We start from the raw sequence: 53072 nt of genomic DNA, 5'->3' as shown, positions 1-53072 counted from the left end.
TGCCTTAGACCCAAAAATTCGACGGCGTGCGTTAGGCACAGAAGGCTGATAACATTCCATATATACAGGTGAGACAAAAACCATTTAGTTCCACTAAACATATACACTACCGCAGGGTTCAAAATCTTAAGCTTAACCTGGATAACACAGTATATAAATTAGCAAGGTAAATGCTAAATGATTTCAAATCAGCAGTTAGATTTATTGGATTGAGTCTAATAAGCGACTGACCTGATAAGACACTTCCGTTACTGTCATTGCTTACCAATACCCACATAACTTACACCCAGTCAATTAGCCATATAATCAGTTGCAACATAAATCGTATGATCGATTTAGTTGATACAAAAAACTCGTGACACAGTGATTGTAGTCGTTCTCGTAATGGCTCGCCCATATATGGTAGCGATGTATAATATTGATCCAGTTCTAATTTTTGGTAATTGATTATCTAGAAAGACGTTATTTGCATAATAAGTGTTAAAGTTGTTTGGAGTTACTACCAAGGTAACACGAGACAGACATCGTTCTGTGTTATCAGACTAAAATCATTGCATCGTAGCAATCCCAGGAATTTGGTTATTACGTCGTTAAGCCACGAAGGCATATAAATTGAATTGGTCTCTGTTTTAAGTTGATTTTTTATCATCGTTCACTAAAAATTAACAAAACCCTGAAAAGTAAAAGTACATTCAAATTCAGTAATCAGAAATTCTCCAATCAAAAATTCAAAGTGGCAAGATTTCATCCATATAAAATGTTCATTATATACCTATGCAAGCCAAGTACTACGAACGCTTACGATCCGACAAATCATCCTCAGTAAAATGTGTAATAGATGACATCATATATGACGAAACCAGTTGCAGTTTCCCTCTGATGCAAATGATTAGCATGTAAACACGATTGGTATCAATGAAGATTGGTAGTAATATCGAGACAGCTGATCCAGCGTTCGCATCATTAGGCATACGTATAGTCGAAGTCGCAATATAAGGAATGTGAATTCCGCACACGTGATGCGATAGTTTTGTCCAGAATCTGTGAATGTCTACCGACAAAAGCTTCTAAGAATTGTTTTTTATCAATATCTACACCTAGTGTACACACTAAGTAAAAGAGAAAGTTTAGTTAAGCAGAAACAGCCATTATCTTCGAGAGTAAGGGGTGACTCTCTTCCCTGACACCGCTGAGCCTTGAGCCTTGAGCTGACCTTGCCGCTCTCATTATATAGAGATAGAAGTGTATAGTATATGGAAGAATATGGAGACTAATTACTAGTTGGTAGACCAGTTGGTAGCTCAGAAGGTAGACCTGTAGGTAAAAAGGTAAAGTAGTAGGTACTAGTAAGTAGAACAGTTGTTAGAACAGTAGGTCTACCTGTAGTTGAAGACCAGTAGGTATACTAGTAGTTAGATCAGTAGGTAGTCCAGGTACTATACCAGTAGGTAGATCAGTAGGTGGAACAGTAGGCAGACCACTAAGTAGACTAGTATGTCTAACAGAGATCATTAAAACAGATAGAAAAGTCAGAATCACACTCTGAACTAATTCATACGTACATATTGTGGATGACATCAGCTCACGTGTTAAATGGAAATTTCTAATCAATACCTGTGAATGCAATTCAGATGAGAACGAAAGTAAGGATCTAGTTATAGTACGTGGAATATTTACTAATGGATTCAAATCAGTCCATTAGAATGGATGGAATGTTAAATCGTTTGTAGGAACTGTACAAGTAAGTAAGTCTGCGCTGTTACTTTTCAATAGTAACAGTTATACTGATATTTTGTATGCCATTTCGATTTAGTTCTCTCAATATCGGTATCGCTGCTGTCACAACTCGCCCTGTACAAAGCTCAATAGTTTCTCCAAACTATTTAACAAATCTTAACATGAAGAGAGTCCCAAGTCTGAATGATTTTATCTTACATCGCTTACTAAAAGATAAGAGTAAAAATCTTTTTATAACTCTTTAATTATTCATGTATCCATTTTGTATTTAAAATATAAATCGTTTTTTTTTAATATTAGTCAATATTAAATTGTTATGAAAAAAACTTTGAAAATATAATTTTAATGTGATATATTAATACTTTTCATGCTTATTGACAGACAAGTGAAAAAAATACTATATATTTATGTGTCTTTCGAACGAAGACAGAGCAGCACTAAGAGTTGCGTTTTTACAAAGTACAAATTGCAGTTTTTTGACGGAAACGGCTTGTAATTATTGACCAAATAAAGTAAAACAGTTCCATATTGCTTGCTAATATCGGTACTAGCGTTAATAAGGCTCTATCAAACGGATAAGACGTTCAATGATCATTCGAGGCGAAATGGCAGACAGAAAAGAATTGGCCAGAGAACTAATTCATTGTCCGTGACGTCACAGTAAAGTTACTTTTTATTTATATTACTAAACCTCTGGAGAGAGGCGGCATATAATTGTTTAAGTTTATTTGTTATATAAAGTTAAACGGGAATTTCTATATTCTGCAACTTGTCTAACCCTATAAAATAATAACATGAGTCATGTAACTTAACAGTAGTATATATATAATATATATTTTAGTTAATAATTAGAAGCGTAAACCAAATGTTAGAAATCTCTGCACATTGCCAAAATTTGCCCATTACATTTTCCCACACTCATAAATAATAATATAACATTCTTGTTTCCCATAATGTCCAATAGGTCAATTACACTTATTTTGAAGTGGTACTTACATTTTAAAACCCTTAAATAAGCCAAGTTTTTTTGTAAATCCAGCTTGGTAACCCAGCTACCCCTAATTTTATGTTAGTTATAAGCTCATGTCTTAAATCAGTTGACACTCAGCAAACAACAACCGCCACCCAACATAAATCACGTTTTAATTTTAATACTATTGAGCTTATAGACTTAATAGCAAAAAAGAATAATACAACTAAAAAACCTATCCAAAAAACGTATGCAAAACCGACGGTAATGAAAAATTAAATTTGTTGTAAATAATATCCATCGAAAAGTTTATTTTTTACACATACACTTTTAGTATGTAAAATATTTGCTTAATAATATGCAATGTACACAAACACAAGAAAACAACATAAAGGCTGTAATTTTAACAAGTAATATCAGTTCACGTGGCCTTAAATTTAAAAAATGTCGCGAGGCATTCTGTCTGCGAACAAGATTCCAACACTATCGTAAAGGACGTTGATAACGTAATCTAGCACAGAGCATTTTGTCTTTTTCTTATATGTTGCATATCTCAAATTTAAAGTATGATTACTAAAATAACTAAATACTATACAACATTAGTCATTTCTGTATTTATTCTTTAAACATACGCGAACGGTCTGTACAGCTTGCTAGCCAGTGGCCTGTGATCTATATGGTATGTGTCGTGTATGTTTTAGAAAGCTGCACTTCATAACTAAATATATGTAAGGCTGAAGTTTGAGAACCTAACAATCCTACAGATGTACACTTTTATATAAATATCATTAAATACGGTGGTGGGTTTATCTCAAAGCCAGACTAACCACGATATTTAAATGATTGAAGGAGTTTTCGCCACTTTGAGAGGAAACGTGAAATGAATATGACGGAGCAAAATTAAAAAAATAATATCTTAAATACTACTTACACCTATTCACACATTCATAATTATCATTGTGAGCTGTTGGTGTATGGCAGTTGGTCAATGTTCAAATAACACACATTTAAAATACTCTTGTGAGCCTTCGGTGTATCGCATCATCAGGTGTGAGCCTTGTCAGTAGTTGGTTAAATTTGAACAGGATCTAAAACAGAACATGAACTAAAATAGTATCGTGTAACCACGGTTGCCATTTTTCTACATGGTATATTTAAATGTTTAAATATGGAACGATTTTACTTCCGTAAGTGAATACATAGTGGATTCAGCATAAATGACGAATGTTGCAATAATGATATTGTCGTGATCACGAAAAAAATATTGCAAGTCATTTGTAGGTTTTTTAAAGCGCCATTCCATTGCTGTTAGATGACTTCTTCACAGTTGGTTACTTTGTTGCTCGGATGGTTTAAAGCAAGAGATTCCGTTAGTCGCAGACAACTGAGCTGTTACTATACAAAAAGTATATTAGCATATTTATATTTAAAAATAGATTGTGATACCGTTGTACGCAAGAGTCAGATTTGGCAGATGTGCCGAACAACTCTTACTTAGAATGTATGAAGAAAATGGAAGAGATTGATTGATGTCGAGGAAAAAATTCCAAATCCTACCAACAATTCTTGACTACGTCAATGTCAAGGCTCAGCTCCTCGACACCAGGTTGCTAGCGCGTAGACTCAAAAGGACAAGCCCATTGAGTTAGTGCAGTTATAGCAAAAATTTAAAAGTGCTAGAGAACACTGAATATTAGCGCTAGATTTATTAGAGAATTATTTGATGGAGCTTAAGAAAACTCTTTTTAAACGGATTGAAGCTATGTATTATTATTATAAACTTATAATTATTTACATAATCTTAAATTTTTTCGACGTTTCGCGTGCTTTACGGCGTGCGTGGTCACGGTGACTGTGACTTGATGGAACTTGTAATTCGGTAAATGACAATTATTTCATTTGTAAGATTCTTATTACTAATTACTAACTAAATATCTTTAAAAAACCATAATAAATTTATGTAAATTCTCGCTGTTGAAGAGATCGTAAAAACAAACTTAAAAAAAATTATCAAATGAATAAACACATTTTTATTTTATTTTTTTAACATTAAATCCGCGTATAGGAATTCAGAGAACAGTTGAAAAGGGGGAAGAGGAAGACAGAGCAAGAGATGGGCAGACGATATACAGATAATAGGAGGCACAAGTTGGACAAGAAGAGCTAATACTAATAAGAATGGAAGTAGCTGGAAGAGGCCTATGCGTCACATCGTTGGTCACCAAAGTCGGTTAAGTTAGATTATGTATCAAAAACAACGTTTATATATATTACACTGGGTGTCAGCAATAAAGGCTTAATAATAATAATAATAGAAAGAAAATGGAAGCTAGTCATAATTAAACCGACACAGAAATATATATGCTTATACCACTTAAATATATTCGCTAATAATTAATACGACATAAGCGGAATTACACTGTCTCAAGTCATGTCAAGATTACGTAACCCGGAATAGTTTTAGGCCTCTAAAACCTACTTATTAATTACCGCGTTTGTGATTGATTTTAATGTCTATTTGCGTGTTAATATTTGATGGATTGTCATAAAATGTAAGAGTAGTGTTGGCCTAGTGGCTGTAGCGTGCGACTCTTATCCCTGAGGTCGTAGGTTCGATCCCCGGCTGTGCACCAATGGACTTTCTTTCTATGTGCGCTAATGCTAATGTTAAATTAGCTCGAACGGTGATGAAAAACATCGTGAGGAACCACCTTGTCTTAAACCCAAAAAGTCGACGGCGTGCGTCAGGTTCAGAAGCCTAATCTAACGTGCCTATTAGATTAAAAAATGAACATGAAACAGATACAGAAATCTGAGTCCCAGACTTAAAAAGGTTGTAGTGCCATTGGTTTTTTCGTTATAAAGTTTAAATCATAATTTGTGAGCTTAAACTTTTATGAAAATCAATTATATTTTGTATCCTTTTGCATAATTTTTATACAATGCCATAAATTAAATTTAGAATTATATTATTACTGACCTCGACTAATCAACATTCTAGTCGAGATTAAATATAACTTTGTTAAATGTTTATCGTGAGAAGTTTCTTTCGTGATATACAAGTCTTCTTGTTATGATGCTACACTTTTGTCGTACAATTTTCTGAGAGATACAGAAACGAGACTTACGTCTAAGTCTAACTTCCGTAAATCAAAAATGTATTGGGCTTTGACACATAGAAGTTATAGCTGCACCGTCTCGTATTTGAAATTCACCCCAATGTTCAATGTTGTGACTTACCATACGTCAAAAACCATTTGACATAAGTATGACGTTTGTTGTTTTGACTCTGTAGAAATTGCTTTTTTAACCTATATGGACAATAACGTAAAAATAACAAAGGCGGTGTTATTTTAAGCAACCAAACCAATATGCTTTCATATAATAAGTTCAAAATGCATTTATTTTTCATTATTGGCTTGGGGAAAATGGTATCCAATACTCAGTCACAGACATACCAGGAGAATGACAACTGTTATATGGAAATCAACTTTGTTAAAAAAACTTGTCATTAATTGTGATAAAAATACACAATTATCTTCCCATTAATAGAGACTGTAAGTAGTGTGGACACTTTCTTATATTAAATGTCTATTTAATTATATAAATAATTACTTAGGTATAAGTCCTAAGTCTAGGTTAGTCTTAAACTGTGTCTTTATGCATAGATAATTCATAAAAAAAAACATGTGTGTCCTTATGTACACGCGTTAGAAGTTATACTTCTTCACCGTGACAATATATAAATCTATTTAAAATCTATAACACATTATCTATTAAATAAAGTTTTTTTAATAATCACAAAAAATATTTCTACATAATTAAAGAAACGGATTTTTTTATTTTAAAATGTCGACTATGCTATCTTCAGTAAACTGTAACAACTGTAAAATTTTACTCTCATCATGTTTCCCTAACGCGCCAAAACTAGTATCACTTCAAAAATTGTGATTGCGAAATCCACTTTAGTGAGACACTCACACCTAATTTTTCGCAACTTTTATTACAGCCTATAAGATAGGAAATGCGTAATTTAATATACTTGCGCAATCTCTTATCGAGCCAACCTTCCGGTAATTTTTACATGGTCTTGAGGACAAGGACAAAAACCAGATGAATGAAACGGGTCGTTGCGTAACAATTGAAAATGATTTGAATTACTCAATCTTACATACAATGCATCACATGTATATTGACAGTTCTTTGTTCCAATTGTATTGAGATGTATGACCATTGTGTACCGACCCTGTGTACTGGTGGACCACCCCGATTTTGCAATCACATACTCTAGCATGACAGGAATCGTGAAGTTCTTTCTCATGAACGGTGTTTAAAGATATTGCCTTCCTTTAAGTCAAGTCTATAACAATACATAGAACGAATTATAAAATGATGTATGTTTCTGCTTATAATGTATGGAATCGTCAGGCCTACGCTGCAGAGTCTTATTCTCCAAATTATAGATAATAAAATCAATCAGTGGTGCTACAAACTTTTAAGGTCTGGGCCTCAGATTTCTGTATCTGATTCATGATCATTTGTCAATCTCAAGTAGGTGATCAGCCTTCTGTGTGTAACACACACCGTCGACTTTTTGGGTTTAGACCCAAAACCGGCAAGCCGGGTTCCTCACAGTGGTTCTTATCAACATTCGAGCGAATGTTAAATATGTATAAAGACCGAAAGTCCATTGGTGCACAGCCGGGGTTCGTACTTACGACCTCAGGTATGAGAGACGCACTTAGGAGGTACTAGACAAACACTGCTCTTTAGCAGGCTAAGTATTATAGCAGGTATTATAGTAATATTAAAACATCAAATTACCTAAAACAGTAATGTTCTATATATACTATATACATTCTCTTCTCTTAGTCTTATTTTCAAAATGATTTTACATCTTAATGTGACCGTTTAGTTCTAAATAAATCCACGGAAAGCTGCTCAAATTTTGCAAGACAACATTTTTAAAATCTAAACACAGCGATACCAACACCTTTTCCCATACCAAGGCTAGTTCTAACCAAATTATTTGTTCGATTGTGTAATCCACAGCTGACCACTCGGTAATTCCGTGTAAGGGCAAAATCGATTAAGAATAGATTTAATTGTATTGATACTATTTCATAGTACGAGGTGACTTTTCGTCACGAACTTTACATTGTAAGTATCGGTACCTACTTTAAATGGAAATAGGTCTTTCAAGCGTGTTTATTAACTAATAAACAAACTATATAAAACATTATATAATACTGTATATTTAACAGTTCGTAATTTACTAGACATAAAGTTATGCTATTAGTTTAAAGGAAGGTAAAATTATCAAGTTTTTTCTAATTCAATAAATTCCAAACTGAATAAAAAGTTTAATAAATGTTAATGTTTTGTAACAAAAGTTATATTACATTAAAAAAACTTCTTTTAGGTTTTTTACGGCATACGAGGGCAAAATGGGCAGTCATTGTAGCTCATTGACACCCAGTTTAGTGGGGCGAAGCCTTTGGGGAGATGTATGCTCCTTTTTCCACAGTTAGAGGTCGTATCGCCTTAGAAGACTTATCAAAATAGGATAAAAAAAATAAAAACTGTTTACTTATTAGTAAAGGTTTGGGCCTTAGATTTATGTATCTGTTTCATGATCATTTGTCATTCTAATAGGCAAGTAGGTAAACCATCTAAGCCTAACACACGCGTTCGACTTTTAGGGTCTAAGGCAAGTCGGTTTTGTCACGATGTTTTCCTTAAGCTTTCGAGCGAATGTTAAATGCGCACACGAAGAACGTCCATACGTTTACAGCCAGAGATCGAACCTACAAAGTCAGAGATGAGAGCCGCACGCTGAAGGCACTACATTACTAATATAAGAGTATTAAAATGTCGTAACTAACATAAACGTGCCGACAATTTATCCTATTGTTTATTATGCCTTTAAGGCATTATTGAAGTACCAACATGATGGATTATAGTTATATTATTTAGATTGAAATTTCCTAAGCCATTATAAATGGACCCACGCAGCTATATGGTGTCAGGACCTTGCTTATTGACTGATTTCACACAAATTACACCGTGAAATCTACATGACAATGTATGAATAATTATAGGGAAACTATATATTTGTTGTTCATCATATATTTACTTAACGTGAACAAATTCCAGTATATATCTACATTTCATTATAGTTTATTGTAGACGTAACTCTGACCAATTGAAATTTTTATTTAATACATACAAACTCTCAATGAAATTTGGTTTAGTTTTTACTAAAAAATATTAGTTATTGATATTTATTTACATTACTAGAAATTATTAATACAGTTAATAATTAAATATAAATTGTAACGAAAACAGCAAGATACAATAACTGCAAGTAATTATATTTAATTTAGCTAACGATAATTCGTAACGCTATATGTCCAGCAGACATAGTATGAGGTGATTCGAAGAGTACAAGTCTGGGTTAAACAACTAGAAACTATTGACAAATGAATTATTGCTATAATATGGATTGAAGCTATTAACTTATAAAAAAGTGTTTTCTTTAAATGTGTAAAAGCTATGTTAACAAAAGACAATACTATTATTGCTATATTATAGCGATATTATGTTTAAAAGAAAATATATTCCGTTTCTTACCACCGACTTTGTTTGAGTTTTTAAATAAGTTATTATCGAACAATTGAATAACAGTAGTTTATTACAACTAAATTAAGAATTATTTGTGTTATGTACATGTACTCGTAGCAACGACAATAGTTCTTAAAGTGTTGAAAATTATCACAAAATGCACCTCAATGTGTTCCACCAATGTACCATATTTTTTAAAGCTTACTGTCTAAGTAAGATTCGCAGTCGACAGCGAGAACTGTGACCATATTACAAATCCAAAACGTGTCTTACATACGAGAATCATAACGCTAAATCGATTGTGAATCTTATCCAGATAACCCAGTCTTTAATGTCGCTTGTATATATTTTATTCGTATAAAACACTGTCCCTGTCGCGGTATCGAAACGAAATTATTACCCAATAATATTATTGATTTTTATTCGTGTTTAAGAATATTTTTGAATTAATTTAATCACCTCATTCGATACAGACGATATCTTCGTAACACTCACGCTGGCAGTTCTTGTAGGCCTCGTCTATTGCAATGACAGTTCACTAAGAAACCTTAGCAACGATAATACATTTACTGAATACGAAATACTAAGTCTTGTTACGTTCGTGATTTATGATTGCAGACCACAACTTGCGGTGAAGCTTTCGTTTTATCTCCTAGATAAGTAGGTTTAAAATTTGCTACGTGCGTTGGATAATGTTATTCTAGTATTCTAGACTTTTATTGCACAAGGAAGTCATAGCTTATACATAAAAAGAGCTTTGTGGTTGTGACATAGTTTCAAAGTTTTACTTTATTTAAAAAAAAAACAGATTATTTACTGACTTCTTATAAGCCCTACAGTAACACAATGTTATGTTGTGTCTATGGGCGGGCGGTGTTATTCAAAATCAGCTAGTGAACCTCCTTGCCCTACATAACGACCCGTTTTTGCGTTTCCCTTGAATAAAATGTATTATAATCACATTTAAGCAACATATTTCAAACTTTAGTTCCTAAACTAACGAAATAATGTTTCGATATCCTTATCACTTTTTTTAATAAACACTTCTTGAATATTGTTAATTCGTATTATTTAAATTAACAACAATAATGTATTTAGGTTAGTGACATACAATATATAAATTATGTATTGCACAATATAAATAGAATTAGAATACAATATAAATTAGAAAAACAAAATCTAACGTTATATAGGTTTCAGTCCACATTGGTTTTCCTTTAAAATAAAGTATATTTGAATTTAGAACATCTTCTGAAAAAATGCTGCTTATTTTGTATTTTCTACGAGAAACGAGAAATCGATTCGCAATACTTTATCAATAACATTGCATTACAGTAGCGGCTGTCGGCGGTTTAATAAGCACAAATAGTGGTGTAACCAGTGATAAGCCCAGGTAAGTACAGCCTGCGAGGCTTTATTAGTACCACCTTCATTTATTATTGCTAACTGCTACCTTGTAAATTGTAAGCCGTATGATGGATGGACTTTCTATGAATTGACTACAAATATATGTTTGTTGTATTAAAATTTATGGGTTTTATTCATAGTGAAACGAATGAACGAGATGATCGTCATTTTATCATCTTAATGTGTAGGATATTTTTTTAATGTTTGCTTCATTGCTCATTGCTGATACCCAGTATAATATATTTAAAAACTTTTTTAGTTACATAACCTTACTTAATCTAATACATCAGATGTGCCAGTTTTGGTGATCCTGTCCAGGGTCTCTTCTTGTTGCTTTCATTATTTTCTAATTCTTCTTGTCCAAATTGTGACTCAAACTCTCTTTATATCGTTTGTCTATCTCTTGCTCTGTCTTTTTTATGTAATAACACACAGATATAGTATTTACAATCATCTTAACCTATATAGTAATAATAAAAATTAAAAATGAGTAAATAAAATCTACTATCAGTTTAAAATGATCCTTGTAGTAGTGTACCTTTAATGCTGGCAACATTTGCTCGCTGTATTGCGATACTTATTCGTTGAGGAAAGCAGCTCTGGGCGCTTTAATTAGCGAGCGTAAAAAAATAAATAATTGAAAAAATCTATAACAATTTTGAATGATCATTATTTCCAATTCAAGTCTTGTTTATGGCTTTTATTTGTGCCAACTGGGTACAAGGTACTTTGCCAGTGTACCGTGTATCCGTGTAGATGGAGAAGGCACAAAGGAGATTGATCGGTGAAAATAATAATTAAGTTAATTTTGAATATGCACATAAAAAAATCGTTTGTTAGTTTTAAGACAGCACAGACAACACAAATATGAGTAACAACATTATAAAATACTATTTTCTATCTATGATTTTTTATATATATATATATTACACTTTAATTTTATTTCTTTCTCTATATTTACACAAAAATCTACAATATGACTAAACACAAACATTTAACACTGATCATTATTTTTTGGGTTCATTTATGAAGCATAAAAAAATCAGTAATCAAAGTAATTCAAAGTCAAAGTCAAAAATCATTTATTCATATAGGTAACATAACGTCAGGACTTATAACGTCAAAAAATAAATATACATTAAATGCTTCTAATTTTACATTGAATGTCGAAAAGCTTGTCCTCCTTCGGCTTTTTTGATTTGATGTAAATATGATTACCTACACAAGAGTCGGAAAATTCAACTATGACGTTTAGTTAAACGTAACGTGTTATTTATGCTTAAAACTGTGGCATGTACTTAAAAAGATAAGACACAGAGAAAAATATATTACCGGTATTGCATTGACCATTTCCACACCGCCCAGTCGCCCACTTCTCAAGGTCTTGTGCCTTTCGTGACCAATGTTTACTTAATTAATTTAATTTGTCCATTGGTTAGCACGAATTCAGGATATTGGTGCTTGATTACGGATATCTGTGAACTTATCTTGTACACAAAGTTTTGTTATCTATAGTATTTGATCAGTCCCACGGTTAAAAGGAATAACAAGTGATAATGGAAAATGCGGTCTCAAAGGTCGAAACGTACGTCTAAAGTAATTAATTTTCTTAACCTACATAGTAATAGTAAAAATAATTAAAATATTGTTTTTGGTATGATGACAGCCATACTTGTCAGTAATCTTTGAAGTAAATGTTATTCAATATTCATTTGCAAAACGTATTAATGCCTGAAACTGAAAATGTATCTAGCGTAGTAATTAAGTTTTATCTGTAACGTGTTCATTATATTCATTCATTAACTGAATTTTTAATTACAAGTTAGACTGCGGGCGTCTTTGAATAATATGAACGTAAGTGATGGATTTTTTTCGTGTAAATGTTGATTCTGAATCTCAACCTGATGCCATATTTATATGTATATACATATATGCTTCTAATTATGTTTTGTACAATAAATACAAACAGTAATATCAAGATTATAGAATATAGCAATAACATTGAATAAATATATAATTTCGTAACAGCTTATCATTATATCTTGCTTTTTAGATCAAATATTTATAGTTTGTTAGCAATAGTTATTAACTATAAAGCATGCTGTGTTTGCCTATTAAAAGGTTTACAGTCAGTTTTGGTTATTTTTGTGTTCCTAGTTGTAAGATTTCTTCTAGTGTCCATTGACAACTTTTTTTAAATGAATAAATAATATGTTTGAAGAAATATATAAATAATATGTTTGTCTTTTTGTCCTTGTTTGTCAAACTGGTGCATAAAAGCAGAAATATAGATAATGTTTATTTTAATAATATGATTATATAATAGTAAATATGTGCACGAGGATTTAAACTAATGTCTTAATAACAGAGAGTTATAAACAACAATTTACACCGCAACAGATAAACTGTTTACAAATTTCAGTTATTTAGCCAAGTTTATTGCCAGTTTCGAATTTTATGATTAGGTGTTAACATACATTGTATAAATGGCCTATTTAATAACTTATCTAGTTATTTTGTACTAGTTTCGTACTAGTCCGGTAATGTAGCTTTTAAATTATGAACAATGGATGAGAAGAGAGAATTAAAATATACCGACAGTTGTCTAGTATAGTGAAGATTGGATTGAAATGAAAATGTACTTTGACTTGTTGAAATGAAATGAAATGAATTACTTTAAAATGAGACACAACAAAACAATACTGGGTTCATAGAATCATCTGTCGAAGCAAGTTTGGCTTTAGCTTCGTAAAAAACAGACATCCTCAGAGCAGTGAGATCGCTTCATGAAGCCTGCGAAGTGCCCAAGAAGCGTCTGATGTTTTGCAAGGAGATAGATTGGTTGACTTGCCAGATTTCACAAGTGCGAGAGAAGGAGAGTTAGTGCGAGTCCACGCTGATATATCAAATTATCATTATATATTTCGGTCTAGCCATCAGTTTTTGACTATGATACAAAATATAATCAATTTAAGATTAGCTTAGCTGCTATTTTTTTTATTTAAGGCATACACATCGGTATTGCGTAACACATGACAAAGAACACCATAGAGATACGTAAATCCCATACTATAATGTTATATAATAAGGCTTTCTCTAATTCATTTACTCAATTATATTAAATAATCTCAATATCAAAAAATAATCGTTATTCGACTCAGTTTATATACATATAAACTAGATCATGTAATCGCTTGGTTAAATATTCATTACATAGTAATTACGAATAAATATGCGTGAAATTCGTTCAAGTTCTTACTTATAGGAAATCGTTATTAATGTAATTAGACTTTTCAGTAACGAAAGACGAATTGTTTTTATGGTATAAATACCGTATAATTGTATAAATTGCACGGTAAAAAGTTAAAAGTTGCGTTAGTTTCAACGATTGCCCTTAGATGGCGCTATAATAAAAATCCATATTATGCAATAATTAGTGCTTTTCTACGATAATTGTTGAATTATTTAATTATGTGGACGCCAGGTGGTGAAGTTGTTTATATATTTTCTAGTCTTTATCGTGCGTCTGCGCGTTGTGGTGCGCGTTCGACAGCTGAAAATTATATATAACAAGACGTTAAAAATTTACAATTCGACGGGTAGAAAACACTTAAGTATTTGATTTTGTAGAAAAAACCAATGAAACATATTTCAGGATACAGACCCTTATGTTTTTATTTAAAAATAAATAACCTGTGCGCCACAATCCTGCGGTAGTACTATCATACTGATATTGGTCAAACTTTCTCCTAAAAATATGATTAATCGAAAAAATACAATATAACAAAAATACAATTTCAAAAAACATTTTATTTCAATTATGAACATGTAAGCTATAGTTAAAAAGAGAGTGAAATACAATAAAACTATTACATCTCTGTATATATAAATATATTCGTTCCTATACTCCTCCGAAACGGCTCGACCGATTCATATGAATTTTTTTAAGCAGACTTACTGATACTGAGAATTGGCTACTTTCTATAATTCAAACCCCTAAGTGATAAGGGGTGTCCACCCAAAATATTATGCTTTCATTTTTTAAACGTTTATGATACACACACATAAATACATACAACCCATAATTTTCCCCTCTATGATCAACCCCTATATTTTATTTGTTAATTTAAAAAATATGACTGAGGTTTATATAAAGAAATATTCACAGAAAAACCTAAAAAGTTTTCATTCCGGAAAACCGAACAGTCTCAGCATATGTATATGTATGTACTAAAAAGGTAGGCTATCACATTAACGAGAAACGAAGTTCGCGGGGGCAGCTAGTAAACTGTATTATTATTAGTTACGCAAACAAGAGCCTTCGTTTTTCTAGCGAATGCTCTATTATTTACTTTATTTCCCAAACGTAGCTCTGGTACTTCATTAAGATAATTAGTTATTGTTTTAAGTGATAACTATAAATTTACTCCATTATTATTTAACTTTTCATACACAATTAACATAACAGTTAGAGATTAGAAAGAGAGATGGATTATAAGATTTTACACAGAATAAATACTCCGTTATGTCAACATTTTCTATATTAATGCCCGCCTTCACCTGCTAGCGGAACGGACCCATTACGGACTCCGCTACACTCGTAACGATAATTTTCATACATGTGCTTCCACCAAAGCGAAGACGGCATGTATGTAGACTTTTGAAACGAAACTATTTATTAACACTTCGTTGCATACAAAAATATAATACGATTGACATAATGAAATGAAAACAGAGGGTAACTGACGGCGTTAATGCTTTCGAGCGATCTCTTACGGACAACCAATTTTACTTTTTTTATTATTATTTATTATATTAACTTGATAATAAATAAAACATTTTTCTTAAGTATTTATACTGTCAAAAGTCTGAAAATAAAGAATTGTGGTTACTTAAATAACACTTAGTTTTCCAGACACCTTCAACATTAATTACTTAATAATCGGTTAGTTTTTGGTACAGTTTACCTTAGTACTGTTCAAATTTATCAAAACGTTAACATTTAATAAGTTTGGTCCCCGTGGCAGTACCTTAAGGCTAAATTTAATTATTCAAAACGACTTATATATTCACAATAAACTTATTTCTAATTTACAACCTACATATGTTCTTAAAGTATACGTTTATGTATGCGGAGAACTCCTTTGGATGTTTTGTTTTATTGGTATATTTTGAAAATGCGGAAATAGAAGAGTTGTTAGCCTAGCCCAACATAGACAAAGCCCATCGATAACGTTGGCTGTGGCATCTTGAGCGAATGGCCAAGATCGAATTGTAAAGGCTTCCACTAAGTCGGAGAACAGAGGTCGGCAGAGATACCGCTGGATCGACAGATCTGCTCAAGCTGAAAGCTAGCAATTGGCGCGAGGTGGCATAGTACAGGCAGTGTTGAAATATTCACATTTCGGAGGCCAATACTGGGATAATAGGGAATTTTGTAGGCGTATGGCATCTATTAGCTTATTGTATACAATCACTATTGCCGTGTACCGATTGTTGATTATCCCATTAACCAAATCGAATGTATAAACATAGACTTGAGTGAAATAGTCTTACAGCGTCATTCATATGATCAAGACCGTACGATTTAATAACCGATATCCTACCGCACTTGACTTTCGATTGCAAATATCTCAAGGTCTCAACGATGACTAACGTAACAATTCAGGTCAAACTTTTTTCGACCGCATTCAGCCCGTATTGACCAACTTCTACGCCCGGTTTTGATTAAACGGTTGGTTAACATTACAGGTACACTATGCTATCAAATTAAACTGATTTACAAAACCTTTTTGAAGTGAAACTTCTTTATCGGCTGTTGGTTGGAAATAAATTTACCGTCACATTTTTCGGTTACGCATTACGTTTTTCCGTTGCGTGCCATCTTTTTCTTGTCCCTACCACGGTTGATTCGAAGAGTACTTTCTCCAACGGAGTAGGGTAGCAAGTCGTTTAACTCCCACCACCAGACTGGACCTTTTTTCTATTACACCCTTATTTATTTGAAACACTCTATAGTGGTATTAAAAAAAAATACTAGTCTCTTTACTAAGACATCATGGAACATTACTATCTAGCCTAACTTAAGTAATTTAAGTCTAACCTAATTTACTATTAAGGATTTTTAACATAAGGAAGTGTCCAATAACACTACTTACAGTCTCTATTAAAGGGAAGACACTCTGTTCTATTTTTTAACTCACTGTTCAGCACTTAATACTAACGTGCACTATCACTAATTTAGTAGTTCAAATGGTTTTGTCCTTTTCAATCTTCTCACTAGGCCCGTGGTGTCAAGGAGTTGAATAGCCTCGACATTCACGTGATGGTGGAGCCTATGTTGGTGGGCTCCAGCACTTTTTTTATGATAGTGGCGACGTCCTCTAGATTAAGGTCCCAATGGTGGTCGTAATTGCGAATGTATCAGGGATATTAAAATGGTCAGCAAAATCAAAGGGTTTATTTTAATTGTAATTCCAGTGAATTTCAAAAATACTAAGTAATTATATCTCTTTTTTCTAATACTTGGGTGTGATTGTGGTATTTATTTTTCTAAGAAATTTAATATTAACCTCAGTTTTTTATTATATTTTTCGATACACCAACACGTGGGTGTGATTATGGTATGTATTTTTTTAATGTCTATGATAATGAAAGCCTTTTGTTAAACTTTATCTATTTCAACTTTATTTAACCAATTTCTGTAAAGTTGCAATAGTAGATAATTTTTCGAAAAATAAGGTCATAAAGAAGTTTCACTTCTTACTAATGAATCAGGTTCTATTATTTCTAAAAGCGTTACTTGTATGACATATGTTTTAAATCTCAAAGAAAATAAAAACATATTTATGTGTTGGAATGTAAATTTATCGAGGCACGGCTAGAAATAAAATAGGTCAGATTGCAGTCAGTTGAAAAAAATATAATTAAAAAAGCGCTGAATATAACAAGTCAAAACTGTATCCGGTTCAAATGGAGATGCCCTTCACACGTCAACTCACAATTGATGTCGTGATCAAACTATATGCAATACACGCCTTATCTTAAACGCATGTTACGCACACACAATTCGTGTGATCATGCCTTTAGATAACATACAATTTATCACTTGTTTTAATAGTTTTAATAACGTGTAATATAAGTTGAAAATAAATTTAAAATATTTTCAAATAAAAATCAATCTGTGGCGCTACCCTTTTAACTCTGGGCTTTAGATTTTATTTCATCATTTGTAAATCTAATAGGCAAGTAGGTGATCAGCCTCATGTACTTGACACACGCCGTCGTCTTTCAGGGTCTAAGGCATGCGAGTTTCCTCACAATGTTTTCCTTCACCGTTCGAGCGTATGTTAAATGCACACATAGAAAGTCCATTAGAGTACAGCCGGGATCGATCCTCCGGGCTCAGGTATGAGAGTCGCACGCTATAGACACTAGGCCAATAGTCTTCATATTTTATTTTGATATATACTTTTTGTTAATTATAATTGATAATAGTTACGTCCACTATTTAGAATTTTATAGTGAGTGTTTAGTGCGTTTTGAGAACTATCGTGATACCTTGCCGGTATTAGCATCAGTTTAACCTCTCTTTGTTCCCAAACGAATAAATGTGTAAAACGAAATAATATTGTGTGCCTTTCTTCCTGGTAAGAAGATATTGTAACGAAGTATGTACCCTGGACTTATTATTCTAGTATAAGATCGAGTGTATCGACGGCCACCGAACCGTTCTTTGTGGTACAAAATATTTTGAAACACCTAAACATTCCCTTTCGTATCCTCGTCATTATGTCCTGTTTTAACCCAAACTGGGCATGTACCTCACTAGAACAGGGGTCAAATAGACAAAAAGCAAATGGTCAGGCTCAGTCTGATATTAAGTGATATCGCCGCCCACTCTCAAAGCCAGAGGGCTCGCGAGTGCGTTGCCAGCCTTTAAATTTATCCTACCATGCAATGATTAATATAATATGTATAATACACTGTTATTATATTTTCATGTTAACCTTTATCATACTTCAGTTAGGTCAATCATATGTTAATTGATAATCCAATAATTAATAGAATTCAAAGGCTGTTTAGACATCATTGATCTTAATGAATGAACTGTTATGTTCGTGATATGAATTATGTAACTATCTGCAGGCGTAAATCGCAATGATAATTGAAATCTATAATGCTCGTATACATAATATTAGATAGAGACTGATGTCGCCTCGTTTCCTTTTGCATGGACGCCTAAAACAGACCTGGCAATTAAGCATCATTGCAGAGGCGAAGGAAGCTGGGAAAACTTGGAGTGAAATTAAGAAATCTGAAAGAAGACCGATAAGGCTGGTTTTCTACGCTGATGGCCTATTATGGTTAGAAATTCCACCCCCCGCTCCCATGGAGGTCTCCAGGTAGATGAAGATGTTCCATAAAAAAGGTAATGAAAAATTATATTGTAATAGCTAGATAGAGAATAGATAACTATCGCACCATGACAAGTCTGGTCACCACAGTGTTTCTGTGTTCTCAACGTAATGAATCTCGCCAAGTCAATTATATTACAAAACGAGAGATCAAATTGCAACATTATTCATGTACCTATTGTGGGTGGCCGCTGTTTTTGTAATGAGACTGTTATTCAAACATCACAGAACATATAATAGACGAAATTAAGATATAATTTTGTCAACGGCCTGAGGCGACACGATCATAACCTAGTTTCGATTTTATTACATTTTTGTTCTCTTTGCGTAACAGTACAAGACCCGGTGTAAACCCCAGGTATAGACCCCAGGTATAGACCCCAGGTATAGGCCCCAGGTATAGGCCCCAGGTATAGGCCCCAGGTATAGACAGACTATGATTTTGTCCTTTTAAGTGCTTTGTTGTATAGGCAGGCAGCGAGAGTTAGGTCGGTGGTGGTTGTTGTAGAGATATTGAAATAAATGTGTAATTAAACTCTTTGTTTGAAGCTGGGTGTCAACTGGCTTTAACGTTTAAATATGAGCTAATGAGGTAATAACAAAACCTAACTTGGCTTACTTAAGGGTTCTAAATGTGAGTGGCACTACAAAATGCAACTACACTTATTTTATAATATCAGGATGTTATCGGAAACGAGAATGTTATATTACAATTTGTGAGTGTGTGATAAACTAAACTAAGATTGCTATTTGGTTTGCGCTAATGTTAGGTCTTTGCTAAAATTACGGTAAAATTTCTAAGTATAACGAACTCATAGTAACGACATAAAACACGCTTTAAATTATATGTCAATAATATTTTTGAAAAAGTATTCCCTACATTCTCCTCGTTACTAAAAGCGTAAAGGTCTGTAAATATTATTAATTTAGGCATAAAGTACTAAATACAAAATCTAATGGAGAAACAAATGAGGCCAGTGTAGGGGTAAATCTAAGGCGAATCTAAACTATATTGAATATTTGTAAAGATTGGAAATCAACGCTCTTTATTTTTATTATTACGTTACGTTTACATATTACGTAACGTAATAATAATAATAAATCACGTTTATATATGCTACATTTTATTAATGCTTTTAGTATATTGCTTCATATCTATGGTAACTTAATTATAAGATATATTAAACAACCAGATATGATAATTCTTGTTTATTAGGATAATATTTGATAAGCAAATTTCATAATATTTACGTTTAAGTATGTATGTTTTTGCAATCTTTATGCAAACCACAGATAATAGAGTTTTTATAAATTAAATTTTTTATAATATGTACATAAATCGTCCAAAATACATGTAACTCTTTGCTAATATTTTTGGAATTCTCTTCATTTTTAAGCACATATACTGAATTTGTTGCTCTAGATGATCTATCTTGAAACATATGTCGACAAATCCTTAATAGGATTAGTGATTTCAAGGTAGCGTATATTTATAGAACTTGCATACTATACTTCGAAATTGTAATTTCCTTAGTTAAGCAGACGCTCTGGACACGCATGGAATTGTTACCGTGCGTCCATAGCAATCAAATACTGCTGCTGCTGCTTAATTTATAAATAAAACATATAGTATTTCTTAGTCTTCCATCAAAATAAATTTAGTAGTCTAAGTCGCTGAAAGTTTTCCAAATTTCCTTTATTGTTTTGAAAACCGAACGAAACTGTTATATGTACGAATTATATAATTCTTTCATTTGCCATTACGAAAGGTTTTTTTACCTTATAATTAAATTAACGTAATAAATAAGTCGGTATCTTATCCGCTCGGCCTTTTATTATTGTGAATGTATTGTTACAGAGAATGAATACGATTCATTTAAAATGGTATGCTGATTATTTAAACCAGAATAGTTTTATTTAATTACATAATAATGATTTTCAGGCCTGGCCCATATTGGCTCCAGGTGGCTTGTGTAAGAGAATAATTACAGTCTATAGAGGAGGTCAATAGCTGTGAATTACTTACTAAAATTGTAGTTAGTATAATTATATATTAGTATATATATCAATGAATATATCAAAACTAAAGTGATGACAAATTACATGCCAATAAACGTGAATAAAGATCAAGTTGAATACGCTAATGAGTATATCTACTTAGGACATCTGATAGATAATAAAAAATGCATGGGCAAAGAACTGGACCGTAGACAAATACTTGTAAAGGTTACTGGTCACTGTCAGAAGTAATGAAAAACAACTTGAAAATGTTTTATATGAGAAAAGCCTTTGATGCCTTTACATTATCGTGATATACGCATGCCAAGCCTCAGTCATACACCAGAAAATATACTAACAGTATGTCAAAATAGTATCGAAAGGAGTGTTCTAGGTCTGAAATTGAAAGCTAGAGTAAAGAAAGAAAGAAAAGACATGGCAACTTTTAAAAGTGCTGTTACTTGTAGTAAAAGATTGACGTGGAAATGGACAGGACACATGAGAGAAGACAAAGATAAATGGACGTAAAAAGCGATGGAATGTCTTCGTTTTCTCTTGTCAAAGCGTGGAAGATGAGAGAATGAAAATGATGAGAAGATTATATAAGTTCTAACAACCGTCTCAATATTGTATAAATAAGGGAAGTAGCAAATCAACCCCAACACAAGTGTCTTTGACTACTTACGGGGGCTGTCTCAACTCATTTTATGTAAATTTTGAGACACAATAAACATTTTAGATTTTTTTAGGCTAAGTATTTTACAGTTATAAAGGCTATTATTATTATTTTTTATTATTATCTATTATTATTATTATTAGTTACAAAATGTTTGTATTTATTTGTTTGTACAATCATAATGATCTTGCAATGGTTTATTTTTATTTTAATACATATTTATATATTATAAATATTGCCATATTTCAAATTACAAAAAACCTTGTAATTAAAAACAATGCATTAATATCTCCGTAGTATAAAATTTTATTTCCGGCACGTTTCGTATTCATAGTTAAATATGGATTATGAAACACTGTAATTAACTTGAATGTAACACGTAGTTTACATTACTGTGAAAGAACAAACTGTAAAATTCTGTAACCGTTATCAATTAAATGGTGTGATACAATCTTATGTTACTAAAATATTTTTAGTAATATAAACGTAACAACGTGTATTGTTAAGACCAGTATTGCCGATGACTTCTTCCAGCTATTTAAATTAATTTATTAACACAAATGTTTATAAGTACATTTTATCTATGTATAAAGAACAGATTTGTATATTATTTTGTTACTATAATTTCAGTGAATTCCTCAAAAGTAATTGCTGCCCACGGTGGAACCAGCTGCCCACTGAAGCATTTCCGAACCAATTCGACTTAGGGTCCTTCAAGTAAAGAGCGTACCAATTCTTAAAAGGCCAGCAACGCACTCGCGAGCCCTCTGGCATTGAGAGTGTCCATGGGCGGCGGTATCGCTTAACATCAGGTGAGCCTCCTGCCCCTTTTGCTCCCCTGATTTATAAAAAAAAATCAGCAAAAGACATTTCCTATAATTATTCTCATAGTAAAATATATTCAGCTAAACTACACGGTAATTTAATAAACTACGGATAATTAATGTCGTAAAGGATTTAACGGAAGTCATCTAATTGAGGAAATGGGGTTTCATCAGCGCGATGTCTTCAAAATGTTTACACAATTTATAGTACTACTATTTATTCATGATATTTGTATTACTACAAACATGTATTTTTAGCGTTTCAATAACCAAGTAACCAGTTTAGACGACGCAACGAAAGACTTCTAAAGATGCTAGTTTTATCTATAAATCTTTTGTAATTATCAAAATATAAGCAAGAGCTTCAGAGCTTTTTAAGTATTAGTCGTTAAAGCGAAAATCAATTTGTACAAAGCATTATTCTATTTTTTTGCAGCTTATTTTTTATTTTCTCCCGGACGACATGCAACGCTCATCACAACCCATATGAAATACGTAGAATGACACTGGGGTCTGGAACAGTCATTGGTAATGTTTGATGATTTTTTCGTGATCAGGCAAGATAGAGACACAGAGCGTCTTAGAAATACAGACAGCGTTCTAAAGGTAATTATAAATAGGCTGCGAGACAAAGGAATCACTCATCCACGTAATCCTGGAATGCGTGGCTGTGGCTTCCCAACGATTGGAAATCCTCGAGCCTAATTCGAATAACCTGTATTATGGATGTCCGAAATGTTCTACTATTATTTAGATTAATAAAAACGGTGTACCATCTCTATTCAAGAGAAAAAAATTCCCCATACAAAAAAATCACAAGGTACCGTTATAATCTGTTGAATTGGATTAACGCATTCCTAATTCTCATTACACATGAGAATCAGGCCTTATAGAACGGTTAAAAATAATCCGCCGCACTGCAGCAAAAACGCCACTATACTTACATTCAAGATTTACGAAGACTACAATTAGATTCCAGGAGGGTAATGCTTCGATATAAAAGAACCATGTTTTACCACTAATCGATTTTCAAATATAAATTGTCAATTAACAGAATTATAGTAATTATATTTATTAATTGTTACAATTAAAAAACCTCCGATGTTTGTATTTGTTTTTGATAAATCGTTTTTCAAGTAGAGCCTTTGAGCCAAACATACATCGTCAATTTTCAGGATCCGATTCATCACTATGTTTTTTTATGACCGTACGAGCAAGAGTACGAGAGTGCGCAAAAAATAAAGTTTATAATAGGAATATAACATACATTTACCTATTGCAAAAGAAACATGTAAACGTGTAAATATAATCCCTTATATTCATTCATTCACGAAAAAAACAATCATGATAATTTTGTTAATACAAAAAAATATTGATTCCATTTTCTTAATATTAGAACTGATGTATGTCACCTATTATATTATTACTTGTTTAAGATTAGCCGCTCCTTCTTACAAACAATATTTTAAATTTCAATCTATATAAATAAAAATGAATCTTAGTGCAAAACTGGAAGACGGCTGGACCATTTCGAGTATTCTTTTTTAAGTTATTCCTTGAACTCTGGAAGGTTTTTATGGAGAACAACTAGAAACTCTCTATTTCAAATAGATTTCTATGTTAAAAATAAAGTACGCGGGAAAATATCGCAGTGCGGCCACTTTCTAAGACCGAAATTCTTAGATTTTATCATAGACAATGAGCATGGATACTCTAGTATTATTATAATAAATTTAATTGTAAGTTGTTTCTTTGTAAATGATGTTCACACATCAAGTCTTAAATTAAGTAGGTCAATGTTAGTGACATACTGATTAGATTGATAAAACAATATGATTAGGTAAAGGTTAGTGGTACTTTGATGTAGTAGATGTTTGAACGTGTGACTAGAAGGTTAAATTTCGAGGAAAATTCTTCAGCAAACATGAAATACCATCTGTATTTGATGGAGGCTCACCTGATGTTAAGCGATACCGCCGCCCATGGACACTCTCAATGCCAGAGGGCTCGCGAGTGCGTTGCCGGCCTTTTAAGAATTGGTACGCTCTTTACTTGAAGGACCCTAATGCCCAAAATTAATAATGTATCCTCAATCTAAGTCTAAATCTAATCTTGGATTAATTCATATCTAAAGATCGATCTCCAATATGCATGCCAATATAACACATTTGCTACCCGATTGTTTATTCGACAACAGATTGCACGTCATCTTTTCGCGACCGCGTTTCGTTAAATGCAATATGTTTGTTCAAGCATACTAAAAGGTTGCTGTTTTTGGAATAAAATAAAATAAGTACGACTATTTATCTATAGTAACAAATATTTTTGGTTATAGCTACTGATATAAACGTTAAAGGTCTCTACTTATATTATTAAATATGATAATTTATGTTTTTTGTGGTAATATGATTTTAGTAAGGAACGGAACGTTTCATTTTTGTGACAACTGACAAATGTCAACCCATGGCTTCATGAATCTTTGTGCCCGCTATTTTCTAAAATCTTAATATAAGTGCGGTTTGCTTAAGTACAAATTAATATAATATTATAAATTACACAACTATAATCTCTGTCGTAATGGATGTTGAAACCGTAAGTATTTGGTTTACTTTATTTGTATGACGCTGATTTCCCGCCTTTGAGTGTTTTGTCGTATTAATGTTATATAAATGTGTTTTATTAGGTCGACCTCTATAACTTAACCTAATACAAGAAAGTAAAACAATTAATAAGAAAGCCACCAACGCCACTAGCTATAAATGAAAAAACGATGAGTGAATTCGCTTGGCGCAGCGACTAAACGCCACCGCAGCAACTTCGTCTAAAATGAAAGAATTTAAAGAAGAATGCTCGTAAGAGAAGTAGCAAACGAAAAAGAATGAAATATAGCAATAGCAGAATATTATATGCCTAAACAAAAATTATAGACTAATTTAATAAATGTAAATTTTAAAAACAAACATTTAATATTAAGAAATAAAGAACTTAAACTAGTCTTAGTTAGAAATGTTTTAATAAAAAAAAAGTTAAGGAAGTAATTGGTTGTAGAGAATATTATTAATTAGCATAGTATTGTTTACTATTTTATAGGTTTTGGTTTACATATTAGTAATATATAATATAATGAAATACATTTTATATTATGTCATGTTTTTATTAATTTTTTACTAATATTTCATTACATTACATGGTTATAATAAATAATAATTTAATTTTATAGGTAGATTAACTACATAACTTATTAAAATTTTAACTGAGTTTCTTCTCTTATTTTATATGTACAAAAGGACATTTAAATACAACATGTTTGTTTCTGCTAGAATTATATTAATTTTCCAAAAATAATAATGAATAAGGCTTGTTCTTTCAGTTATGTCTTGATTTCCTTCATTAACTTCTTGACTTGAAATTGTATCAACTGTTGGAACTAAAACTTCTGCCGGTATATCTACAAATTATAATCCTTACAAATATTTTGCATAACAGCTGTGGCAATATTAATAGCTTGAACTTTAGCTAGTGGTAAATACAATGTTAAAGCGACCATACTCCAAATATTCTGAAAAAGACAAATATTTTAACCTTACATCATGTTTCATTTGGGTCACATATCTTGCAACTTTTTGACATAGTATAATTATTAATACTCTAAATTATACTATATATTTACCTCTCTAAAGTATTCCTATTCTTAATGTGTACTTCATCATATCTCTGGTCAGCCAGAGAAATGGTGTTAATAAATAGGGTATATTTGAGTAAGCACTATTAACAACCATACAGTGATTTCTCAGTAGACCTGTATGATATTAAGCTATAAACAAATATACCTGTTAATTTAGTTGGCACATTTATCAGGTTCTACCTTATCAATCAATTTGAATTAACTTGTTGTTGCATCATGAGCGGCACCAGGCCATGGGGCACAACATTAATAAATTTTATTTCTGCATCACACACAGCATGTACATTTAAAGAGAAATATCCTTTTCAATTACTAATTATAATTAATTCTACTAACTAATTTATTCACCAATTACGTCACCTAAAGAAAATAATGCTGCTTATTATTATTACAACTTCATACTATAATGTACAATGTTAAATAATATATAAATTACTTACATGATGATTGAATTCGTAAATGAGTGCAATCAATGGCAACAATTCTAGGAAATCCAGCAATTTCATGTAATTTTTCTGTACTCTGTTGGTGTATAAAAACATACTCGTAAGCTAGCTTATCAATTCCAGATGACATATCACTAACAACTTCACTATCCCAATCGGGTAATTGCATTAAAACTTCCAAATCACTATCACGAGAACTGGAGGACGACGAAAATGAACACATTTTACTAATGAATATAAAGTTGGATGATCGTAATACCGATCCATAAGCCATAACCTTACAAATTTCTCCGATAGCTATCCGGAATTGATTTGGCCAATCTGAGCAACTGTCAAAATGGACATATAGGTTATTGGCATGTGTAAACACTAATTTTCATACAGAGGGCAATCTTCAATCTCTGATCGGTCCTCTGAAGGATTGGTTGAAAAAATAGTTTGGTAACTCAATCTATGATATGAATATTGGCATGCTTTTCTGTAGAAATGGATTGAATTGTCGATCTAAGTAGGCTAAAATGGGATTGAGATTGAATATTAGTTTTGGCCGTAAGTCGAATTGGTTCGGAAATACTTCGGTGGGCAGCTGGTTCCACCGTGGGCAGCAATTACTTTTGAGGAGTTCACTGAAATTATTGTAACAAAATAATATTTGAATTTGGAACGAAATGTGCCTCAAGCAAAGATAAATGACGATCACATTTAAACGATCAGGTCGTTATTTTTGTATTAGCCCGAACACTGTAACCACCAATAGCTACCGATATCGGTCCTAATTACAATAATGAGATCCCAAGGTTGCGACAGAGCTGCTGCTGGAGCAGCTGTTGCTTGTAGTTTACAAAGTACAGGCGCTGTCCGTTAAGAATATAATTTTGTATATTTAATGAACGGAGCAGTGTTGGCCTAGTGGCTTCAGTGTGTGACTCTCATCCCTGAGGTCGTAGGTTCGATCCCCGGCTGTGCACCAATGGACTTTCTTTCTATGTCTGCATTTTATATTCGCTCGAACAGTGAAAGAAAACATCGTGAGGAAACCGGCTTGCCTGAGACCCAAAAAGTCGACGGCTTGCGTCAGGCACAGAAGGCTGATTACCTACTTGCCTATTACATTACCAAATGATCATGAAACAGATACAGAAATCTGAGGCCTAGACCTAAAAAGTTGTTGTGCTATTGATTTATTTTATATTTATTGAACTGCATAGAGTATCAGACGTTTCTATTGTCCGTTGAGTGAACTGACAAAGTGTCTTCATATCTTTACTGTAAGAAATAGTTAGACTTTAATGGAAATATTTTAATTTATTACTGTCTGATGTTGTGTGTGTTTTTATGTGTATGTATTGTTCTGTTTGTGATATAAATGTAAACAGTTAGCGCATTGGAGTAATCTGTAAAGGTCGCTTATTTTGTAAAAAAAAAGAAATGCCTAATGACAGGTGCCGAGTCCTAATTGACTTGGATTGAACATTGGATTGGTTATTTTGTTGCACCTGTATTACAGGGAGCAGGAAAATTCAAAACACATTTCAGGTCGCAGATGCAGAGGAGTGAGTGATGAGTGAGTCTAAAAAGTTTATAAGCGATTAAGTTCTTTCATTCTCACGGTGATACGTACCCTCACTTTTCACACACACTGTCACACTACACACTATCACACAACACAGCCGAATTAGGTGTTACTTAGTTTAATTATATTGAATAATTTTTAATTATTGAATAGCTTTTTTCCGTCTATATTTGTACCTTTTACATATTATGTATTCCATCTTGGCTATATGTTTAATATATTTGTTTATTAAATATAATGTACGCTAGCTATATAAGTACGAAATAAATGAATACAACCTTAATTTGTTTATTACATTTTAATTACTTTTGGTTCTATTAATGTACCAAGTCCTGTCCAAGAAGCACCACAAATGCATATAAAAATAATTCTCCTAATTTTTTGTTGCTTATCTAATAACTGACCAGATTGTCTATTTATTATCCGCTTATACAAAACCAAATATTAACTGAATTTTAACTAATTATAAATTAGGATAAGCGTTACAAATAGAAGGGTTTACGGTTAATCTTACGTTTAGAACTAAACTAATCAAAATTAACATCAAGGATAAGTTACAGCGACAAATGCGAAGCCTTCGTTTTCGAGTCACAGTCGTATCGTGAACACTCTCAATTATGTCATACTGTAATTGTAGATAGATATTGACAGCTCTAGAAAGTAGATTTAAATTGGATTTTTTTTTTAATTTTGATTTAAGTGATAATGGAAATGACATGAGAACTTAAGAAGGCGCAGCGATACCTAGATACCATGTTCCTCACAATCGAGTAGTCCGCAATATCGCAGCACAGATCGACGGTAATAATAATAATAATAATTTATTGCAAGAATATGGTACAAAAAGGTGTTACCATAGTAAGTTCACATATTCTGCCACACACAATGCCGCGCAAATTTGTCTTTAAAGGAGTTTTACATTTTACATTATTCGTTATCTGAATCGTATCAAATGTTATTAAATTTATATCAAGTACAGTGTCTCACGCAAATAATCATATATTTAATAATAAATTTTTTCCAATAGTAATTCAGAAGATCTTTTAACTGAAGGTACTTAAGATATAGGATATATGGGATAACAAGATATAAAATAATGTATAAAATTTAAGCTGTATATTATCTTTTCTTTGTCATGATTGGAAATTAAACGGGCTTTATTATTATTTACATGTATGTAGGGATAAAGAATATTTTTAAGATTTAATAAGATTCTTAGACTGATACATCTACATAACCGTTCATTGATTGGCTACAGGTGGTTGAGGTGATAGCGAGAGAAGTGAATGGACCGGACATGTTGCCTTGATTACGATTCAATATTATTAATGAAAATTTGAAGTAGACTTTAAATTAAATTATTTCACTAACACACCCTTAGACAGTCACACTCACAACCACTCAATCTTTAGGCTTATTTGTATATTTTATTTTGTTTGTTACTTTAGTTTAGTCACAGTACGTAGTCATCTTTTTGTACATTACTATCCGCGCTGGGAGGCTAGTGATGTGTTACCACTGGACTTCTAAGGTCCTATAACAGGCCAGAACCTCTCAAATATGGTCAGTACCAACACCTGCAAATGTAATTATGTGAGGAGGCAGATACACTTTATAATAATAATAATTACTATTCTCTTAATAAATGTCAGTGAAACCGAAGTTTACGATTAGTTCTACAAGACTCAAGACGACCGAAAACATAGTCAGGTCTCTGATGGGAGGAGAATCTTATGAGCGTTCACAAATATAATAAATTTCTAATAATTAATTAACACTGTGAACGAGGTCGTATTAGCTTTATAACTTTGTACATTCGAGAATTTGCATTCCATTAGCGCTTAATAAATCCAGACATAAATGTAACGACAATATTAATGTACGTAGATTGCATAACGTCTTATTAATATTTTTTAACAAACGATTCGACTTTAAATAAATAATTTAGTTAGATAATAACGTACTCGCATTTGAAATGCATGGATAGCTAAACCTTTCTCTATAGCACTCAAAAGAAAGGTCTTCAATTAGTGCATCCTGCCTATCCATATGGAGCAAAAACCATAATGCACTGCGGATAGCCTGTGTCGCGCAGCGGTCGATGGAGCAATGTTTGGTATCTCTTTCTTACCTCTCGTAATTTACACCGTTACAGATGATTCTAAAGAACTGTCTGATAAACTTTATTATTGTAAATATATACCAATGGATACAACCTTTTTCTCTCGGCTTAATCAACTTTCTGTGCCAGACACACATCGGCTTTTGGGTCTAAGGCATGCCGGTTTCCTCATGACGTTTTCCTTCACCGTACGAGCGAGAGTTTAATGTGTACATAGACAGAAAGTCCATTGGTGTATCGTGGACAGCCGTGGATCGAACTACCAAGTATGAGAGTCGCACGATGAAGACACTAGGACAACATGGCTGAATTTAGTGTGAATGGCCCCAATAATAAATAGTCTTGTCTCTTATTAAGTAGCAAAACCAGTATTACTAGGATCAATAAACATTTACGAGTAATTTAAAAGGTTCATTGACAAATTGTAGGTGCACGTAGAATTCGCTTACGAAAGCTCACTTCGGTATTTGGTTTAACACGTAATAGTTAGGCAAAAGCCCTATTATTAATGGATCAGTCTGTTGAATAGATTGCGGAAGCTTGCCAGTTGTCTAAGCGTATAGCAATTATATTGCTAAATTGATTACTAAATAGTATTTGTATATAGTCTATATTTATTATGTCGAAAAATGAATACACATTGCCAAAATTGGGATACAAGTACTTGCGACTAGCGACGCCTCCGGTGCTTTGAGAAATATAATAGTAATAAAGCGCGTTTGATTTCCAATCATTACAAAAAAACGCCCACTATGTGGTGGTTCCATTTAAACAATTCCTACAGCCTACCCAGAAACCCTACTGACACTGTGAGTGTCCTAAACATCCTACCCCTATGTCTCTGTTAGAAAAAATATTTTTATTTTATGTAATCAATGCATTTACACTGTTATAGTTCTAACTATATATGCATAAGTTTATGTAACACTAAATAAAAAAATATTTTTATTCTATAAAATTACCTTGGGGTAACGAAAAAAAAATCCTTAACCTAACGCAACCTATTTTTTATGAGGACAAGACATAACAATAGATTCCCACAGCTCTTAACAACAGAATATATGAAATTTTTGCAAAAACTTCCTATAACAATTATGATAGGTATTTGCTTACAATAGACATTATCCATAATTCCGCATTGTCATATAACGTTACAGTTATGGAATTCGTGTTTAGAACGTTCAATTAACCATAATTTATTGAACAATTAAAAACCACTTTCAAAAATTATAACTTCATTGTAGGTTTTATAAGCCTGTAAATTATATTTGTGTTATAATTTACATGGACGTCTTGGCAATGTAAATTGAAAACGCGTGGTACGTGCTTTAACACTCATTGATTTACTTAATGGGAATCAAGGAACAGTGTAAAATGCTTGAACAGTTTAAAGGGAATTTCTAGTGTGTGTGAGTGTCCATGAACAGCGGTATCACTAATCAGATCTGCCTCCTGCCCGGTTGCCGCCTATGCTAAAAAACACACAACCAAGGACTACTACCTACATTAAGGCAATGGCGTAAATGGCTACATTTCAATAGATTCTAGTCATAATATTAAACTTGTTAATGTGGCAGTCTCTTGCTGGCAACTATGTTTTCATACATAGCACACTCGAAATATCGAGTAATGTAATAAATTCGCATTTGGTTCAAGTTTTTTAAGGTAAGCTTATTATTTATTTATTAACCTTATACAATAACGTGCATATAAAAAACGCAGGTTACATAAGTTGTTAGACAATGAGCAGCCTTATCGCTAATTAGCGATTTCTTCCAGGCAACCCTAGTATGGAACAATAAAGGAGAAACCCCTACAGAGTAAGGTAAGGAGGTAAATTACAGGAAGTGAATAAATAATTTACAAAATTGAACATATCATCTAACACTAGCTATAACTAAAATAACGTAGAATCTAAAAAAATTAAAACAAAATATTTAAACAAAAATGTCAAAGCTAATCCTAGGTTTAATGAGTCACAGTTAGATAATTATCTACTCCTATATATACGAGGCAGAAGATAAATGAAGAGCTGGGTGAAAAACCTTTTTTCTGAACTCTTGAAATTCTCTAACTTTTTTAGATGAATATATTTAAAATGGTAGGTACGTTTTTATACAATGTATTATGTATCACATACCAAAATAACTACAGTATATCATGAACGATATTATGTCTTTCACCTGATCTTTTGCAAACCGTAGCAATAGCTGTAGTAGCTAAAGAATTGGTTTCTGGTTTCTATCACATCTGTCAGATGGTAACCTGTCACCTAAACTCACAACTCCTGTATTCGTATAGTTTTGTAACCCTTGGAAAATCTTTCAAAAAGTTGTGCATACTTGCCCATATCATAGTCACAGGATCATATTGGACTCCTTACAAATGACTCATTTCCACTGTCCCTTCTGATCTCCCTTCAAAGAGAGGTCTGGAATAATTTATAGAAACGTAAGCTAACAACGTGTCTAATTCGAAACTCCAAGTCTCTAGTTGAAATTTAATGTCTCCAATTAGCTTGGCCAAAGTGAATTTAGGCGACGTACATAAATCAACTCGATCCGTCTGTCGACAAGTCTAGTATTTGTTAATTTGAAAATGTCTTTGAATATTTATTCAAATATACTATATAATAGAGATGAATTAGGAAGCAAGCAATTGACATATACTTAATGTACTTAAGGCACTTAATGTTTTAAGGGGTAGGAGATACTGCATGGGACTGACTGACTGCAGCCTTGAAGGTATTTCAGATCCTAGAGGCATGTCCTGCTATCATCATGATCAGCATGATAGCTCACGAACTGACTTCCGCCATCAGTGAACAATTCTGCTTATGATCGCGCTGCTTAACCGTTTCCTGAGTTTTGCACCAGAATTGGATTTACTTGTGATAGATTTGGGAAAACTGAGAAATACATATAAGTTGTTTTGATTTTTTAAGTAGAAATAAAATTTGTTAGTAGTATGTGTCTTTTTATAGTTTAGGGTGAAAAACATGCCTCCGGAATGCCCAAAAAGGGTAGTTATCGCATCCCATGGACAACTGTTTAGTTTAGCTTGTCGCCTAGTGGTTTGGCTTGCTGTAAATTAATCAATAAATAACAATGGGTAAAGATCCATTAAAGGGTAAAGATTAGCATATTGATTTCCTAACTATATTTTCCTTCACCATATGAACAAGGATAGGTAGAAGGATGCAATGATTCACAGCTGGTACTCGTTGGCTAGTGGAATTATTTCAAAGGTTGATTAAAGCCTGCATAGCGTACAGCCTGGGTATTGTCAGTGCCTCGTCTTGAGACCGTCAAGCAAAAAGGCACTCACATCCCTATAGTATATAAATAGTTATAATTCTAGTCTATAAGTATTGATCATGTTCTGTAGTGTAGTGGTTCAATGTTGGAATACTGTACCTCCAAGCACATAATTGGTTATGGTTCAGATGTGAATTGCAGCATGTTTTTGGAGAATGGTGCTGTCTATAGAAGCATATAATTGTTGAATGTATTAAGTCATACTTTTAGCAACTATTTCTGTTGCGCCAATAACTATCGGTATGACACTCGTTTAGGTAGATTAGTATTTGATTAAGGCGTAAATGTTGTACAGCGCGTTTCGTGTTTTACATTCTTCTTCTACGTAGTCTTCATTACTAATGGTCCTGGTGTCTCCACGCCACCCTATCCTCAGCTTGTCTCTGTGCATGTCTGTCATACTAACGGATCGATCCTGAATTCTCCATCACTCCTCCCTACTATTACTTGTCGTGGCTATTCGGGGCACCCAGACAATACAGCCAATATAGCTAATTACACGTTTGTAAATTATACTTGATACTGACAGTCTTATAGTGATCTGTAGTTGGTTGAGAACGGATGTCTTGTTTCTTTTTGCAGTCCATGATATTCGCAACATTCTCTCACAACACCACATCTCGAACTAACGTTAAGTTGATTTGATAACCGCTTTTTAGTACCTTATTTACATTACATACTAATTATCATTTAACTAACCATATTTGAACCTAACCTTCATTCGCTCAAGTTAAATATAATTCGCATAATTGTTACATTAAATCAATATCCTTTACATAACTTGTCGTTTACTATTTCGTTATAATAAATCACTCTTTGTTTGAATTATTTATTTAACTAGGACGTCTGAGAATAAACAGACCATAAATTAGTATTTTATTAACCATGGGATAATTAATATATATTAGTTCATATGATGTCTTTTATACTTTTAAAATATATTGAAAGTGAAAAGAAAACAACTGAACAAATATATAGAAGTTAATAATAATTTCCTTTTTTAATATACTATAATGAATATAATCTATAGACATATAATTTTACTAACGCTTTAGTCATATTTAATTAAAACTTCGTTAAGGGATATCAATAATAGATTTTTTTTAAACCCATCTGCAATCAGACTCTTGGATTTTATCAGATTTTATAATATGATTTTGAGGCAATTAGGAAATTCAAATCCAATAATTTATTTTCCCTCCGTAACTCGCAATCTATCAAGCTTTGACAAGTCTCGCCCTTCTTAACCGAAACACGCAGTCCGCCAGTCAAGAGGGTTGCTGACGTGTTGTCTATTCATTCTTTTTAAGATAAAAGGTAACCATATACGCCATAACGATATCAATATTTCAGAAGCAGCCAGTAAACAATTATATCCGTAAAAGAATGGTTGTTAATGGGAAATAAAGTTTAAAAATTAATGTCGTGGTTAGTTGCGTAGTCCATACTGATATTTCCACATCGCTCTAGTTTCACGTATTATGAAGACGAAAATTGTCACACGCATACTTCATTTAACACGGACATTCTAAATCAAGTTCCGGTTCCGCCATCTAATGACGTCAAATTGACATGTCAACGTAATCATTTCTACTGGCTGATTTTAATAACTGGCCGGATAGACAAGTTTCTGTTGTTTCTTCTAGAAAAGTTCTCATGGCACAGAACCACCAATTTTTTATATAAATGAAGTGTAATAGTTGCGTAGATGTTGGCATCTTCTACTGCATTTACCATGGGTGTAGAGGAGTTCATCAGATAATACCTCCACCTGACTTTCATTATCAGACGTCGACCCAGAATATGGAATACCACCCTCTGGTGTTGAGATTGACTTACTTAACAGCAGGCGAGCCTCATATGCCCCTAGTTCTATAAAAAAGCAAATATGTACCATGGAGAGTTTTCTGAAGAAATGTTTGGGTTGATCCCGTTATAATTCCAGATGTCATCCACAGCGTCTTGATGGCTGGAAAATTTACAGTCCGTTTCTCAAGGCGTTTCTTTGGCGAACTAGCGAACTGTATCGGCTCCCAGTCTCTCCTGGAAGATCCCTTCAATTATTTTAAAAGGAAGCATCTCCCTCAAACACCGGAAAAACACCACACTAAAATTGGTACCCATGGGTCGCTTTCATCCTTTAGCTTATATATATTATACAATATTGTTGTCTTTAAATTTACAGATGTAGATTTAGATACTAAATTAGTTTAATAATTTAAATGTATTTTATAATGACGAACGTAGATTATATGTCATATTTTTCTTTTAACATACTAACACATAAATTAGACAAGTTTATCATAGTATATATATATATATATATATATATATATATCGAAGCAATGGCGCTGGTATCAGCTGCCATTGTCATTATAATTCAATAACATCTGAGTCAAATTAGTTCAAAACAGTCACATGGCTTTTTGATTTGCCAATATTAACGTCCTATTTGATAGTCTCTTGTAATTACATAGTCTTAATTGTTAATGTTGAAGCAATAGCGTTTTTGTCAGCTGCCATTGTCATTATAATTCAATAGCAATATTGACAAATTAAATTAAACATTCGTATTAACGGTTTAATTATAATGACAATGGCAGTTGACACTAACATCACTAACTCCGACATATATAATCAATATTAGTTGCTGAGTTATTTATTTGCTCTGTTGTTATTTCTTTTTACTTTGTGATTGTAAAAATCCGCAATTTAATATATTATTATAGTGCGAATTTCACCATTCCATTACTCCAACATTTTGGTAGCGATAAGCTTCCGGGCGTTCATTTACCTCAATCACGAGACACGATCTCGATTTAACAAATGGTCGATACTATTATTGAGAGTTGCTTAAAAGCTTAAACATTGCTATTTATAACGCTGTCGCTGAACTTTTAATATATTTTGAAACTGCTTAATGTGTTTATTAATAAAACTATTATATTAAATTACTTTTTAATGCCATTACATAAATGTGATTGTAGTGAGATCATAATCAGTTACACATATTGCACTTGTGTGTATTAGTTAACAATAACATCCAATAACAACAATCAAATTTTCAACAGTTTTGAAAATCTATAAAAACTAAATCAATATTCAAAAATTAATTTTAAATAAGAATATCACAAATAGTGACATATACTGCAGATAACAACATTTGTCACTAGAGGGCAGTGACCGCACAGTTGTGTAATGAAACGCTAAAGCAAATAGGCATACCAGAGGATAAAATAACTAAATATATATAAAAAAAATATAATAATTTTATTTAAAATATTTAATCTGGGTGTCATATCACAATTATACGAACGATTATATTGTATGATTCTTAATTAAATTAAAAGTTGTCTTATAATAAAATTAGTGTCTCATGGAATAGAAACCCATTGTACCAATCGCTCGCAATATATGATATATTTTTATTTACCGATTTTTTTATTGAAGTAAGACACGGGTAAGATGTAACTCAACAATGACTACATCAGTCTTAATTGTTCTTACATTGGTCACCAATACGTGATAACATAGTTTTTAAACGACTTTAAGAAACAGAAGGATTACCAATTGCACTGTATTTTGTGTGAGTGCACAGTTTGAGGATTGATCTGGGTGTAAAATAACTTATTTTCTAGTCTTCGTCTTAAGTTCAGCTTAATTGTTGTGCAACAACAACAATTTAAGTATTTATATGAAAATAATACTTTTATAAGATTTGATTTTTATTTTATATTATTAGAATGACATAATGCGACCAAAAATATTTTTTATAATTTACATATATGCTCTGAGCCGTTCATTATTTAAAAAGGTATGCGATTAGATTTACTTTTTTAAAAGCGGTCAGATTGGATAATAGTAATTGCTATCGGGATTTACGGCCAGGTTCAATAATTTCTCGCGCAGTCTATAATAGTGGTAGATAAGGTCCAGGAACTTTTGTTACAACTTATACATGAAGTTACTACACTATAATTTCTCCACATATATATTTCCTACAGAAGCAACAATCTTGTTCTAAAAATATTTATTAATTTTCTTCGTTCAGCTTATTATACAATATCTAACGAATTACACACAAAAGCCAAAAACGAAAAAAACAGTAAACATAAAAAAAACAAGTAAACAATTATTACCTACTTATACAAAATAATTAATTAAACATAATATATATAATAAATTGTAAGATGCATTAATCATTATATCATTTAATATAAAAGAGGAATAACAAAGAATAAAAAGCATTTTTTAGTTTTATTAAATATATCTATTTGTTGGTAATCTGTGCTATAATCTGATGGTATACGTTACATGACAAAGTTACGTAAATAGTTTAAATTAGACCGGTGAAATAATTTTACGATAAAAAAGAGAATATCAAAATGGCAAGTACATACTAAAAAGAAAAAAATGTCAAAATCTAAAACTTCGCTAATTAGTTGTCGTATACCAGTTTTTATAAACAAATTGTCCGTTATGTCCCAAAGCTACTATTACTAATGTAACTGCGGTGTTAATTAAAATATATCTGAGCATAGCGACACAGTATTTCCTTTCTAAATCGATTAAATGGACAAGTGTATTTTGATCTAATTATTTTAGCGACAAGCGCAATTCCTTATTAGTAACATAAAACCGATAGTTACCTACTTTTTGCGATATGTATCACATATCTTAGCTTACTTTGTAATAGAACAAGCTAAAATTATATAATGTATTACTTATATCCTAAGCAAAATTCCATTAATGTCATGACATGCCAATCCAGGGAACATAGTTTCGATTCTTATTGAAACAACTTTTTGGGTCTACCACAGACCTTGGTGTTCAAAACAGTTGTCTGTTGCCACATTAGGGGTTTTGGAACTTTAAAAGAAATATATATTATTGTTTTTATATGCTACTATATATGTGTCTAACTGAATGCTTCAACGAGATTATTCCATATACAAATTATCTCGGTACAAATATGCACGATTAGATTGCTATAAAAATTGCATTAGGCGCTTCTAAATCTTGAAAGAAAATTTAGTAAAACTTCTGTGACTCGCTGCACCGATCAAGTTAAGACCCTCACAGACCTGTAACCATCACTGGAGGCTGAGAGAGATCAGGAATGAAGAGTGCAACTGAAGATAAGGTAAGAAAACCGTTCTTATTATTAAGTAAATGAAAACCATCTTTAGTGCAAGCATATTATGAAGCTTTATAATAATGCCTTAGTTACGTTATGTTACATCAAGGGTCTAAATGCTAATGTATGCCGTGTTAATTGGTTAATAATTTATTTGCTGACACGTAGCTTATGTATAAATTCAATAACTCAAACAAGTGGTGCATTTCTGCAATTATAAATCATTTTTTGTTGTTAATTATTGGTGATTGGAGCGACCTTGCTGTCAAATAATCGTGAACTTCGACTGCACTTGACCGTTTAAGACTGACGTTCAATATGTATTACTGGATGGTATATGTTGGGGACAAAAGGCTCATTACTGTAGCAAGGAGCAAGTCGAAGCTGGTAGTCCGTTGTTCCTGGAAATCGTCAGGGTCAGCAGGTAGCAGAAGAAACCGTTACCAGCTTTTAGTTTCAGGACTTTGTTTAAGTTGTTAAAGAAGAAAAATATATATAGTTAAACAAAAAGTGCACTAGTTTTCTCTGTGTCGTGGTCAGCTAGTCTCTTCCTTAACTTTCCTAACTTTAGGGAAGATTTACCGATGAGAAACATGTATAATATAAAAGAGCATATTATATAATATGTATACATATATACATAATTTAATTTTCCAATACAATTCGTTTGTAGCTCCAAAACATGATGATATTAGTTTTTTTAGAAATAATTCTGTTGACGTGTTTATAATTAAACACATAAACGCCTAGACAGATTTTGTTTTAAATTTCAGTATTTATATGGATTTGACAATGTCATATATGTATCTACTAACATTTAGACGTCTCTTTTGTGTTGACGTGTGTACAGAACATCTTAAATATCGGATCGGCACCGCTAGGTGAACACGAGTAGTTAAAATATGGAAATCCAAATAAAACATAAGTTTCACATTCTAAAATTGTGTCATTTTTAATATGAATTTCAGTTTCTAGTCGAAGCAAAAACGGAAACGTGAATGAGAACAGTCACAAAGTGGTTTTTTATTATTTAGTTTATAAGTGAAAGGGAAATTGCAAATCTTATTTATCAATAATGCAATCGTGTTGATTTAATAAAAGTTCGTTTCTAATACAGAAATTATATTATTATAACTATGAATCGAATTAATAAGGTAAGTTTATATTATTTTAATAACACTTTAAAAATATATACGCCCATTAATGCGGACCAAAAGGGCGATCAGGTGATCAGGTAAACTTTAGAAAATCTTATAAGAATAACCCTAATCAAAGTCAATGTTAAAATCATTTATTCATATAGGTAACACAATGTACACTTATGAACATCAATAAAAAAGAAATATTCATTAAACGCTTCTAATTTTCATTTACTGCCAGTTCTCAAATCAAGGGCGTAGAACGAAAACTCTCCACCACTCTTTTTAACCGCCAAGTTTTTTTTTGTATTACACAACGTTTGTAAGGAGCTACACCATAACACCATATCCCACATGACATCAGCAGGGGGCATGGTGAAATAGGAGCACGCACTTACATTCTCGTGGGAACTACACGTAAATACATAGTCAAAAATAACTAACATCACCGCATACACGAATTCAAGTACGGCCAGTCCCACAATTATCACCCGTTGACGAGTATCATGCATGGCCAGCCATCGCCATATTTTAGGGAGAGAGACAACCCGACGCATGGACACCAATCAATCAATTTACCTATGTAACTTAGCAATTAATATAAATGAAACGCCTATATATAACCATAACCATAATTCAGGAAGTTTTACACAGGGGACATTCAAATATTACTTAAGAAGATTTACTGCAATTTATCCCCCGCCCCCCCTTTTCTCTCGTCACCAACGGTAAGCAAAGCTCTTAAAAATAATAATTCATAAACGTATAAATTTTTTGTAGGAATCCTCGAAATGCTTTTCGTTTTCAAGCATAGACAACGTGTGGGTAATAGGCGTAAAAAAGTGAATAATTGCTGTTGACGTAATCATCAAATAAGAAAATCAAAGACCCCCTACCTACCTTTTAGTGCTTACGTAATACTTGAACGGCCCCATAGTGTTACGTCATAATTTATTTTCATTTCTAGAATATTATACTAAATTTCAACAATTCTTTCACAGTCTCTACAGCCGTGATCGTCTAGTGGTTAGGACCCTACGTTGTGGCCGTAGTAACCCAGGTTCGAATCCTGGTCACGGCAATGTGCAAACATTGTCACGGAGAGACATTTCGTTTTAAAATTTTATTCTACTAAAAATTCACTAAAAACGCTTTTTATTCTATTGTAATGAACTATTGACGAAAGAGGCAAAAAATATGAATTTCGGCTGGTAGTCCAAGGTAATACTCGATTTTAGTTTATCATTCATAATAATTTAATATGAATATATTAAAGCGATAAAAAATATCGATAAGAAAGTGTTCGCCATCTGTTGAAATATTCAGGTACTAATGAGAAGCAGACTTATTAACGTTTTTGTGAAATAGCGCCATCTATGCAGACACAGTGTAAGTTAACAAAGCCATTTTTATTCATGGTTGAAAAACGGTATCCTAGATTGATATAGTTACATAAAAACCAGTGAATGAATTAATATTCAATTTTTTTATCAGCACACAGTATTTTCAAATTAAGATAATGTTTTTAAGTAACTATTATAATAAAAGCTTAAAATTAATAAAACAGCTCCAAACAGCATATTTTATAGTCTTTACTATGTAAATGATAGTAACATTCACTACACAATAAAAAAATTAAAATCAAATTTATTTTACATATAAACGGAATAACTTTTTAAAGTTAAGACCACGAGATTTTAAATGCCACATATGTATACATAGCATGTATCTAAGGAAGGAAAATGAAGATTTCTCGTATGAGATGAAAGGGTACCGTATTTTCTTCTTCCACAACATTAATTTCTTAAGAATTCAAAATACTTCCTTTTCGTAAAGGGTTTTCCAAAAGGCCAGGCACACAAAGAACGGTTAGTAGAGCGTTTAATATGACGGCAATTACACTCATTTTTATAAGTAGGACCCTTTTTAGCATAATAGAAACAAGTACAATTGAGTCATTACCTACTTCGTTTTGTTAATTTTCAGAAGTTTTATTTTTCAAAACAAGCGAAATGTCAAAGTCAAAAATCATTTATTCATATAGGTAACACAATGTACCCTTATGAACGTCAATAAAAAAGAAATATAAATTAAATGCTTCAAATTTTACATTTACTGCCAGTTCTCAAATCAACGGCGTAGAACGGAAGAGAAGAACTGGCAATTAACTCTCCGCCACTCTTTAATGGCCAAGTTTTTTTTGTATTACACAACGTTTGTAAGGAGCTGCAACCATCACACCATGTTCCACATGACATCAGCAGGAGCATGGTGAAATAGGAGCACGCACTTACATTCTCGTGGGAACAACACGCAGTCTGAAATAACTAACATCGGTCGGTACGGTTTACATTTAATTATGATTTTGTATCAATACTAACACAATATACTAAACATCCAACTATTTTCAGTAATTATGGTTTGTCAAGCAGTGTTGGCCTAGTGGCTTGAGGTCCAAACCCCGAGTTTGCGATACTCGCTCGTACGGTGAACATTCTGAAAACCGGCATGCCTAAATATCGCGTTTTTAGTAGTTTAGCCGTTAAGTCGTTGCGTAAACAATTTATTTTATAATCGTGATTGTACACACAATATGTTCCAATGATACTCCGTTCGTGGCAAGGATTGGGACAGTTATTGCAATAGACTAGCATGCTTCCTGCTGACATGGCCAGTCTCAATATAGATTTGATTCCGGTTCGGCTTTGAACACATTAGAAAATAACATTGATAGTTGCATTGTATAATTGATAATCCGTCGGGTGTTTTAATTATGTTATTTTAAGAACGTATACAATTGTATTAGTATCTTTTAAAATGTAAATATTTGTTTTAAAGTGAAATTACATTTTCCCGTAACGCATATTTCAAATTGTTTCAATACATCAATTTTAAAGGAATATCGAAGCAACATAATAATTCGTTTAAGGTTTTAATTTACTTCTCCCCGGGCCAAACCCGCGGCGGGAAATCGAATCAGACCCTGAGCCCGCGAAGCCTAGCAATTCCTGTGACGTGTGACATGTGATGTAACACAAGGTTTTTCAAGTAGACTTCCTAAACTTGCCATAGAGATTGTTAGATAAAACTATTGTTTTCTCTCTGATTAATTAATTCAACCCAGAATTTTATAGTTTAAAAATACAGTATTTAAATAGCATAGCCAATAACGGATAGAGTATTCCGCGAAGAGTAGTTCGAATCGTCGACGACCAATCCCTATCTTAGCGGCTTGATCCTTTGGAGTTGCGTAGAGATGTGGGGTCACTCTGCATCTTCTAACAGATTTACCATGGAGAGTGTTTAGTGGATTTGTTAAGATTAATTACCTGCAGCTGAGTTTCATCATCGGACGTCGAGATGATATGGGTGACATTTTCAAGACAGTTATTTCCACTATGTGGTTCCAGCTGCCCACAGAAGTGTTTCCAAACCAATTCGACTTAGGGTCCTTCAAGAAAAGAGCGTACCAATTCTTAAAAGGCTGGCATCGCACTCGCGAGCCCTCTTGCATTGAAGGAAAAATTCATGAGGAAACGAGCGTGTGAGACATAGAAGGCTGATCACCTACTGGCCTTGGAACTACAAATCATCACGAAACAAATACAGAAGTCATAGTTAGTCTAGTTGAAAAATAATTCAGGTTAGTGATATGTGGAACATCAAAAGCACAGAGAAGAAAAGTTGACTAGTTGAATGTAGACATCATTTTTGCAAACTATAGACGAGATTGACAAGTCTACATAAAATTTCACACTATTAATCTTAACCTTTTCTCGCTAGAGAACAATTAATTCTCTCGTGTCGAATAACAATTATATTTTGCATTCCAAAATATATTCAATTGATTTAAATTCCTAACATATGGAATTCAAAATAGAAGCTATTTTCGATTGAACTCACCGGTTTGTACCTGAAGATGCACTTCAGAATATTTGGCACGATTTAACAAACGATCAGCTGCCACTTGGGTGACCATAAATATATAGACATAGGTTTTTGTTTCTGAATAAAATATACTTCAATAGAAATGAAGTCATAAAAATAAAATATTAAATTCGATGTCGTTTTGATGCATCGTTCTAATATGAGTACTCATCTGTCTGTTTACATCACAATGTGGATAAAATCAGACGAAAGAGTACTTAATAATGAGTGCAAATAGATTTTTTTAAATATCTAAAACAACACAACCATTGCTGATGACTTCGTATTGGTTTATCACATTTTCGCCTCTAGCTCTGCTGTCTCTGGTCTGAACATTAAGTCTCTCTAAGCCCTTGAAACGAGAAATTTCGACCGCTCTCTGTCATGTGCGACATCACGCCAGTTGCTTCAGCAGGCCCTCCTCCACTGTGTCGATCCAGCGGTATATAGAATGTAGGCAATTGATGAAATTTTATAAACAATGAAGGCATTTTTAGTTATTCGATAATTCTACTTTATATCAAAAACATGGCCACACCTTATACGTCACAGCTCAGCCAGAATAGCAATATTTATAGACCATCGGCGGAGTTATAATAGAAATATGGGAATTGTGTTACGTACTGTGCAATTTATATTTGTACGTGCGCACGTAATTTATGATTGAATTAACCAAATGTTATGTTTAACAGAATTTATTATGTCAATATAAACAAAATTGATTCCGTAACGCACGAGCAGTTGAGCGAATTTTGCTATAAATATGTTTACTTATTAGCTTTTGGTTTTAACAAATTTGTAATACTATTGTCCTTGATTTAGGTGAATACATATTTAAATTAAACGCATATAAATACGTATTTATTACATTACGTAACTTGAGGTTTAATAGACTTATCGAATAAGTCAACTGTGAACTTGATGTGACAGCGTCTAGGTGGCTACGACTTAGCAAAATTCTCAAATCCTTAATAAAAAAATGTGATAAATACGCAAAAAATATCATTATCATATAGTCATAGGTGTGAAGTGTGTTTATACTGGCATTATATATATATATATATATATATATATAAATACATTAATATATAAACAATTTAACCAACTTCAGTAAAACTGCAAAGGTTTAATATGTCGATAAAAGAGATAAATCAGAACTTAAAGTTAAAATACATTTTTACTATTTTACAACATACAATACATTAGATACATATTAGACATTTTATCAATTCTAAATTTTATAACAATTATCAAGGCAACTTCTTGTATGCCAGTATATACGTACTTCAAAAGACTGGCATATTATAATATAACTTGTCTGTGATCGCGTCTTGACGTTTGAGTTCATATGTTACGCAATATAAGATTATATCACTAAGTAATAGAATATTATTATGATTTTGATAACACTGTTCCAACACTAACATTTTACATAAAACTGTTCCATAATGAGGTTTCTTAAAACACGTGTGACGTCAACCTTTCGACGTAATAAAAATGGTGGTCCCAAAGATTTGAACAAAAAAATAAAGTTTCCTGTGGTGTCAAACCATTACCTATCCGGGACAAAGATGCAGAATTAGTTAAAAATATTATTTTGGCGCATAATATTAACAATTCCTAGTAAAAGGATTTTTAAACTAATTCTCTTGTAAAAATATATCGGACAAATAATGAATTTCAGAATCTCTTGAACGTCTTTTATAAGCCGAAGCTTAGTTAATGGATGATTGACTATTTATGGAGGAAACGTGGTCGCTTCTAGCTTTTACTCGTTATTCTCTCTACAGTCTCAGGTAATGATTAATTTGATTATTATTACATTTATTGTTTAAAATTAGTATTAATCCTTAGCGCTGTAAATGTTTGGCATTTGGTTTTTTTTTAAATAACGGGCTTACTGGGAAGCAGAATATTATTTTGTTATGTATTCAAGAAAATAACGTAATAATTTGTAAAAGGCCGGCAACGCACTCGCGAGTCTTGTCGAAATGTAAGTGTCAGGTCAGTCAACATCAGGTGAGCCTCTTGCTTGTTTGCCTCATATTAAGTACATTAAAAAAAGTCCCATAAGTCATGGATACGCAGATTTCTTGTTTGTATCTTAAGTTACAGTCTCGTCTTTAGCAACTTTAAATATTATGTCGTACTTTGTAGACAAAATATTGTTCGACAGATCTTGAAACTAGTTTCGAGTCTCATTGGTGTTTAGAATAGCCTAAGACTAAGGGAATGCTTGGGATGAATACGATTTAAAAACTATACAGTACACTGTACATTTTATTGAAAACAATTAATCCATACGTAATAAAAACTCAACCAACTCCTTATTTATCTTATCTCTCATCGTCACCACCCGTCATCACCTCCATAAACTCTGAAAAAAAAGGGAATTGTCAGATGCAAATGAAAATGTCATTATCTATAAAATAGATCTACGATCTACACAATACAGTTCAGTTCCTACTGTGATGAAAAGAGATTATTATAATCATGAATTTCTTAACTTTTTAATACCCAACAATTTCTGTCTTAATTGCTATTAATACAAACTTAATCTACCAAAGTAAAGTACAAGGAACTTATAAACTAATTATCACTTCGTTATCGGCTACGAAAAGGTTAGAACGTCAATAAAGTTCTACGCCGTAGAGGTACTTGTTATTGCTACGAATTTCAAAAATTTAGTTTTAAAACTGTTTGCAATCAGTGTGGCAGAATATTTTCATATTGACTACATTAATATCATGAATATACAATTACGATGTCGTCAGTAATTAACATGTCAAACTTTAATTCATCAAGTATTTAATTTTTTTGTAAAGGTTTCTTTTTCGTTGGTAGGTATAGTCCAATCATCATCATTGTTAGGTCACTAAATTCATAAAAAAACTCGGTTGTTTATTAAAACATATTATAATTGCTATTATATAATTGTAAAGTTATTATTTATTATTTTATGCATTATTTTTAAATATAAGATTTGGTTATGCATTTCTTGCACTATACCCATCATATATTATTTTAGTTGTTTTCCTTATAAACAAACCGTACATTTTCTACTGTGACATTCTGCATAAAATATCGATTTTTTTAGCATGAAAAATCAAGATTTATGTTAAATACGCTATTCAAGTACCTAGTCTTATAAAGCTCCTGTCTATGTATAAGCTTGAGATGTAAACTTTTCTTCTTATCGAATAATCCTCAATTCAACGAACGAACCATTTTAAACTCTCGTAAAGTTTAAAATGGTTCGTTCCATAGTGGTTTAACGGTAACTTTTTACAAAACCCGCGACCTGTCCTGCTTTAATACGGCTGATATATTTTTTTAAATATGCTTATTTTTATATAAATATGGTAGAGGCGATGTGAACTTGTAGAAAGTGATCGTGATTGGTAACTAATAAAAGCATAAGGTCCCGTGGCCGTTCACCAACCAGATGGACCGATCAAGTGAAAGACTCACCGACCTCAAAACTATACACTGTTATAAGATCGCTGGACAGAAACTGTTGGAAATGGATTGTCCGCCCCAGATGTTTCACGACGCTCAGACATGAGCTGCCCTCTGATGAAAGAGGCAAGTTTCCAGGTTATAAACCCTTACCATCAAAATCAACGGTGCCTGAACCGTCGGAGTCTATTTCTTCAATCATCATATCCAATTCTTCGGCGCTTATCTTATCATCAAGCTCCCGAAGAATCTCTCTTAAGACTGCAGTGGTGATGTAGCCGTTTCCTGAAAGTATTTTGTATAATATATTAATTCCTGTACATTTCCAAGTTGGATCAGGGAGAGCCTTGTAGACCTGACGTATCGTACATGTGAATATTATGAGAGTGGAGCAAGTGAGGTCTTCAAACCTCAACTTGTAACTATCCTCAACATAACCATACACCGCAAGTTCTTTGTGTACTCCTTTGGCGACTGATATACGTATATATCTGTGAACTTATACAAAGAGATATGGGGTACTGATATTTTATAGTAGTACCACATAAAATAAATTAGTGGCGCTACAACCGTTTTATATTTGGGCTTCAGATTTCTGTATCTGTTTTATGATCATTTTTCAATTTAATAGGCAAGTAGGTGATTAACCTCATGTGCCTGACACACGCCGTTAACTTATTGGGTCTAAGTCAAGTTGGTTTTCTCACAATGTTTTCCTTCAAGAAAGTCCATTGGTGCACAGCCGGGGATTGAACCTACGACCCCGGGGATGAGCTCGCACACTTAATCGATTTGGCCAACTCTGCTCTGCTGCTGTATAGTATAGTATCACCTAACTAATTAAAATCTAAATTTACTTAATTGTGGTGATTAAAAACTTACGTTGTGCTGTAATTTGTATAGTTTTTAATTAAACCGTTTTTATTTTGTATTTTTAATTAGTTTATGTGAACTTATGAATGAAAAACATCTGTTTAGAAAGTTTTTCAAATTGAATTATTCACGTAGTTTTAAATTATTGTTTCGTAAATTTCCTATTTGTGTGAATAAAGGCAATCACATATTATCATATATACAATATTTAACAGCAATTTGGACCAGTCCAGTGCCAATGACATTTTAGATATTAGTTAACAATTTCCTTCAACACTCCCAAACAACGAACCCAGGTGACTTCATCTAACAAGAAGACGTAACGGTTTGAAATTATGGGTACGAAAACTAAATACAGAAATTGCAAACTTATGTGAAAGGTTTTTGAGAAAGAAAAAATTGTATTTTTTGATTTGCACGAAATATAGTACCTTCTTTGTCGTATAACCGGAATGCTTCTTTAAGTTCCTGCTGCATTGCTTCTGCGTCTTCCTCAACCATGAACCTGGAAGCCAAAGTTACGAACTCCTCAAACTCCAGCTCACCCGATCCTGATAATATATAAAACAATATTTAACGCCTATTAATACGAAAGTGTGTCTGTTCCATATATACATATTATAAGGGGGCATATGAGCCTACGGAACGCCCAAAAAGGGCATCATAGGCCATCGTAGGCATCACACATTTTAGTAAGTGCGTTGACGTTGCGGGAGGAGTATACTGTTTCTTTAAACAATTGGAGGTCGTATTTTCCTGGTAATATCCTATTGGGAATCGATTCCACAGTTTGGTAGTTTTGCAAAAGAAAGTGTCTTGAGAAGCTGACCGTGGAAGACTTCCAGCTATGAAGATAATGATGAAAATTTGAATATAGAAATTATATGCAGATTAGTGACTGTAGCTAGTTGTGTTTGATAATTGTTTCCCCCTAATTTTAATCTAGGGCTACGGTTTACTAATATTTTTTCTTATTACTTATTATACCTCAATGTAATTACATTTGACATACATGAAACTATATAAAAGAATATAAGAGAGACAAGAAAGTGTAAAACAGGAACTCACTAGTTTCTAATTTTATATATATAGTAAAGCAAGTTAAGTTCTATCAGATCGCAATAGATCATAGAGGATCATGGGGCAGGGATTCTGTGTCTGTTGTCGATGTTTACTGCAAAAACATAATTAATTTTATCTTACTCTAATTATTTAGCCGTATATAAGACCCGGAATATATAGACTATAATACCAGTGTATTAACGAATATCCTTACCATCAACATCAACTTCATCAATGATGTCTTTGAGCATGTCATCTGTGACGGAGTGACCCAACATTCCCAGGATTGTTCCAACCATGACTGTGCCAATACATCCTTTCTTCTCGTGGTCGAAGGCTTCAAATGCCTTTTTGAGGACTGTAATAAAATGCTTATGATTAAGATAACTTAAACAAAATATTTCATCCAAATCCTATGACCATTTGGAGGAGTGTAGTATTGGCCAAAATAAAAATGGCGACGCGTTATTATTGATTAGACAAGAGAATTACTAGTCTGAACCATTAATTGGTAAAGCCAAAGCCCGACTCTGGTGAACTCCAAGTGGCCGATTAGGAAGCGGTAGTGATTGGCAATTTTTTTTTTTAATTTAGGAGGCCAAGGCTAACTTTGAGGCGCTGTGCCAGCGGAGTAAGGAAGTATTTCTAGTACAATCAGAACGACATGATTCCCGATCAATAACTGTCAAACGTCTTTTGTGTTTAATTCTCTGCTCCATGTCATTCCCACGTATTGTAAAGAGATAAGGGACGCTTATCACACTTATATAGAGATATTCCATATAGAAACCGAGCGTAGATAGATCAAATGTACAAGATTCATTTAGAGTCTGCTAAACAAAAGACAATTAACAGCAATTTTGTAGAAAATCTTTTAATTTACTTCTATCTTCTCCTTCTTCTAAATAGTATTTTACAGGAAAAAATTAAGCCGAAACCATGCAAATAGAAGCTATTGTTTCACGGGGAGTCAAACATGAACGCTATGTTTGACTTTAACTCACGAAGATGATACGTTCGCTTATAAGTTGTATATATGAATATTTCTTATCCTTTGTATTGTTTATAAATAATTAGAGAAACTTGTATAATTGTTGATTGTGGTTCTGTTCAGCGTTAAATTAATTTCTGAATTTAATTAAAACTTCAACTTACTGATAATCTGATCCTTGTTGAGCTCTTCCTGTAAGTGAATATAATTAATACAATTTTAAAACCATATCACTTTAAAAACAGTTTTAAATTTAGAATTATATATGGTTAAAGGCAAAATCAGCCTTCTAAGCCCAGTCGTAAATGTGGTAGCTTTAGTCACTCTTATTGATGATTTTCTTCACAATATATTAATTCAGCACAACAATAATAGGGCATAGAACATACCACCTCAGCGTTAAGAGACGCCAGTCTAACTGTTACACAAAATCACTTAACTTCAAACTTCTTAATAAAGTGAAATAGGCTTCAAAGCAATTGTGTTATAACTATAAAATTAAAAATTATAATTTATTTAAAAAGATCCACATAACTTTCAACTGTAAAATCCTGATAAAAACACTAATGTATTCAATTAAATTATCTATTAATTTAGCATTTGTAAACACTCACCATATTTCAAGCAGTTGTACGTTCAAAAGAACTGAATCAAATAAACTACGATAGCAGACAACAGTGTTAAAAACACCAATCCTTGCAGCTGAATGAAGTGAGCGACTGCCTTGACACTCGCTAGAAATGATGCGATACCCAGATCGAACCGACTCGCATACCGACTTGAACAGCAAGTAGTATTCTGACGAACTGGATCGCTTTTAACTACTATAGCTAAGGACACACACGTTGCCAAAACTGAACAAAGGTAAATATCGCTGTCTTGCTCGTGAGATAATCAAAGTGATTAGAACACTATAAAACGATAGATATCTTACAAAAAATTTGAAAAAACACTTTCTGCATAAGAAACTACAGTTTCTTATGCAAATAATAATTTATCGAATAATATGTTTTTTCCAAAAGTAATATATAATACACCAAGTCGATTTTTAATTATTTTAAACCTGAATTGCCATACAAATGGTGTTTTTCCTAAACAGTTCCAGATTGATTTTTGGCACAGCCAATTTCTCCCCATGTCTACTTCTTACTTCGACTTCTACGTATACATTCGACTTAAAAATATGTATGTTTCTGTGCACGAATAAGGACATTTCTAAAATATAAATACAGGGAAAAGATACAATTTTGAGCTTCTTAAATAAAGGTACGCAACTATCAAGACAGTTTAATAATAGTTTAATAGTCAACTAACTAATAAAAGCCAATATGTCCTATATTTTTACACTTCGTTAAAGGAATTCAGAAATACAGTACCATTTAAAGAAAATTAAATTAAAAGATGGCGGCCTTATTGCTTTCCAGCGATCTCATTCAGACATGGCTTCTTTTTATTTTTATTATAATTGCTCAAGCTTATAAAGGACTCAAAAAAACGTTTTTTTTACTTTAAATATTTTATCTTCATACATTGTAAATAAGGACAATTAATTTCGTTTTAATTGTAGAGTATAGTTTCACGGGCATAAAGATGTATTATCTAACGTTTTGGAAAATAATGTCTTGTTTACATCATAAATAAACTCGTATTGTTGCTCATAGCTACTAAAAATCATAATACATCTGACTAATTTTTCCCTGTCAAAATTCATCCGTTCGTGTCGTGTCAAATGTCTGACGAGCTCACGTCTCTGAGCAATGCACTATATAGCGACATAGCATCCAATTAAAATGTATCTGCCCGAAATCGATTGGATATTTGCCATATTTTTGCCTATACGTTTGAAACACGAGCCAAGACACGTGTTAGTGAAAAGTATTATTATAAAAAGGAAATGAAATATCTAGTGAAATACAGATGGAAATATTATTTCGACAGGCTCAAATTAAAGGTATTTTGTGAAATTGGAAAAGTATGTGTTTTTGCTTGTGAGTGTTAATAATGTGACATAGTTATTTTGTTGATTTAAAAAACTAAATAAATCAGTAGTGCTTCAACCTTTTTAGGTCTTGTGCTCAGATTTCTGTATCTTTTTTATGCACCACGCAACGCTCCACGGACCTATTGAGAGTCTTAGTGCGGCAACCACATACCAATAGGAGAGTAGGTAATCAGCCTCCTGTGCCTGATACACGCTGTCGACTGTTTGGGTCTAAAGCCGGTTTCGTTCGCCTTTACCGTTCGAAATAATGTTAAATGCGCACCCAGAAAGAAAGTCTATTGGTGCACAGCTAGAGATCGAACCAACGACCTCATGGATGAGAGTCTCTATTTCATTTATAACAAAATGTTCCATTAGACATTTTATTTTCTTTTCCTGTTCGTTTGTCTCGCTAAAACTCGAGAATGACTGGACCGATTTGGCTAATTATGATCTTGGATTATCGGTTAGAAAGGGTTTAAACGGGAAACATAAATAATAATTAAATGAAATAAATAAAATTGGGATTTGAATTTTCCAATAAATACTTTTTCTATCTGAAAAATATTTTATGTATTTTGCCTTTTAAGAAATAAAAAAAATACACATGGTATATACTATGAATTAAATATATAATGCTTTTCGATATTATGAGACCTGTTCTCTTTGGTCTGTTTAAAAAAATTGTATTAAGGTTTGACACATAT

General features: G+C 32.6%; 1 protein-coding gene, 1 long non-coding RNA gene and 1 other non-coding gene across 3 annotated transcripts; 2 read left to right on the top strand and 1 right to left on the bottom strand.

Moving 5' to 3' along the window:
• Nucleotides 1-12460: 12460 nt before the first annotated feature.
• Nucleotides 12461-23660, top strand: LOC123720494. Its single transcript, XR_006756064.1, has 3 exons — nt 12461-12592; nt 18989-19169; nt 23090-23660. It is a non-coding gene; the product is annotated as an uncharacterized LOC123720494 (long non-coding RNA).
• Nucleotides 23661-41081: 17421 nt separating this feature from the next.
• Nucleotides 41082-41153, top strand: Trnah-gug. Its single transcript has one exon. It is a non-coding gene; the product is annotated as a tRNA-His (tRNA).
• A 5113-nt stretch (nt 41154-46266) lies between these two features.
• LOC123720470 (troponin C, isoallergen Bla g 6.0101) lies at nt 46267-51195 on the bottom strand. Its single transcript, XM_045677085.1, has 6 exons — nt 50999-51195; nt 50549-50576; nt 49608-49751; nt 48763-48882; nt 47612-47743; nt 46267-46376 (listed from the first exon to the last, which is right to left on the bottom strand). The coding sequence occupies exons 1-6, from the start codon at nt 50999-51001 to the stop codon at nt 46336-46338; spliced, it is 468 nt and encodes a 155-aa protein (XP_045533041.1). The 5' UTR covers nt 51002-51195; the 3' UTR covers nt 46267-46335.
• Between the last annotated feature and the right edge of the window lie 1877 nt (nt 51196-53072).

The sequence above is a fragment of the Pieris brassicae genome, chromosome 2 (assembly GCF_905147105.1).
Source record: "Pieris brassicae chromosome 2, ilPieBrab1.1, whole genome shotgun sequence".
NCBI lineage: Eukaryota > Metazoa > Arthropoda > Insecta > Lepidoptera > Pieridae > Pieris > Pieris brassicae.
Note: the sequence above shows the minus strand (reverse complement) of the source record. Positions and strands in the feature narration are given on the sequence as shown.

Coding starts and splice junctions, on each gene's coding strand:
- LOC123720470 (XM_045677085.1), bottom strand. Junction 47,744..48,762: donor CCGGTTATACGACAAAGAAG/GTACTATATTTC, acceptor AAATACTTTCAG/GAAACGGCTACATCACCACT. Junction 46,377..47,611: donor AGGCACCGTTGATTTTGATG/GTAAGGGTTTAT, acceptor CTTTTTTTTCAG/AGTTTATGGAGGTGATGACG.